Source organism: Urocitellus parryii, chromosome 5 (genome assembly GCF_045843805.1).
Source record: "Urocitellus parryii isolate mUroPar1 chromosome 5, mUroPar1.hap1, whole genome shotgun sequence".
In the NCBI taxonomy this organism is placed as follows: domain Eukaryota; kingdom Metazoa; phylum Chordata; class Mammalia; order Rodentia; family Sciuridae; genus Urocitellus; species Urocitellus parryii.
In genome coordinates this window covers 184,194,416-184,266,504 of record NC_135535.1, presented here as the reverse complement: position 1 = coordinate 184,266,504, position 72,089 = coordinate 184,194,416, and the positions used below count along the sequence as shown (strand labels likewise).

Genomic DNA, 72,089 nt, shown 5'->3' with positions numbered 1-72,089 from the left:
AACAAGATAAAAACCTTGGAGTGCTTTTATTTCCTTCCCCACCTCAATAATCTCCAGGTGACTATCCTGGCTGCTTTTTATCTTTGCAAACTCCCTTAATTCCTCTTGTTTTCTCATGCTAATATGGTTTTATTCTCCCTTACAACCTCCCATCACTTATTTTGCAAGTGTCAGTTTTAATTCTTGCAGAATAAGTTAACACTCAGCTTACAACTTTAGGTAAGTACTGTTGTCTCTCGATAATGGAGCCGTGTCCTATCTTCTGTCTTGCTCTTACCCACCAGGCTAGGACTCTTACATTTCTGTCTTCCTCTTATTTCCCAGGAAGATTGTCATTTAAACTCTGAGGAAATTGTCCAACACCTGCCAGAAGAGGATAGCTTATTTTTGCTCATCATGACTGGTGCTTACCTCAGACAATGTTCTGTAGCTAATATTTATATACACTCTTGTCTATTTCCACATGGGCACTTATGAGCACCTGTTGTGCTGACACTACTGGTTGCCTCTTTCACATTCCTAAGTTTCCATGGTCCCAGGGGACTATGTAAGCATGGTGGCTGCTTCCATCATCTCATCTTGTACCTCACTATGCTCTGAAACCACTACATATCCTGATTTAGGTGTGAAAGTTTCTTTCTTCCTTTAATCATACAAGGCAAGGTTCTTCAACTAAAAAAAAATCATTTGTAATAAAAGTTTGAGAGTTAAATAAAACTTGAACAAACTCATAAAACAGAGACTTCATGGTAGAAATTAAAGTGTATTGAGCAATTTTATTCCCCTAAAAAGGGGTTATATAAAGTAAATATTTTAATTCTCACAACTCTATGAGAGATGTAATATTATTTTTGCCCTCATTTGTGGGTGAAGCAATAAACTTTGAGAGGCATTGTAGCATGCCCAGGTTTACAGAGGGTAAGTGGTAAAACCAGGATTTGAATGTAGGTGTGCTTGACTCCAGAGCCTGTTATTCTAACCACTGTCTGACACAAATTCTAGTCATTGGCTAGTGCAGTTGTAGGGTTGTCAGTTTTATTAGTTTTTTCCCCCTTTCAACTTTGAAACTTACCTCTAAAACTCACATTTATTCTGAACAATTTCTCAGTAAAGTGTGCTTTGTCTATTATTTGTTCAACCTCCTCCTGGGCCGTTAGAATTTCAGACCTTGTCCCTGTAACCTGCTTTGAGTGGAGTGATCCAAATATAAGCAGGTGAGAAGTTTGAGGACTTTTATAGAATCCACATCCTTTAGCTATTTTGAACCTTCCTGTTTGAACTTACAGGCTCTTGACAAAGTCCAAGCCGTTTCATAAAAGGCAAGTACTTGTGAAATCTGTATAAAAGGAGATTAGGAAAGAGATGGGGTGATGCAAAAACTGCTCATTTTAAGGAAGATATACGTATAAGTGGAGTTTGCCTCACATGGCCATTATTTCAAGTGGGGCTATTTGGGTGAATATTGAGCTTCACAAGTGAAACTTGATACAGGGAACTTTGACAATGAACAGAAGAAAATAACATATTTATTATGTTACATATCCTAAGAGGCAGAATAGGTGTGGAGAAGGGCCCAATAACAATTTTAACACTGCCTATAGAAAGGAAATTGAATGATTCCACTGAGACCCAGACGAACAAGAAAAGACAGCAATTGCTTCAGGAAGGACTTGAGTGGGATATCAGGAGGATCTTTCTGAAAAGCTCAAGTTATTTGATGCTGGACTTCCTTTCAGAAATTAGTGGAATCTTCTCTAGATATATTTAAGGAGAGAACAGGCTTCTCTCCTTCCAGATGCTTGAACCAAGTTTATTCTTTCATTCAACATAAATTTCAGAAGTGCCTGTGAAGTGCTAGCCACTATCTGTGTACTAGAGATAGAGCTGTGGAGAAAGAAACTAACTTGTTTTCTTGGAGCTTTGGTGATAGTGGGAGAGAGAGATAATGAACAAGTGGCAGGTATTTTCAGATAAACATGCTATGATACAAGATGATTAACAGGGACGCACTAAAGGATTATCATGGATGTGGCCCAAGAAGTAATTTGGAAGAGATGATACATGAGGAAAGACCTGAAAGACAGGAAGGAGCCACCTGGTGTTGATTTAGGGAAGAGCATCCCAAGTGAGAGGCACAGCAAATGCATACTTCTAAGGGTAAGAAGGTTCCTAGGAAGGTAGGAAGAGTTAGGCAGGTTCACAGAGCTGAAGGATCTGCATGGCTGAAGCATAGTAAACAAAATTGACAGCAGTCACAGAGACAAGAGGAATGAAGTTGATCAGGAAAGAGTCTTTAAGATGATTGGATTTTACTCCAACTGTTTGAAAGCCATAGAAGGTCTTTAAGTTGTTACGTTTTAGAAACATGTCTTCTGATTGCAGTGTGAAGAAGGGGTTACAAGGCAATAGAAGCAGGGAAGACCATGTAGGAAACTCCAGATGAAGCTGTCTAGGTGAGGAAGGATGATGGTTTGGCCAAGGGTAGAAGCAGTGGACATACAGAGGAGTGGACAAATCAGAACATTTTTTTTCAGTGCTTTGGATCCATCACTTCCAAAGGGAATTATATTTCTCTTATATTATTGTTAGAATTATATTTCTCTTATATTATTGTTGGAATTATATTTTGCCGCAGTCTGGCTGGGCACAAATAACTGAGTCGCCACAAAGCCTTGTAGGTTCAAACAGCAACTCTTTATTCCCGAATTCTCAAGGGCACTCTACACACACTTCCCAGAAATACACTCCCTCCACACTTGATAGGGTCAATCTTTTGAAATACGCCTCTTCCAGTATATATAAATATAAATATACTGATATTTCACTGACGTTTTAATTTGCATTTCCTTAGTGGCTAATGTTGAGCGTCTCTTGTGTACTTATCTGCTAACCATATATCTTATCTGGTGAGTTGTCTATTTGAATTTTTTAATATTTATTTTTTAGTATTTTTGGTGGACACAACATCTTTGTTTTTATGTGGTGCTGAAGGTCGAACCCGGGCCGCACACATGCCAGGCAAGCACGCTACCGCTTGAGCCACATCCCCAGCCCCTCCCCTGTATTTTTAATGGGGTCTTTTTGTTTCTTACCCCTGAATTTTGAGAGTTCTATACAGAGTCCATATGTAAGTCCTTTATCAGATTTGCAGATGTATTCTCCCCTGTCTATTGCTTGCCTTTTTCCTTTCCTTAATATCTTTCAGGGATTAAAAAAATAAAATCAATTAAAACAATTTATACCTTTCAGGGAGAAGAAATTTTTAACTTTGAGGAAGTTTTCTTATATAAAACATGCATTGGCATTGTATCTAACAAATGTTTTGTCCATAAGTATATTCTACATTTTCTTCTAAAAATTGTATAGCTTTGATTTAATATTCAGACTTATGATCCACTTTGAGTTTATTATTATATGAAATATACATTAAAGCTCTTTTTTGCTTTTGGATATTCAATTTTTACAAGATGCTTGAAGAAACTTTCCTTTATCCATTGAATGCAATTTGTATCTTTAAGAAAAATACACAATTTTCCATTAGACTCTATGAAAGTTTAATTTCCTTCCTAGTTCACTCAATCTCCCTGCTTGTCAAGAATGAATACTAGGGCTATGGTTGTAACTCAGTGGTAGAGTGCTTGCCTAGCATGTGTGAGGCACTAGGTTGATCCTCAGCACCACATAAAAATAAATAAAATAAAGGTATTGGAGAATAAATATATATACATATATATATATAAATTAAATACTAGCCCTGGACAATGGCACAATGGCAACTGCCTATAATTCCAGTGACTTTGTAGATGAAGACAGGAGATCGCAAATTCAAGGTTGGGTTCAGCAACTTATTGAGACCCTTCTCAAAAACAAAACAAAACAAAACAAAAGGACTGGGAATGGGCTGGGGATGTGGCTCAAGCGGAGCGCGCTCGCCTAGCGTGGGTGCGGCCCGGGTTCCATCCTCAGCACCACATACAAAGGAAGATGTTGTGTCCCCCGAGAACTAAGAAAAAATAAATAAAATATTAAAAAAAAAAGGACTGGGAATATAGCTCAATGGTAGACTACTCCTGGGTTCCATTCCCAATACCAGGAAAAAAAAAAAAAAAAAGTTTAGAACTCCCAAAATAGTTGGAATCTCTTTTGATCTAGAAGTTGGATGTTTTTATCTTCAACGTTTGTCATTTTCTCTTTAATCTTTTGTCATTCTTTTGTGGTTTCAACATTTCCCTCTTTTCACCTTCTATTTTTCCTGTTGTGTTAATTCAATCTGGTGCTTCTGATAGTTTAGTCTTTATTTCTGAATTTCTTTCTAATTCTCCCATGATTTCTGTCACTCCATTTCTGAGGTGTTCTTTTCTGATTTCTGCCATTCTTTTTTGGGGGGGTGGGGTTCTAGAGAATTGAATGTAGGGGCACTGAGCTACATCCCAGTCCTTTCTACTTTTTGAGACAGAATCTCACTAAATTGCCAAGGCTATACTTGAACTTGTGATCCTCCTACCTCAACCTTCTAAATTGCTGAGATCAGTGTGCCACCATACCTGGTTTCTGCTATTTTTATTGTCTTGTATCATGTGAGAAAAAAATTTCAGCTTGTTTCAAGCAAAGTGCAACAGTTTTGACATGTTTCTGGTAGGCTTATCATTGTCCATAGAAACGATATTCTGCTTCTTATGCTTCTTTTCCATAAAAAAAAATTTATAGGATTTGACCTTGATACTTTTCTGGCATTTATGCTATTTTCATATATAAGTATCATGTTTAAAAACAGCATGGCTTGCTTTATTCAACTTCCAAATGTGGCTTCCCCCACTTTATGTGGACCTTCTCTTTTTTTTGTTTCTATGATCCAATCTGGCTTAATTTTCATTTTACTTCTAGAATTTTCTCGTGTGTGTGTGTGTGTGTGTGTGTGTGTGTGTGAGAGAGAGAGAGAGAGAGAGAGAGAGAGAGAGAGAGAGAAAATGTTCTGAAATGAGGCCTCAGTTGGTCATTTTCAGTAACTTTTAGGGGCCAGATTGCTCTAGGTGGATTTTATTGTGGGCCCCATACACTGACACCTTAGTAGGAATAAGTCAAACTCCCCCAGTTTTTCTCCAACTGACCCATCTCACTTTCCTGTGGGTATATAGTGGTTTTCAATTGGGGATCTGTCAGGTGTCCTGTGATCTCTACTTTTTCCCATTCAGGTGCTGAAATTGTGCAGAACTTGTGCTTATTAATTTGCTTTCATCTCCTGGTAAATGGGGCTTATAGGGATACAATGTAACCTGGTCTTACAAAATGTGGTCCATGGGTTTGGCTTTGCTATACAGTTGCTCTTCCAGTTTTACAGAAGATTTGGAGGGACTAAAACTTAGTCAGACTCTCCCAGGGTCACCTATTAATTTCCAAGTTTCTAATTCTGCTAATATTTCAATGAAATTGACAAGATGCATTGAAATAGGTTGGAAATGATAATTAGAGGTCATATACTATATTAACTAATATTAATTAATACTATTAAATCTATTGTATGCTACATTCTATATTTAAGTTTTTATATTTGTTCCACATCTAGGACAATAGGGAAAATGGATCAAATAACTGTGCCATTTTCACTGCCATCCATCTAACAGCTGTATTTGATATGTGGGGAAAAAATGCAAAAATGATGCATTCCAATTGTTTAACAAAACCCAGATGTGTAAAATAAAAATGAAATACTTTCCTCTCCTTAGTTCCAATTATTAGAGGACTATACTGTCAAGAGTTAGATCTTCCCTAGTTCCAATTACTAGAGGAATATAATGTCAGAGTTAGGTCTATAGCTCTTCTTTTTCAACAGCTAAATATGATCAAAGAATGAGGCTCCAACAAGAGGCTGGAATGGGGCAGGGCAACCAGGGAGACTCAGTGGGAGGCTCTGAGCTCTGAGCTCTGCTGCACTATAGCAAATCACACTGAACAAGGTTCTTTCCTCTTTGGGCTCAGAGACAAATACTATTTGCCCAGAAAATTGTTTCAAAATGTATTTAAATTTAATTTCAGCAGGTAAAGAAGATACACAGTCATGCACTTGCCAGCAGTACTCAGAAAGCCCAGCTCACTTTTGTCCCTACACCCTGACCCTTCACATCTGTGCATTGTCTGCTTGGGCCCTGGAAGCCTGGGAATGCATACTCTGGGACTAGGCAATTTTACAGGCTGTGTTTCTGCTAGTGTGACCTAGGGAGTAGTTAGATTGGGGATGCCTGGGCTCCACACCAGGTGAACTTAGTCAGACTCTCCCAGGGTCACCCAGGAAGCAGCACTTTCATCTGCTCCCACTTTAATGTGTGTTTTGTTTTTCATCAATGTGTGACAGCTCCTGCCAAGGTAAGTTCCAAGATATCATGCTGACAGAGAGAGGGGTAGGAAGGAGAAGGAGGGATGGGTCAAGATGTTTATGTTCTGCACCTGCCTTGATTCTGGGGAGGAAGAACAATCTCTTATTGGAGGCAAGGTCAAGCAGCTGTCCTGAAAGCAGGGCATTAAGACCCAGAAAGAACATGTGCCAAGAGGGTCAGATCACCAAGACCAGGAGGGAAGTTGTAGAGACCAAGGCATCAGAAACAGTGATAAGGCCATTCCTACTACTATTATGAACTAGCACTTGTTGACCACTATGTGCCAACCAGGCACAGAATCTCATTTGAGTCTTATATCAGCCTCCAAAGGCAGGTGTGCTTCTCTCCTAGTGGATTCAGAAGGATCAGGAAATGTTTTATTGCCCCAGGTGAATGAGTTAGGATTCAAACCCAGGTATGAATTATGCTGAAGACAGACAGATCCCAGGTTCCCTTGCTGGGATGCTTGACACAGAGAAGGGAGCCAGTAGGTCCTCATCTAGAGAACATGGATTTGTGGGGTTACAGTCTTTGCACAAAATGGACTGAAGGAAACACTGAACAAATTCCATTCATCCTAAAGGAGACAAATGAGCTTACTTGATAAATTGTGCACCTATTCCCTAGAGAATCACTGGCACATAGTCAATTCTCAAAATGTTTCTTATTTAATTGAGAAATTGAAGCTATGTTTAATTTTGCAGCGACTGAGTCCCCTTAAAAGAACTTTTCCCCTTCCATTTATTTTAAAAATGATACTCCAATGATCTTCCTGATTTTTTAAGAGATGACTGAATCACTCCCTAATTTTATAACCAGAAATTCTCGCTGTAATTGAGAATCTGTATCTTTGAAAAATTTCCCTTGTGATTCTCTTGGTCAATCAGGTTTAGGACTATCTGATCAAATTATCCCACAATGAATTACTGGGAGTGGAGGAAAATTTTCCTAATTGAAATGGATCAGATGAGAGGGGTAGCCCCATGTGGCAGAAAGCTTTCTTCCTTAACCTCTCCTTCCCACTATTCCTGTTACCCACCTTCCCCCAATCCCTTCTCATTCTTTCTGAAGTTCTTCCTACTCTAACTAGCTGGGCAATGGCACTTGGAACAGCAGCACTGAGTGGTGGAGAAACTCTCCAACACCATGGAAAATCTGTCTTTAGTCTTGATAGATGCTGGGGCTGTGGGAACCAGTGCTCTGTAGGGGGCAGCACCTCCTTGGTTTTTCCCCTGGTGCTGGCATGATCTCAGTAGACATCAGCTGGAAAAGCGTGGGGTGGAACATCAGTGCCAGAAACCAAATACCTCCATGTTGTGAAATTAGAGCAAACTGGAACAGACTGAGTGTAGAGGCAGTCCAAGCTTTGTGCTGAAATTAATGAGGGAGCCCAAGGCACAGTGTGACTTTACAAACATGTCTTTCTGGGATGGCACCCACTGTCAGATGTGTCTTTTTTTTTTTTTTTTTTAAATATGATACACATGAGTCAGAGAGTAAATAACAGACCAGGAAGGATTCTTGTCTGATGATATTTCTACCCTAAGATACATAAGTTTGTGTTGGTGGAGCAGGGTTGAGTAATTCCATTGTTATTCTAATTGTGGACCTTTTCATTGATTCCCACCTGGCAAAGTCTTTGTTGCTGTACTGTCAGCCTGTCTCTCCCTCTTTGCCCCTCTCCCTTTGCATAATGCGTATATAGATATTCTATTTGTACCAAGACACATCCCTTTTAGTGGCATGTTTGGCAATCCAGCTAAATTAATACAGCTAGAAAGAAGATGTACTAAAGTGTACATAAATCTACCAATCTATCTCATTGCTTTCCTTTCTTTCTCTTTCTGATTGGCACATAATATTGTATATATTTATGGGCACAATGGGAAGTTTCAACTGATGTATGTACTGTAGATTGATCACATCAGCATAATTAGCATAACCATCACATTAAATTTTATCATTTTTATGTCAAGTACATTGACAGTCCTCTCTTCTAGCAATTTTGAGATAAACAATATGGTCTTTGTAACTATATTCTTCCTACTGAGCTACAGAACACCAGAACTCATTCCTCCTAAGCGTAACCCTATACTCCTTAACCAATCTCTTCATTATAGCAATTATATGTCCAATCCCATGGTGACTCCTGAGAGGCCAATAGGAGCCTCATGACTCCCATACTTGGATGTTGACAGATGTGATCAAAGGTTAGGGAGAAGCCAAATATGTCACTCAAAGACTGTGGGAAAAGTGCAGAGAGGCAGAACCACAGGGGAGCAGAGGACATGAGAATGAAAGTCCTGGGTGTTGAGAAGCAAACATCAAATTATGAAGATTCATACTCAGAACTTTCGCTTTGTAATTATGAGTTGGGGAGGGAAAAGGGTGATCCTAACTCAAATCTAACTGCACCAATCACTGGTTTCAAACACATCTGGCCACTCCTGGCCAACACTGGAGACTGGTCTCCAGGGAGCTTGCTGTATGAAACCAAGCTGCCTCCTGGAAAGGAGTGGACATAGCAAGGGAAGAGGGAGCCCAGTACCCAAACTTGGCTCAATAACAATGTCTTTGTTGTGAAAAGGGACAAGTGTGAAAAGAGCATGGTGCTTGGTGCTCCTGGTGCAGTGCCCATCTGAGCCACAGACTATGGAGAATCAGGCACGAGTTCTTGCCACAGCTGCCAACCTGCTGACCACAAAGCAATGTGGTACGAACCATCTCTTGGGATTTGCTAGTTTGGAGAACCAGCCCAACATAGGGAGAAATGATTGAAGCAAACTGAATAGCAGCCTAACCCTCCATCCACAATTAGATACAGGGAACTGAACAGGAACTGGAAGTTTTCTGTGCACTCACAAAGATGGTAAAATAATGTGAATTTCTTCAGTGGTATTAGGTGGGACCTGGACTATTAGCATATGTGTGTGTCTTAGTTATGAATATGAGGGAGGGAGAGACAACCCAAACACATAAACAAACAAAAGATACTTGGAGACACTTTGCTGAAAGAGAAGCAGTAGCATTTGTGCTTGGGTTGATTCAAAGATCACACTGGCCTAAGGATCCGGAAAAAAATCAGACCACCATAAAACATCTTGTGATCACTATACAGATGTCATTCCTGAATACCTTCCTATGCCAATCCCTCAACAAGTTTCTTTCCTTTAAAAGAGCCTTAGCGAGGCATGGTGGTGCACACCTGTAATCCCAGTAACTATTTAGGCTAAGCCAGAAGCTTGCAAGTTCAAGGCCAGCTTCAGTAATTTAGCAAGACCCTGTCTCAAAATAAAAAAATGAAAATGGCTGGGGAGTTATCTCAATGATAGAGAGCAGCCCCTAGGTTAAATCACCACTACCATGCGGAGGTAGGGAATAAGAGCCTAAGAACCCCAAAAGTGTCTTTCACTCCAGAGATAGTCCACATTCTCCCTTGAATATGTATTCCTTGTTTTACCCCAAGAGCATCTCTGTCTCTTGAGATAGCCTATGTTCTTCCCTGAATATGCACCTGCTTTCCTAAATAAATCCCTGTGTCTCTGATGCATATTGAAATTTTTTTCTGTCAAGGTCATCATCTTACCTGATGGTCCTGAATTGAGGTCTCTTAGTCCTCCAGAACTCCCTGGACCTCTTCCAGTGACAAACCTACTTTCTAAAATATTAATAAACTTACTTTTAAGAGCTGTTTTAGGTTTACAAAAAGTTGAGTAGAAAGTACAAAATTCCAACATATCTCATCCCTCACCCGAGCACGCAATGTTCTCTTTGTCCCTATCTTTTATACATAGAACCTAGTATGGGCAGCATCACTTTCCAAAAACTATGCCTACTCCAACAGTGTGGTGATTCCCAGATAAAGCAGAGCTTCTTTTTTTTCTGTGGATATAGAAGCAGAATGGAAGACTGAAGCAGCAGAAGAATAACAACACAGCGGAGACGACCATCTTATCAGTACCTGGCCTTCCTTATGGTTATTGTGCAAAGAGCATCACTGAGATCTCCCAGAAGTGCTTATCACATCTTTTTCAGGAATTAGTCCTGGATCAGAACTGGGAATAGGAGCAAGGCTGCAGAAAAGCATAACTGTTATGAAGCACATTCTAGAATCTGACTTCCTAGATTCCAATCCCATCTTTACCACTTAAAAGGCCAAGTAATAATGGCTAACCTCTCAATGGTGTGTTTTCTGTGGCCAAGAAATGGAAGATAGAGTCATTTCTACCTCACATGATTGTTTTAATAATTACACGAGCTTCAAACTTATGAAACACTTAAAATAATATTTGGTGTATACAAAATAAATACTTAATATAAAGCATAGTGCCTACCACACCAAGTTGCTATGAAAATTTTTAAACAGATATGGGTAATGCATCAACATATTCAATAATGTTGGTTATTATTACACATACACACAGGAGGAGGACTGGAAGGCTAACAAAACTATGATAAAAATTCAATATGGCTATTGCTATGATTTAAATGTGGGTATTATTTCCTAAAGGGCCACATGTTAAAGACTTGGTTACTTACATGAGTGGCACTTAGGGAGATATGACCGACCTTTAAGAAGATAGGGTCCAGTGAGAGGTTTAATTCATTGGGGCCAAACTCCTGAAGGGGATTGTGGGATCTCACCTACTTTTCTGTTTCTGGGTTTATAATGTGAGTGGTTTGCTCCACCACTCACTACCAACAATATCCCAACCCTCATAACAGAGCCAAGTGATAGGAACCCCTGAACTTCCACTGAAAACTCCAGAACCATGTGCTAAATAAACCTTTATAAGTTAGTTGTCTCAGGGATCTCATTATAGTGATGGCAAGCTGTGATTTCCAGTATCATAGCTTTTTCCTTCTAGGTTCTAATACAGCAGTGGAAAAGCAAAAGTAACTACAGTCATTTATGTAAATTATGGACCACCTGTATCTCAGAATTATGAAGCACTAACCTCTGTGTGCATGTACTCAGGGCTCTGAGAACCTGGAAGGAAAAAGCTATGATACTGGAAATCACAGAAACAGTCCTGTTAGCAGGCAGAGAGATCTCACACTGAAGTGTGCTATGGGGCACTCAGAGCCTCCAAGGGCTTTGTACCCCACTAAAAAACAGATTGTTCTGCCAAAAAAAAAGACAGGAAAACATCAAAAAACAAAGAAACTTGGAACACAGGAGACCAGAGATAATGTAAGGAGAAGAAAACTATTCTCCAAACTATCATTAATATTCTTAAAGGAATAAGAGAAAATATTGCATCCATTAAAACAAACAAGAAAATATTAAAAGGAATATCCCAAAAGAATCTCTGGAAGCCAGGTATGGTGGCACACACCTGTAATCCCAGCAACTTGGAAGGCTGAGGCAAAAGGATCACAAGTTTGAGGCCAGCCTCAGGAACTTAGGAAGGCCCTGTCGCAATAAAAAGGGGGTGGGGGGGAGCGAAAGGGCTGGGAATGCAGCTCAGTGGTTAAGCACACCTAGATTCAATTGAGAGTACCAAAAAAAAAAAAGAATCCCTGGAAATTAAAGTATAATATCATAAATATTATGTTTATAACATGTGTTTCAAGAATGTTTAGATGATAAAAGGAAAAAATCTAGAAATCGAGAAAAGAAAAAGAAATTGAAAATGAGAGAAGTTCATTTTTAAAAAATTAAGAATCAATTCTGAAGATCTGAGAGAACAAAAACAAACAAACAAAAAAAAAAAAAAAAGGAGGAGGAAATCACCAATGAAGAAATCACCAAAACACATTCTCAGACCTGAAGTACAAGCACTTCTAAATATTGATGGTTCCCAGAATAACCTTGACAATGCATGGAAATGGATCCATACCAAGGCATGTCATCATGAAATTTAGGAAAACTGGAAACACACAATCTTGAAAACATTCTGCTTCTTATGAGACTAAGAGAATGGACATCTCCCCCAAAGATAGTAAACCAAGAAAGAAGAGCAGAAAGAATTCATAAGCAAAAGAAACAATACGAATGAGAAGCAAAAGGGATTACGAGACTCATGCTTCTGAGAACAACCAGGCAAGAGGCTCAGAGAGCACCCAGTCCAATGTGGAGCAGGTGACAGCATACCAGGAGGGATGGTTTCAGGACAGGGGAGACTGAGAGAATATCTGATGTGAACAAATGTTTTGACACAAGATGCAGACAACTGGTGGGAGGCTGGGTGGAACTAATAAGTGCACAAAAATCTAAAAGGGGGAAAAAAGTTATTAGGTCTAGAGAAAATAAATAGTTGTGCAAGAGAGAAATCATGTGTGTATTACACAGCTTCTGTGTGAATGATATTTACATAGTCGTACTAATATAAACATGAACTGCTGATACAACCCAAATTACAACACAACTGTACTTAAAGAGGACTGAGATAGTTAACTACACAGGTGCCCAAGTGAATGAGTAAGCCCTGGCTGTGAAAGTGATGGGGAAAAAGACTTGTCAGAAGTCAATAAGTAATGTATAAAGGCTTTAAATCACTAAGTGGCCACATTAACAAGTCACTTAGAGATACAGAGGGGACTGCCAAAGAGTGAGCTAAAAGCAGTTCAAAGGTTGCCTCTGAAAAGCAGGAGGAAGCAGGAGGTGAGAAGATGAGGAAGGGGTCCTGCTGTTTTCATAATAAGTCTTATGAAATATTTTCACTATGTACAAATTAACTCAGACATAAGAAAAAACATAAGATTGCTACAGGAGACTTTTCAAATAAACACAGTTCATTGGGACGCCCTTTTCCCTATCTCTTTTGACATCACTGTCTTGTTTCAGATCTCACCTACCTTCCCCCAATTGTTCACCCACATTCCAACGAGTGCACTGACTGAGAAGAGGAAAGGGAGACACTGGGTGACCCTAGGATCTGCTCTACTAGAATTGTGATAAAATTTGGGGGTGCGCTTTTAGACCACTATCACCAGATGATTTTTCTGGAAAACGTTAAAGATTTCTATGGAAGTCACAAGCACCAAAAACCAGGCTGATGCAATTATCATGTGTTTCCTTTTCCTTTCTTTCCATTGAATATCCTGGTTTCAAATCATTGAGCGTAAATTTACCTTGTTTCTCTATGTTCTCCTCCTCTATGTCCCCAATTACCTTTAGTGGAACTCGGATTCGCACATACACTCTAGGTATTTGCACTACAGCAGACAATTTAGCGCCCGGACTGCTTAGCCGGGTCTCCTCCACCTCCAGGGCAGCTGGGGAACAGGCACCCACACAGGCCATAGTCCCTAGAGGCCAGGGGCCGGAAGCGCGGGAGGCTAAAGCTTTTTGGTTTCTTTCTGTCAGGGAAAGAGGGCCTATGCTGGGGCGGAGCGGCCTCCACCACCCGAAGATCTCTCGTGGTCCCAGCGCGCCGGACTCTCGCTCTGCAAAGCCGTCCGCACTTCCCAGTTCCAGGGCGTGGCGGGCGAAGACTAGAAGCAGGAGAGCCCGCGTCTTGGGCCGGGAAAATAGAAAGGCGACCGGGGGCGGGGAGGCGCGAGGAGAGGGCTGAAGTGGTCCCGCCTCCGGGTTGGCGCCCACGCCGTCCGACAAGCCAGGCGGCCGCTGATTGGCTGTGCGGGCTCAGGCGCTGTGTGCCGCGTGAACGCGAATAACCCTGAAGGCTGGGTCTGTGACCGACAGTAACCCCGGCCGGAGATGCGAGGGGCGCCGCGGAGCTCTCTGGGCGTCGGCGCAGCCCCGCCCCACCAGGCCCAGAGCCAGAGGCAGCGGGTAGGGCTGCCTGAGCTGTGGTTGAGAGCTCCGCGCGCCGCCGCAGCCTGGGCCTGGCTGGCGGCCTCCGCCCCCAGCAGCCTCCTTCCTACCTCAGCTGGGTTGTTAAAGCAGTTTAGTGGGGGGTAGGTGTGAGGACCTGAGCATTGGAGTCGCTAGGACCCTAGTTCTGTGGAATCACATTGGGGCAGGAAGCTCGACTGGGGAAAGGGGTGTCCCAATGAACTGTGTTCATTTGAAAAGTCTCCTGTAGCAATCTTGTGTTTTTTCTTACGTTATGCCTGAGTTAATTTGTTCATAACTTAGTGAAAAATTTTCATAAGACTTATTATGAAAACAGCAGGACCCCTTCCTCCTCTTCTCACCATTTTCTTCTTCTCAGAGGCCACCTTTGAACTCATTTTAGCTCTTTGGCAGTCCCCCTCTGTATCTCTATGTGACATGCTAAGGTGGCCACTTAGTGATTTAAAGCCTTTATACATATTGACTTCTCATTAGGTCTTTTTCCCCATTATCACTTTCACAGTCACCACTCACTCATTCACTTGGGCACCTACATGATTCACTTTCTCAGTCCTCTTAAGTACAGTTGTGTTGTAATTTGGGTTGTATAAGCAGTTCATGTTTATATTAGTATGACTACATAAGGAAGGCAGCCAGGATAAGGTCCTTGCAGAAGGATAGGAGGGGAGGGGATATTAAACAGCAAGTCTCAAAGTCATCCTGTGGGGCTGGGGATGTGGCTCAAGCGGTAGCGCGCTTGCCTGGCATGCGTGCGGCCCGGGTTCGATCCTCAGCACCACATACCAACAAAGATGTTGTGTCCGCCGAGAACTAAAATAAATAAATAAATATTTAAAAAAAATAAATAAATAAAAAATAAAAAAATAAAAATTCTCTCTCTCTCTCTCTCTCTCTCTCTCTCTCCTCTCTCACTCTCTCTTAAAAAAAAAAAAATCAAAGTCATCCTGTGATTTGCTACTCTCTGCCAACGTTGACCACAGTGCCTTAGTCTGAGTTAAAATACCTGTTTCTCTTCCTCATAGTTTCAACCACAGCAGCCCGATCTTAGCTACCCTTACCCTCACCCCAGCAACAGTCAATCACAAGCAGACACCTATTCAAAATGCTTTCTTTTTCTAATCTAGAGGTGTCAAAAAATACCAGGTGAGACTCAGCCTCTTAATGATGTAAATAAGGAATTGAAATTATGCACTTCTGGTTGTCTTATTAACATCAGAGCATGAAGAGCTTCATAGACCATGCTAGCTAGCATCCCTCACACCACCAGTCACCTGTACTGAGCCATCAGATATGCCTTTAAAAACCCCTAGACAATAGACACCTGTTGGCATTCCTCTATTGGGCATCCTTCCTCTTAGGGAGCTCTGCTTTCTATTACTCTAATAAATCCTGTTATTTTGCTCTTACCCTTGAGTCCATGGATTTCATTCCTCGAATTCAAATTTGAGTCAAAGAACCCTTGTTACAATATGAATGGCTGTGGTGGGATTAGCAAAGTGGCGGCCTGTCTGTCCTCCCTGCTCCTGGGCACAGTGCCCTATTGGTGGAAAAGGTAAGACTGGAGGCTTTGGCCTGATGCAGCTTCTCCCACCCTTTACTCCAGTTCCATGGAGTCCTGTGGGGACTGATTATCCTGAAGGAAAAGGACAAGGCAAAAGAAAGGGACAGATGTGTAAAGGATAAAGGGTAATGCTCACATGTTGGAGGTGGGAATGTAAATGGAAAAACCATAGAAAAAACACTGTTATAACACCCACAAAAAGTTACATATTGAATTGCCATGTGACTCAGACATTCCACTGCTAGTTATGTACCCAAATAAATGCAAAGGAGTTCTCAAATATTTGTCCATTAATGTTCATAGCAGCATTATTCCTAGTAGCCAAAAGGATGAAACAAATGTTTACCATTAGATGAATCAATAAACCATCTGTTGTATACACATAAGATGGAATGAACAATAGAAAGGAATAATAGAAATGAATCGTGTGGATGAATGCAAAAGCAAGCAAGACGAAGAATGTCACTCCTCGGATTCCATTTCTCTGAAACATCCAGAATACATAAACCCATAGAGACAGAAAACACATGTGTTGTTGCCAAGGATGGAAGGTGGAGTCAGGGTATGTTGACACTGATGAATGAGTTTGGGATTTTCTTTGCAGTAATGAAAATGTTTTGGGACTAGAGGTAGTGGTTGTACAATTTTATGAATGTATTAAATGCCGCAGAATTATTTACTCAAAATGGTAACTTTGTGTTATGTACATTCCGCTTCAAATAAAGTGTATACATCTCTGAAATGAACAAACTGAAAGGGAAGTCCTACAGACTAGAATTCTCTAAGACAAGAGTAAAAATAGCTTCCTGAGTAATCCTGGGTCCAGCACTTATTTTCGAAGTCACTTTTTTTCTTTTTCTTTATTTCTTCTAGGTATTCACAGGGTTTTTCAAAGTGTGGCCTGATCAGGCTACTCACCGCTTTCTTTACGAAATGGATAAGATGGAGAGGACCCTTTTGGTCCCTCCGAGGTTTCTCTCCTGGGCCCAAGACTGTCATCAGAAGTCAGCCCAGCACACGCTGTCCCTTTGTGAGGCCTCTGTGGCCTGGGTATAGCAGGCTGGGCAAAACAATGGGGGAGGGGAGGGACTGGGTTGACAAAAGGGGAGGGTTCTGCCTCCAGCAACCCAGGATAGAATTTCAGTTCCTTGAAGTCTGTGATTAAGGGATTAGGATTTGCCACATTTCTCCCGAAGTCAGTATTCCATGAATCAGCACTTTGCCTGTGACATAGAAAATTAATTATAGGACACAAAATAGGACTCCCATTCCTTATGACTTTTCCCCCAGTTCACAGCAAAGATAGAACTTTAAAAGACATGAGAACCAAGTGTAGTGCTGCTGCACACCTATAATCCCAGTGATTCAAAAGATTGAGACAGGAGGATCCCAAGTTCAAGGCCAGTTTCTACAATTTAGCAAGACCCTGTCTCAAAATTAAATAAAAAGGACTGTGGATGTAGCTTAGTAACAGAGTACTTGTTTGGTGTATTTGAGACCTTGAGTTCAAGCCCCAGTACTGGTGGGGGCAAAAGACATAGATCTTTATATTATTTCATCAAGTTCTGTGGGTTTCAGTGCAGGGAAACATTTCCAATAAAGGAAGATGCCTGTGAAGGAACTCAGAACTTTATAGAAGGGTGGAGTATGAATGGAAAAGAAGAGAGGAAATGTCAGGCCTGTTTCTATGATGGAGAGGAGGGCTTAAAACTCGGGTGTGGGTCAGTGTTAAGGGGGGTGAGGAGGTGGAGAGAGCTGGGTTCTTGCAGAATACAGGAGGCCTGGCAGTTTGTGCTTGAGTTCAGCTCCCTTCTATTGGCCTCCAGGGAGGAGGGCCCCTACAACCAGGCTTTGCCTCTGAGTATGACTGAGTATCATTGGCAATACTTGGGTATAAAAGTGATTTAGGCCTGTCTCCTTTGTACTCTACTCCACTCCCAGAATAGCCAGGAGGTAAGGCCTCAGTTCTGGAGCCAGGCAACAATGCCACTACCCACTCTGCCACAGCTTTTCTCCAGATCTTATCCAGCTACCTCTTTAGTTGAATTCAGATAACAACAGCATCTACTTCTGATACAGTGAGATGATGTGCTGTTCTGTACCCAGTGTAGTGCCTGCCTGTAGAAGTGTTGTTATTACTGTTATTATTGTGGAGAATATCGTGTCCTCCATTCTGATGGACCGAGACCTTGGATTTCTCACGCTAAAGCAAGTTGGATTTGTGCTTATGCAATGGCCCTTTCACTAATGTAGAACACAGTATATGAGTTCTTCCAACAAGTAAAGTAAAGTTATCATCTTAGACTCTAGGTAATCATCTTATACTCCAGTTGCCTTTTGTTAACATGACTAATATTTGCCTCCTAAAACTTTAAGACCAGGGACCATGTAATTGAATAATTGAGGGAAAATGGAGTGCTGCTTTTAATAAAGTATTTCAGTCAATGGTTTTTTAATATATTTGGGTTTGAATCTAAACTAAAAAGTGGGCTGGGGATGTGGCTCAAGCGGTAGCGCGCTCGCCTGGCATGCGTGTGGCCCGGGTTCGATCCTTAGCACCACATACCAACAAAGATGTTGTGTCCGCCGAAAACTAAAAAATAAATATTAAAAAAAATAAAAAATAAACTAAGAAGAATGACAAAAACATTTAAAAACAAGATTGTTTTTAATCATATAATTGTTTCATTGGTATAGAATTCATATACCACAAAACAAACCTTTACATGGTATAATTCAGTTGTTATTAATATATTTCAGCATCATGCAAGCAACATCACAATCAAAATTTTGAACATTTCATGCCTCAAAAATCTAGCCCATTAGCAGTCACTCTTACAGCCTCTGTCAACTACCAGTTTCCTTTCTGTCTATACTTTTCCCTATTGTGGACACTTCATATAACTGGAGGCATATAATACATGTCCCTCTGTGTCTGGTTGCCTGGCCTCAGAATAATGTTTTCAAGGTATATCATGGGATATCCATGGGATGTCATGTATCAGTACTTAATTCTTTTATTTTTATTTTTATTTTTTTTTTTAGTTATACATGGGCACAATATCTTTATTTTATTTATTTATTTTTATGAGGTGCTGAGGATTGAACCCAGGGTCTCGTACGTGCGAGGCGGGCGCTCTATCGCTGAGCCACAACCCCAGCCCAAGTACTTCATTCTTTTATGACTGAATAATACTCCACTGTATGACTATACCACATCATGTTTATCTGTTCTTCTGTTGATGAAGACTTGAGTTATTTCTACTTTCTGGTTATTTAAATCAACTATGAACATTCATGTACAAGTTTCTGTGTGGTGTGAATTTTCATTTCTCTTGAGTATATACTGGGTTATGTGGTAACTATATTTTTAACCTTTTTCTAAACTCTTTCTCAAAGAGCTTAAATTCCAAAGTTCACATTCTCACTAGCATTTGTGAAAGTTCCAGGTTCTTAACATCTTCACCAATAGTTGTTAACATTTAAAAAAATTATATCTGTTCTAATCCATATGAAATGATATCTCATTATGATAATGGTAAGCAACTATGTATGTACTTTCAATCATTTGTGTATCTTCTTTACAGAAATGTGCAAACACTTTGTCTATTTTAAAATTGGGTATTTGTCTTTTGTTGTGGAGTTCTAAGCGTTCCTTTTATATTTTGAATACTAGTCTCTTATCAAATAAATGATTTGTGAATATTTTCTCTCACCCTGTGGGTTGCCTTTTCAATTTCTAGTTAGCATCTTTTTTTTTTTTTTTTTAAAGAGAGAGTGAGAGAGGAGAGAGAGAGAATTTTTAATATTTATTTTTTAGTTCTCAGCGGACACAACATCTTTGTTGGTATGTGGTGCTGAGGATCGAACCCGGGTCGCACGCATGCCAGGCGGGCGCACCACCACTTGAGCCACATCCCCAGCCCCTAGTTAGCTTCTTTTGAAAGCAGAGAAGTTCTGAATTTGATGAACTTCAAATTATCTGTTTTTTTCTTTGTTGCTTGTCCTTGGGTTATATTTTTGAAAAACCACTGTCTCATCCTAGTTTATGAAGATTTATACTTGTTTTCTTCTAAGGGTTTTATAGCATTAGCTGATTCATTTTGGATTAATATTTGCATATGGTATGAGGAAGCAGGCCAGCATTCCTTTTGCCTGTTGATATGTAGCTGTCCCAGCAACCTCTGTTGAAAACCTTTTTTTTTTTTTCTTGGAGAGTGGTCTAGGCACACTTATCAAAAATTAATTGACCCCTAGATGTATGGGATTAAATCTACATTCTCTATTCCATTCCAGTAATTTATGTGTGGTTTCATGCCAGTAGTGCACCAGTATCTTGATGATTGAACCTCAGGGGTAATTTTGAAATCAGGAACTTGGAATTCTTCAACTTTGAACTTGTATAACAAGTTTATTTTGGCTAGTCTGAGTCCCTAAATTTTCCTGTGAATTTTAGGATCAGCTTAACAAATTGTCTTCTAGAAGGAGTCAGAATTTGATAAACAATTGCCTTAAATGTGTAGATCAATTTTAGGAATATTACCGTCTTAACAATTTTAGGTCTTCCAGTACATGAACATGGACTTTCTTTGCATTTATTTAAGGATTCATTTTTTTTAACTTTCTCTATTATTATATTATATCATTTTTTTGTTCTTTTGTTGCATGGTTAATTTTTTTTCTTTCTTTCTTTCTTTCTTTTTTTTTTTTTGTACCAGGGATTGAACCTGGGGGTGCTTAACTGCTGAGCAACATTGCCAGCCTTTTTTTATTCTTTATTTTGAGACAGGGTGTTGCTAAGTTGCTTAGGGCCTTGCTAAATTGCTGAAGCTGGCTTTGAACTCGAAATCCTCCTGCCTCAACTCCTGAGCTGCTGGGATCACAGGCATATTCCACCGCCTGGCACATGGTTAAATCTCCATGCGTAGACAAGACCTTAGTCTTTTTATCCCTTCTCATATTAAACATGATGGAGGAGCAGAGTTCACTGCTTTGCCCCCAGGAAGCCCTTGCTCTCCATCTCACCCTCCGAAGAAAGCTGTCACTCCTTCCCTTAACTGTTTTCCAGTTCTAAAATCTCTCTGTTTTCCTCTTTCTTTAGACAACTTTTGCAGACAAGGAAGAAAACAGTCCAAGGAACAAATAGATATAGAAAATATGGAGGAGGCACAGAGGTGTGTTTAATCAGAGGGAGGACAGCCAGGTGTGGAAGAGGAGGAACTGAGAAGGCAGCAGGAGCACAGCGAGGACATGTTGTTTTCCTGGGATGCCAGTCCATGCAACAGCAGAGACGCGGCAGGGCAGGTGCAGTTATGGGACAACCGAAAAATTATTCTGACTTCAGCATTTTAAACAAGGGAAAGGGAGTGGGGCTCAAGGTAGAAAGCCAGATACTCACTGATGAAGAAAATGTTACCCTCAGTCCAAGCAAAGCCTTGATGTATGCTACCTTTGATTTTTGAACACCCAGAATTAGAGTCCTGCCTTATAATGACTCTAAGAGTCATGCTTCTTGTTCAAGACAAGGGCATCCTTAGATCAGAAAGTGAGGTGAACTGAAGGAAGTAGTTCTCAGAGCTCATAGAAGCCAAGTTTTTGGTCAAGGAGGTTCCTGCTGGAATATGGAGCTTGTACAGATGGTACAAGTTCTGCCCTCTCTTTGCCACAAGAGAATTACCAAAGCAATAGAAGCTGAGAGTAAACCAAACCAAACACCTTTTCCATCATGTGATGGTGAAGCTCTCTCTACTCCAGGAATCCACACAGCTTCCCTGGATTATTTCTTTCTTCCTGCTGTTGTGAGTCAGTGGTCAGGAAGCTGTTTATTGCCTGGAGGCCAGGGCTTTCCAGGAGCTGGGCTGCCCAGCCTGGTTACTATGTAACCCATTGCTTTCCCAGGCAGAGCCTCGGCAGCTGCTGTCAGCCTCTCCCAGCATCTCTGTCTTGGGTCCATGTGACCACGTGACACATGTGGTCCTCGCATGCCTCCAGGCCAATGTGCAACTGCGGGTATGTGTTTGATTTAATAGGAACAGACACCTCCTTTCCTGCTGCCCAGAGTTTAACCTAAAGTTACCCTTAGGAAGGCAGGGCAGGTTACTGGGGTATGACTCAAACCTTGTAGCTATTTCTTTTTTTTTTCACTTTTAAAGGTACAGGACACACATCGGCTAGTGAGCCATAGAGAAGGTCCCAGGAGACTATATCACAGTCAAAAAGTTCCCAGACACAGTGCAATCAGATTCATTTCACTTTTATTATTATTAACCACAATCTCAGATCAGTACAACAAGCTTTAGATTTGATATTAATAGAAATTATTCCAAAATTATTCTTAGATTACAAATAATTACTATTTCACATAAACAGGAAAAAAAAACCCAGGCAAAGAAAAGATATGTTTCATATATTTTTATGGCAATGAGCATATATTCTCAAATTTTATATTTGCCAATTCCCCAATGAATACTTTGAATCTCTTAAAGGAATCATGTAGACCAATGATGACATTTAGGACATTTGGACTTGTCAAGTTCATTGTGGTCACTGCTACTATAAATTCTGTAGGACTTGAGAATTCCTCTGCTGAGGATCTCAAAATGCTTAATAAAAAGCTTTAGCTGAACCTCAATTTGTCCTTCGAGGTAGTTCTGTGTTATTACCCCATTTAGTAGATAAAGTGAGTACATTATAATTAACTAACTTGCCCAGTGCTGCAGTTTCAGTGTGTCCCTCAAAGTTCATGTGTTGCAACATATGAAAGCAACCAACTGAGAAGTGAGACTTTTTTTTTTTCCAGGATGGGTGGGTGAGGTTACTAGGGAGGGTCTCAACCACTGAGCCACATCTCCAGCCCTATTTTGTATTTTATTTAGAGCAGGGTCTCACTGAGTTGCTTAGGGCCTTACCATTGCTGAGGCTGACTTTGAACTTGCAATTCTCCTGCCTCAGTTTCCTGAGCTGCTGGGATTACAGGTGTGCACCACCATGCCCAGCAAGAAGTGAGACTTTTAAGACGTGATTAGCCCAGGAGGGCTCTGAATGGATTAATGAGTTTGGGGAATGAGTTTGTTATAAAAGTGAAGGTCACATAGCAAGTTGGCTGTTAGGAAAGGCCAAGATTTTACCAACTAATGTAACAGGGCCACCTTGCTTTGTTTACCTTTTAGATTCACCCCTTTGAGCTACATATACACAGACTACACTTAGGATACTAGCAAACCAAGGAGAAAACTTTTCATTTTAAGTGATACCATTATTATTTCATGTTAAAATTAACAATGATAAATAAATATATTCAAATTACTTTATCCTCCATAATATGTACACTTCGTAAATACAGGCCTAAGAGAAGTCTCCAAAACAAAATCCAGAAGGGAATCTTGCAAATCCTTGTGCTGATAACCCTCCAACCAGGCTCCTATTGATTCAGGGCATTGCCACAGGTTCTCAGGGGTAAAGGACTACTCAGAGGGAGCCAGGAGGGGATTGAATCCAAGGATACTTTACCACTGAGCTGCATCCCCATTCCTATTTATTTTTTTAAGACAGGGTCTTACTAAATTGCTGAGGATGGCCTTGAACTTGCCATCCTCCTGCTCAGCCAGCTGAGTTAGTGGGATTACAGGAGTGCACCACCATGCCTGATACTTACTCAGCAGCTTCGGAACCCACTGGGTGTGTTGTCAGAGCCCTTCCTTTGAAAAGTGATCTCTTAGGAACTACCTACAGAGACTGTCTTTTTACCTTTCCATCTCTGATGCAACTTGGAGAATACATCTCCTCTAAGCTTTTCTTTTATTAACATTTAAGTAGAGTGTTTTAATGACTCTAGCCCTGCTAGGAGTAATTAGCTTCATTTATGTTTTAAGATGTTCTCTTGTTTGGTTGTTTTTGTTTTTGTAATGGGGATTGAACCCAGGGTGCTTTACCACTTAGCTTCATCCCCTATCCTTTTAATTTTTTTTATTTCAAGACAATATCTCACAAAGTCACAGAAGCTGGCCTTAAACTTGTGATCCTCGGCCTCAGAGTTCCTCAGATTAAAGGTGTGCACCACTGTGCTCAATCATTCTTTAAGGTATTTCCTCTTCTTGCCATTGATTCCTGACTAGGAACAAACTTCTCTGCAGCATTTGACATCAGCATCAACAGTTATTTTCTGGCCACGCTTGGTGGTGCATGCCTGTAATCCCAGTGGCTCGGGAGACTGAGGCAGGAGGATCACAAGTTCAAAGCCAGCCTCAGCAATTTATCAAGGTTCTAAGCAACTGAGACCTGTTTCTAAATAAAACATAAAAAGGGCTGGGGATGTGGCTCAGTGGTTAAGTAACCCTGGGTTCAATCCCTGGTGCAAAAAAAAAAAAAAAAAAGTCATTTTCATTTTCGGCAGGATGATGGATGGCAGTGCCTAAGAACCAACAGCTAGAACTTGGGACATGACTTCATCTGGGAAACTCAGATGACCACTGACATTGGGTATCTGGGTATTAACTTGTTCTTGGCAGTCTGGGCATCTGCATTGGAAAGGTTAGGTAATTGTTTTTACTTGGTTATAGGCAGCTTGATAACAACTCCACAGCTACAGCCTGAGAATTAGTATAAATCCCAGAGTTCAGAATCTGAGTTACTGATATAAAAGAAGAAACATTAACTAGCTGATTTCCTTTGGCAATAGCCTGGAACAGAAGGCTGGTGGCATTGCTGTGCCTCTTGATATGTGGTCCGGCATTTACTTCAGCGCTTCATGTGGCAATACTTTTTGCTACAACAGCAGTAGGAACAATTCTGTCTCCATTCTGTTTTTGAATTTCACCTCCATAGTATTTGGACTTCATACCAGATACCCTTTACAGTTTAGATGTGAGATGCCCCAAAAAACTCATGTGTGAGACAATGTAAGAGCGTTTAGAGGTAAAATAATCGGGTTATGAGAGCCTTAACCTGATCAGTGCATTAAGCTGCTAATAAGGATTAACTGGGTGGTAGGCAGGTAGGGTGTGACTGGAGGAGATGGGTCACTGGGGCTGTTTTGGGGGTATATATTTTGTTCATGGTGAGGGGAGTCTGCTTACTAGTGCCACGTCCTCAGTTCCTTTTCTCTGCCACATACTTCTACCATGATGTTCTGCCTCATCTCAGGCTCCAAGGGAATGGAGTTGGCCATCTATGGACTAACAGCTCTGAAATCATGAGCCCCTAAATAAACTTTTCCTCTTCTATTGCTCATGTTAGGTCTTTTTGGTCATGGCAGAAAAAATATATATCTGTATCTATATCTCATGGGGTGGCCAGCACCTCTCCAGGGAATTCTTGCCTGCTCAGAGGTATCAGCCTCCTAAGAAATTAAAGTCTAGAATAATTAGTGAAGAACAAAAGACAAAGAGTCAGAAAAGATAGTTTTAAAGATGGAGTCCTGATAGGTCCAGTCCACATAGGAGCTGGAGCTACACAATTAGAAAATGGCTCCCTGTGGTTTATTTAAGGGGGTACATCAAAGGCAGGGATAAGGTTTCAGGGGTGGAGTTTTGCTTCCTGATGTCTTGCAGTCAGCAGGTTGATTGGCATCTTGGCCGGTTACACCCATCTCAGAGAAGCTGTGCGGCTAGAGCAGGTCACCCCATCTCTGGTGCTATGTGGGACCAGGCGGAGCAGAATAAAAATTTACATGTTTGTGCAATCTTACCCTGTGGGACTGCCAGGGGAAGTTCCCAAACACCTATTCATTAGGCTGTGATGTATGATACAGTCCACACACACAGCCCACTGATGGCTCTCAATTAAAAAAAAAGAAAAAAAAAAAAGAAAAAAAAACTGACTAAAACATCCACCAAGCCCACTCCTCATATTGAGAAACTGTTCAGCAACTTGGTTTAGAACAGGATAACTGGCACCAAATCCAGTTAAAGCCATTCTTACTCTTGTAAAATGATTCTGAACTTAGTAATGTAACTCATCTTGATGTCACAATATAAGAAATTGACCAAGGCATTCTTGTAAACAGCAGCATGCAAATTTTCTTTCTTTTTTTTTTTTTTTAGAAAGAGGAGAGGGGAGAGAGAGAGAGAGAGAGAGAGAGAGAGAGAGAGAGAGAGAGAATTATTTTTAATATTTATTTTTCAGTTCTCGGCAGACACAACATCTTTGTTGGTATGTGGTGCTAAGGATCGAACCCGGGCCGCATGCATGCCAGGCGAACGCGCTACCGCTTGAGCCACATCCCCAGCCCAGCATGCAAATTTTCAATGACACAAAGTTGTGGATTCTGAAAAGCCACAGCTTTGTCAATCCTTAGTGGAGACTGAAGGGCAGCTACTTCTAAAGGAAGAAATGCTGGTGCTGTCGTGATAGGGAATAGGTACTCCATTAGAATATGGATGTTATCCCTCAGGCATTCCACAGTATATGCCCTATCCTCCCCTGTTATAATCCTACTTTACCACCAATTCCATAGGTGATCTTGCAAGAGGCAGTAAATGAAAGGTCCTTAAATTGTTGAGTCCTCATATCTATTGCCTGCTTTAATGAACAAATCAGGATGTTTGATGCATGAGCATAGTTTCAGAGATGCAATCACCAAACCCTTTGGTAATTTGGTAAACTCAAGGTCCTAAAGATATGGAGAAACTCTTGTAGGGACAGCAATTAGAAAATGGCTCCCCGTGGTTTATTTAAGGGGGTACATCAAAGGCAGGGATAAGGTTTCAGGGGTGGAGTTTTTAACCTTAGGAGTAAATTTGAGGGAATAAAGTCTTGACAAGGACCTGGCTCTGGTTAATAGCTTCATGGCTCAAGAATGCTCTGGTCGTAGGGCTGGGGATGTGGCTCAAGCGGTAGCGCGCTCGCCTGGCATGCGTGCGGCCCAGGTTCGATCCTCAGCACCACATACAAACAACGATGTTGTGTCCGCCAAAAAATGAAAAATAAATATTAAAAATTCTCTCTCCTCTCTCTCTAAAAAAAATGTGTTCCTTCCTTTAAAAAAAAGAAAATGCTCTGATCGTGTCACAGCCAGCTTAATGGAAATGAAGATGGCGGCAGAACTCCTCCAATTTCTTAGGCATCCCTTTTTCAAAGGGAAATACTCTAAGTAAAATGTTTTCCTGTTCCCACAATTTTGTGTCTACGTATGTTTGCTTGACCCAGTTCCACTTGATAAATTCATTTTGGGATGTTTGGAAGTGCCATACAAATCCTATCAATGAGGAGAGCAACAAATATCCTGAGGATGGCACACCAGAAAGATCAAAATAGTTGGACGAGCAGCTTATGGAATCTAAAATACTGTGAGCTGCTATATTCACTAATTTTGGACACAGCCAACCTGAAGACTTCTGTAAAAAATCTCTTTGATTTGCTTTGGGTTCTAGAATCACCAAGCTCCATGACTCAGGGTCAGGAAAGACAGATGGAAGAATGCTGTGTAGAGGAGCTCAGTGTCTTTGCTAGGTAGGGTCCGATCCCTGCAAGAGCTTCCTTTCCCTCTTTTCCCATCTCCATGCTGTCCTTAATTATTAATCATGCCTTGCACACCAACTCTCTCTCCTGGTGATCTACCTGCTTTACAAGCCATATGCCAAATAAAAATAGTTTTCTATTCCATCTAGAAAAGCCTGGGCTGAATTAGCAGAGGATGTCACAGAAAGTTTCTTATATTTTTTTTAGCTTGAGCCACCTACTCAAAGCTCAGGAGAAAACTAGGAAAGAGTTATCTGGTACAAAGATCATTACATTTAGTTACTAGAATGTCTCGATGCTGGTAGGTGGACCCAGACCAATGGCTGACCAGCTGTTTGCCTCTGAGGCTATGAGGAAAATGAGAAAGAAAGGTAATTAAACGAAGCAAAGTCCAATGGAAATAGAAGAGAGAAAATAAGTGTATCAGCTTAACAGTGATTTTTCTCACTTTCAATACTCCTTTTTAGAATATTCAAATTTATTAATTCTTTTAAAAAATTGACACATAAAATTGTATGTATTCATCATGTACAATATGTTTGGAGGCATGTATACTGTGGAATGGTTAAAACTAGCTAATTAAAATATGTATTACCTCAAAAAATTATCAAAGCTTTTGCATTTTAAAAGAATCCTGTACTGGAATGGGTTAAGGTCATCACTTTTAGCAACCTGGTAGCATTACTCAGTAGTTAATCAACAGAACATTAAACCTCTGCCCAGATGGCTTTAGAAAGGGAACCTGGACAACCCCAAACTTAGGCACTCTTGTGGCTTCCATCTCCAGTTCTTTTAATCCTGGCCAAGACAGCGGCCTTGGATACTTTCTTCCTGTCATAAGCCAGGCCGAGGACAGCCATGCAGTCGATGAAGAATGTGGTAAAGTTGATGTGCCAGCGGTACTCACTGGCAGAGTAGTCATAGGGGAAGGAGTGGTGGTAGTTGTGGAAACCCTCACCTGGAACAAACCAAGGAGAGAAGTTAGGGAGCTCAGTAAATTGCTGTGTTCCTCATCTTGGCAACCTCTTACCCAGCAGGGCACCACAAACCTCTGAGAAAGCTCCTGTTGTTGAATGAATAGATGAACCCTGTGTCTTCTACTTAAGGCAAATAGATGCCCTCAGAGGCATATAAATAATGAATCAAGAAGCCCTAGTCACCCATGGCTGCCTGGGACCCTTTGTGAGAGAAAGTTTTTCTTGGGGGTAAGAGGATGAGACAGACCTGGTTCTGTTGAGAAATGATCATAAATTGTAAAATGCCAGAGCTCCAGTAAATACTGGCCTGAGACCACACACAGGCTCTTTGCCTTTGTGCATGTGTTGGGAGAGGGTCCAAAGGAAGAACTGTGGCTGTGCTTCTTACAAAGGTGAGTATATATAGTTAAGTGCTGTGGTATTTGCCTGTAATCTCAGCAATTGGGGAGGCTGAGGCAGGAGGATCATAGGTTCAAGGCCAACCTCAACAATGTATTGAGACCCTATCTCAATAAAAAATCAAAAGGGGTGGGGATATAGCTCAGTAGTAGAGTACCTTTGGGTTCAATTCCCAGTATAAAAAAATAAAGAAAAGAAAATGAAAAAAAGTTGAGTAAGCAACACACTTTTCTCCACCATACCTGTGCTCACCATTAAAGTGGGAGGTTGTGATAAAATGGCCGGCAACAGCCGAAAGTCAGAAGAAAGGAAGCTCAGCCAGGGGCCAGAGCTCCCCTAGCCTTGGCTAGTACACAATGGACTGATCTGGCTTCTAATTCTCTGAGTTTTGATCCTGGAGCAGGGGAGGTACTGATGAAATAGAAGTACTCTGAAAACACTTGTGAGATCCCCCTAACCTCTGAGATTCTGAGAACTCTTGGGATAAGCATTATTTCACTGTGCTGGAATGGAAAATAAAGAAATTTGGGATCCAGAACATTTCTGTAATTGGTAAAATGTTTGGCAACTCTTGGCAGGATTCTTCTTTCTCAACAGCTTTCAACACTAGCAACACTGGCCCTTATTGTGCCTAGGTAAAGAACAGGCATGATAAGAGAGGTTGTTGTACATTTTGTAGATAAAAACATCCCAAGATAGAACAGCAATGATAAGAATAGCAAGCAATCATAGGAGGTTCTGCCAAGCAAATGACTCCAACCTGGGCATCTCAAGGTGCCTATCCCTGTGTATACCAGACTGTCCATAGTATGCACTGGTAGGTGGAGGGATAACACTAAGGCTAAGGGTGACCCAGGATTGCCACTTCCACCTGTGGGCTTCACAGCAAGGCTCTGAGTGAGCACTCACCATGCCTGTAGGTATCAGATTTAAAATGAATCACACACACACACAGACAAGGAATGGAAAAAGGGGAGAGTCAATGGGAGCAACTGGGGCAAAGAGACAGCTGAAGAAAAGTTCTTAAGGATAAGCATGTGACTGTTGAGATAAGTCAAGACCAACAAGATGAGAATGGCAGGAAAGAGTGGAGGAGAGCAAAGGGCAAGGGAACAGGGACAAAAGAGCAGGTTTGCAGAAGCAAATGACAAATGGGAGAAAGTAAGATATTGGCAACTAGTTTGAACTGAGGGTCACAAAGAGCCTGCAGATGTGGAAGCTCACTGGAGTTCCATTTACAACACAGGACACATGTCAGTCTAGACTATTCCATTTCTATGAAAATCTCAGATTTGGACAGTGTATAGGTGATTTATTTCATTGTACATATTCTTACTTTGAAGAGTCAAAGTAAGTTTATGTACAATGCTAGAAGTTTCCTGAAAGGAGTCGGGAGATGTATGGAAGTAAAAAAGAGATAGGGTGGGGGGGGGGGGAGAACCCTTACAATGAAGGCAGTAAATATGACCTGGATTGAGAATATAGAGGAAGATATTAATGAGAAAAAAAATAGTGTTATACAGTCATGAGCATAGACTTGTGAGTGGGAGGGCTGCCAAGGTGCTACTCGATGAAGAACAGCTTTGATCCTGGTGAGAAGAAGCCAAGGAAAAACAACCTGAGCCTCAGTCAAAGACTATGTTCACTTAGAAAGGGCAGTAGTAAACAGTGAAGATAAATGGTAGAACTCTTTTTTTCCTACCTGGCAACTGGGAATGGAACTATAGAGACAAATAAACTCAAGAATATTCAATATCAGGTCATGAAGCAGGAACTTCTTATGAAACTATCTGCCTAGAAAAGGAAAACTCAGAGTGGCTCAATACAGGTAGCATTTAGAGATTATTTTTCAACTTAAAAATCAAAAAGTTATTATTTTTCACCTTTCCCATTTACACAAGTGTTGTTTCCTGAGAGTTAGAAGGTTTCAAGCCTGACCATAATAGGAAAGATCAGACAGTAGATGAGGGCAGAGTAGGTTCATCTAACAAGAAAATTCTACAAGGATGCTGAGCAGCTCAGAAAAGCTGCCTCCAATTCATTGCAGCATAAGTGTCTAGGGCCTCCCGGATCCTGTGGCGGCTATACTTGAAAACTGATGGGCTCTGGATTAAGGAAGCCCCAGGGCTGGGGCGGGGTGAGACATAACTGGATGGGCTTCTGAAGTTTCTGTCTTTGTTACCCTGGCTCTCATAAAAGTTGCCCAATACATTGCCCCTTAGTTTTATAGTGTAAGAACCGAGCTATAGTGATCATAAAAACACCTCATTTGGGTTGCTCCAGCTCCTAGCCAAATACCTTAATCAGCAGACCACTACATATCTTGTGACTTACCCACAGCTCCCAGAGAAACCAGTATATTCTCCCGAGAATCAATGTTCTTGTCATAAGGGCGGTATCCATAGAGGTGGGCAGCACTGTTCACCAGCCAGGTGACGTTGAGTACTATAGCATATCGCAGAAAAGTGGCAACACACAAGCTGTGTAGAAAAGTTTCACCCCAAAAGAACCAGGGCACCAGTGTGGGCAGGATGAAGCACATCAACAGGACAGCGGGCTTGTAGTACCTACATTGAAAGATCCCACAGTGAGTCTGCAGAAAGAGAACTCTCACACCTACCTGGACTGTCCACTCTCACTGGACTGAGCTACGTCCTTTCTCCCATACTGGCACAGGGTGACAGAAACCAGCACAAGTGAATAGGGTGGAAAAAGGTTTTGAGCACATAGTAGGAGTTCTACTGCCTAAGGTGTTGTCCATCTGCCTTAGAGCTCGCCTCTTGTCTTTCTGACTCAATGGTTACTTTCACCTGTCTTGGGAGCACCCTTTGAAACACACCCTTGCTGTGCCACATTGGTGCAGATGATTAGAGGTTCTCTGTTGCCACCAAATAAAATCGTAAGTCTACATCTGTGTCCATGACTATCCTATACTGTGAACATTTCTTGCATTTATTGATATCATTAACATAGCTCAGTGAGGGTCTGAAGGTGTAACTCAGCAATAGAGTGCTTACCTAGTCCATGAAACACATTAAGTCCCAAATATTCACATTAAGTATTCACATTAAGTGAATATTTCAATGAAATTGGGCTATTAAAACAGATTAGAAATCATAGTCTATAACTTTTACATATGTGTACATATATCATTCTATTAATAAATATTAATTAATATAATCTTTTAAAAATATTCAGTTGTTGATGGACTTTTATTTTATTCATTTATTTATATGCTGCGCTGAGAATTGAACCCAGAGCCTCACACCGTGAGGTAAGCACTCTACCACTGGGCCACAACTCCAGCCCCTAATTAATTTAATCTTACTCTTATAAAATCACATTGTATATTGTATGATAATATTATATAACATATTTAAGTTTTTATATGTGTTCCACATCTGGGGTGGTGGAATAAAATGGGCTAAGGCCCTGAGTTCTATTCTCAGGATGCAGTCCCCTCCCTGCAAATGATCAGAAAGTAACAGCAATAAACTATGGCTATGGGCTTATAGAATGTTAAATATGAGGACTTAAATGATTTTGAATTTACAGACCCAACAATCCTCTTGTCTTATAAGTGAAAACTGGAGGTCCCAAACATAAATGCCGGGGCCACATCCCCAGCCCCATCCTCCCTTCACTCACCTCCTCTGGAACATCACCAGCTTCTCAGCTTTTAGGTCAGACAGGTCCAGGGTCGCCCCCTTCTCTTTGACAGCTGGGTGTTTGCGCACCAGCAGCCAACCCACGTGAGAGAAGAAGAAGCCGCGGCGGGAGTTGTGAGGGTCAGCATGTGTTTCTGAGAATTTGTGGTGGGTACGGTGATCTCGGGCCCATTCATAAACATCATTCTGGAGGGACAGAGAAGAGGAACACAGGCCTGAGGAGAGATGCCCTCCTGGGAGAAGTCCAATGCCTGGATGTCTGCAAGGGCCCACGGCTCTCAGCCCAAGCATACAGTCCCCAGGAGTCTGGCCCAATGAGGCAGTGGCCTTGGATCCTATAGGTTGTTGGTATGTGGATAAAGCTATGGGGAACTCTATCTTGATGCCTTCACAAGTGACAGGTCATGACAGTGACCGAGGCCACATTCAAAAAGACCTCTGATACTATCTGGGACTCTTTCCATCCCTTCAAAAATGTGCCTACATGTCTCTTCCTCCCTTTGCCCCATATGGACAACATCGAGAGCATCAAACTGTAGGGTACTAGGGCAGAGATGGTTATGCAATTGTGGTAAGCACCTCACATGTTGCCAAAGAGAGGGGACTAATATGTTTTTGTTTTCCTCTAGATACAAGTTAAACCCCACACAAGGCATCCTGTGCCCATTGCTATAATGTCACAGCTAGGAGAGTCCCCTTCCTCAATTCCCTTCATTCTTTTATAAACATGTGCCTCAATCATTCTCAGTAGTTGACCTAGCCAAATAGCAACCCCAGATCAGATGACAACGTTGGTCAATCCAACCGCAGTAACTCAAGTTTCCTCATCTGTAAAGGGGAGAGAATAACAGGACCTACCTTGTGATACTTGTAAGAACTCAAGGAGTTAATCTATGTCAAGTGCATAGCACAGTGCACACAGCAATGCTATAGAAGTGTTTGTTCTTATTACCTGAAACAACAGAGTTCCTAAGTCTCTTAGCCATCAATCTCAAAGGAATTGTAGTAGGGTTCAAAGATAATCTCCTTAAAGCATGAGTTTATTATCCACCGTCTGCCCAAGACACCAGGCTCAGTGCATGCCCCTTTATGATGAAGGACTACAACACCCACAATGCATGAGGACACAGGAACCTTGATAATAATCCTATACCTTCAGAGCCTTTGCTATTTAACCCCTATTTTCCTTCCTAATGACTCCGAGTATTCCATGTCAGATGCAGCCAAGCACGGAGCCTATACTTAGAGATGACCACAAGAGACAAGAAAGGGTAATGACTATCCTGCTAGGGATCTGCTCTCGGCACTGATCCCCTCCATGACACCCTGGGTCATTGATAGGGTGGTGACAAAAGAGCTGAGCAGCATCGGCTTCTCACCTGGAACGCCATGGTGTCGGCAAAGATCAGGAAGAGCCGCAGAGGCAGCCGCGCTTTGTAAGTTCGGTGGCTCCACAGGCGATGAGCTCCTGCAGTGATGCCCAGGACACTGATTAAATAGTACACATAGGCTGCCAGGACAAGATGATAGGGAAGTCACCAACAGGAAAGTTCCATGGGAAAGCATATCAAAGCAATTCTCTTATGCCACAAGTCATGTGTTCTTTAGGCTTTGAGTATCAGCTTCAGCTGAACCACAGGGCTGCCTCGTTACCTTTAGCTCCTGAAAAGTGACCATCACCTCCCTGTCTCTCCACCTAGGAGAGTGGAGAGGACTCCCAGGGACTGAGGAGGCAGAATGGCAAGAGAGGAATAAAACTCTCATGACTATGCCACTATCATTGTCCGTATGAGCGTTTGACCTTCAGCTGACCTTCTCTAAGGTGTTCAGTGCCTCAAAATATTCCCATAGAGCTTAGGAACTATGAGCAAGTGATTTTCAAAATGAGCAGCCAGAGCATATCTGGGCATTGATCAATTGGAGCTCTATGGTGTAGGGGACATTCAGGGCATGCATCACTATGGCTATTTAACAATCAGTGCAAAAGTATTTCAATATTGTATCAGGCAGAGTGGCCTGATAGGAAAGTCAGACCTGCACACAGTCATATTTGCAATTAGACTCAGTCTTTACCAGGGATGTTAATATTCTCATATTCACCATGAAAGAGGCTGGTACTCTTAATATTGCATGTTGTAGGTGGGGAAATAGATGCTCTAGAGATTCCTGCTTAACAAGGATCACACATTCCTTCATAACAAGGAAAATGGGAGCCTTGGTTTGAATCTAGGTTTTGTGTCACAAGAAGTTCTTGTTCTACCTCTATTATCCACCCTGCAAGATCCGTGCCCAGGTCCCCAGTCTCTCCTTTGCCAAGCCCCCGAACCCAGTCAATACTAATTCTAGACAACACTGAGAGATAATCAAAGCTGGCATAGGAACACTGCAATATTGTCCTGCCTCAGCCTCCTCTAGGCCTGCAGGATCAGGAGGCAGTAGATATGATGTCTACTGGGGAAGGGGGCAAAGGTGTACCTATCTTGTTAAGCAGCTCTAGCAGGCAGGGGCTCAGGCCTTGGGAGAAACTAACAATTTTTCATTCCCAGGAGCCAGCTGGAAACAATGGATCCTAAGGGGCCAAGAACATAGCTGTGGTGGAACACAGGACACATTGTAACAAATTGTCCCATGTTCTTCTGGAGCTAGAGATAACAGTTTGCTTAAACAGCCCCCTCTTCTCCTTCCCCTCCCCACCAAATCTGTCTCCTTCCAGATCCCCCAAAACAGCCACATAGTCTCTGGGCTTGAAGCCCCAGGTGATTCTTTGCCTCTGGCCACACGGTGATTGAAATCTGATACTTTTTACCCATATCTGGAAAAACCACAGTGGACCCAGAGCCCTGCATCACCAGGAGGAAAGAAAGGGCTTTAGGCGAAGCAGAAGCCTCAGTTGAGAGGCTAGGAAGTATATAGGATTGTTTCACCGTGCAGAGTGCAGATGGCCCTGGGATATTGGCATTGAACTAGGACAAGACCCCAGGCACTGTGGTGCCCATTCTATCCACATTTGTTGGTCTATCAAATAGAAGGCTTGATATGTTACATTCATTCTCTCTCCCCCAGAGAGTCCCTGTTGATGGTCAAGCAACATCTTACAGGTTTGTCCAGAAAAGTAGCTTTGCCCTTGGGCCCTCACTATTGTTAGAGACATCTTTTCAGCTCTGCCCTGGGGGCTCTTTCACAATCTACAGACAGATCTCTCAAAATAGCTGATTCAGGAGAAATGCTGGGATAACACACATTGTCCTAAGGAACAGAACCTTCCCATCCTAAAAATATTGTCACCATTTGGTACTTGGAAAAACTGCAATCCAGAGAAAGGGGATATTCTCAGTTGCATTTCCATTGGCACCTTGAAAATTCTCTAAGAAAAGTTCAAGGGGCCAAACATTACTACCTATCGGACCTAAGAGATTCAGAGGGAAACAGACAGTCTAACACCTACCCAAACAGCCCTTCCACCACTGCCCTCCAAGAGAGCTGCCAGACAGTTCCCCCACTCCTAAATTTATTCCAGAAAATTTCTAGTTGGCTTATGGAGAAGAGATCCTGACTCCCCAACTGCTCAGAGAGCAGCAATTGGACACCTGGGTCTCTAGAGCTCCCTACTCCTCCTTCCCAACTCAGGCTTCAGGGGCAGAGATGAATTTGCCTGCAAAGCACACGTGCAGGTCCAGGAGGCAGGCCAGGTATCAGCGACTAGTCATGGATCCCTGAAAGAGCTGAGCTAAGGGCAGGTCAGGAAGGAACTGGTGACCTTATCCCTCATTACAGCAGCCTGGGAATGAGAAGAGGCCAGGGAGGTGCTGATGTTAGGTGTTGGGTCCTTGGTCCTTCACAGCCTTAGGAGAGGAAGGCAGGATCTGGGAAGGTGGGGAATGGAACATGAAGCATTTCTGCAATGTTCTTTCTTTCTAAGCACATATGTTGCATTTGTGGTAGTCAGGAGAACTATCTGGAATAAAGAGCAACACATCTGTGCAACTTGGGTCATGATAGTCAATAGTTCCTCTCTGACAAACCAGCCAAATCTGGTCAAGGGGTCAAGATGAAAATCATTTTGTGGATAAGACTTGTGTTTATCCTTTTTCCATGATCTGGCCTCCTAAGCAGTTTCCCCTTGCTTCGACGCCTGACTTTGTTTAACACATTGCTCATGAAGCCCCAGGTCTAGCATCAGGTTCCTATGCCGCCCAAGTAGAGTCCTTGATTTTCTTGAAGTATTCATGGTGGGGACAGGAAGCCATGTAAATGACTTAACTTTCTTTCAGGGACAGCCACCTCTGTGCCACAGGCCTACACCTAAAATCCTGCAGTGTATGGTCACAGGGCTCACTCCCAGCACCCCTGTTAAGGATGGACACTCCTGCATCCCAATCCTATAAGGCTCTGTTCTCATCCCAGTTAGTCCTTCAAGCAACCAAACACACATAGCTGGCTAATCCTGGACAGAGTTGGGGCCTCTGCTCTGTGTTAACACTACCATATTAAAGTGCAGTGGAAATTTGGGTGCTGGTTCAGGACAAGGGAAACTGCTTACCACTGAGCAAAGTGTAGAACTTGCAGGTGGGAACCAATGTAATCCCATACAGGGCTCCCAAGTGCAGCAAACTCATGAGGATGATGTTTCTCCAGACATACTCAAGCTTGGGCCTGGGGCCCTCTGCATCCTGATAGCTGGGGTCGTATATGTCATCTTTCATTTCAGGGCGTATATCTTCCCCCAAGTAGAGAGGGGTCTTCTCCAACTTCTCTCCCCCATTCTTCAGGGTCCCCTTGGGAGGCGCTGTGATGGTGGTGGTGGTGGTGGTGGTGTAGGAGCTGGATATCTAGAAGGCCAGGAAGTGGAGAGTCAGGAGACAGCAGGGACTGGGAGCCCAGGAGGGCTTTCATTTCTAATGCAGTTGGGGAAGTGTGCAGGAGAGGCACAGACTCTTCCCCAGTGCCCAGGTTACATGAAGGTGGCCTGTAACCCGAGATGGAATAGGGAGAAGCTTCCAGAAAATGTGCAGATAGATTGCAAATGAAACTTCAAGGTAAAGGGACAGAAGGAGGGAGGGGAAAACATACCAACACACAAAGGAAACCGTGTATAAGGGCATCCGCAGGACCGCAGTTTTCTTTAAAGCTCAAGAAGCAAAAGTTGATAAATCAACCCTCTAGATTAAAACCCACACCCCAACCGTGGGCAGCAAAACTCGGGAAAGAAGGCCCGTTCCTCACAGAAGCTCTTAACTGTCTCCCCCACTAACCAGTCGTCTACAAGCCCCATTCGCGCCCACCAAGCCGCGGGACGGAGGCCACTTCTGGGACGCTCACCTCCTGCAGCATGTGGGCGGGCATCTGGCTCTCGGGTGCTGGGATCGCCCTCCCAGGGCTGAGGCTGCGGAGCGAATTTGGCACAGCTGAGACTGAGGGTGGACTTCGGTTCAGGGGCCCGCTTGAGCGGGGCGTCGGTGGAGCTGCGCTCGGAACACCTCTCTGCTGTGGCACGCTGGATGGTTGGGCAGGCCCGACCCGCTGTGCGCGGATCTCTCTGGGCTCGGAATTTAAGGAGCAGATCTGGCAGTGGGTGGACGGTGCCGGGTATTTCCCCAGGCACCTTTTATCCGCTGCCAACAAGGGGCAAAGTGCGCAGAGCTGCTTGGCTGAGACAGCCTGGCGTGGAGGTGAGGGAGGGAGAGGGGAGGGGACAAAGAGCAGAGATGAGCAACGACCCGAGCCAAGGCTCTGGGATGCTGCAGGCGGCAACACCACGCCGCCTCTGCCCCTGCCTCTGCCTCTGCCTCTGCGAAATGCTAATGAGGCTCTTGTAAACTCTGGCCTGTCATTGGCCAAAGGGAATTTGGTGCCACCTCGTCCTGCGGTTACCATTGGCTGGGCGCAATCTGCTGTTGCCTCTGCCGCCAGCTCCTCGCCCCCCTCCCCTCTTTTTCTCCTTCTCCGTTTCTCTTCCACCCTCTCCTGGGCCTCTGCCCCGGCACCCCGCGGCTTTGGGCGCGTCGGGGAGGTTTTTCTCTGGACGTGGGAGAGGATTTGGTTCGGCACTGGGGATGCATTACAAGCCCAGTATTGGTCACAGCGAATGGTTGGGCACTGATGAAATTGCACGGGGAACTGTGGGGAAGCCACGGTGGCGCCCAACACACAGTTCCATCCTGTCTTCCCTTTCCTTCAGACGCGTGGGAGGGGAGACTTGTCTTCCACCTGGGAGACTGAAGCGGAGAGGTCTGGTGCAGTCCTAACCCGTGCCCGGCTCCAACTCCTATATGCTAACCTGAGACAGCCCAGAACTTTGGCTCTAGAGCAGACAAAGGTGTGCCTGCGTACCACGACCCGGCTCAGTCACAGGGCATACTGCTGGGAACGGCCACCGCCAGGCATCAGCGGGTAATCTGGTTCCAATGCCCATGCCTCCAAAATGTGTATGGGAAGGTTTAGAGATCCTTCTGCTTGTCAGGTTAGAATTTTGGAGTCTTCTGCATGGGGAAAGGAAGGAAACACAGACAGGTGTTTTCGCCCAGCGATATGGAATAAGAATAGGGAGGAGGTATTAAACGAATCCTGCAAGCCAACTTACAAAGAGTCACTATATTGAAAACTCTCTGTAAACCTGTGATGGGGTACTGCATAAATAAAAGTAGTTCCATTTTTTTAAATGGAATCATGGGGGGGAAAAAAGGAGACATGGAAAGACCAAATAACTTGCCCACAGTGGTAGCAGCCAGAAAGTGGTGGAACTAGGAGGTGAACACAGAAATATGATTCTGGAGCTCAAGCTCAGGACCCTACTTCCCTGGTACCCTGAGTGCTCTGACCTCAGAGACCTGTCCCTCAGGGATCCATCTTCCCGGGACCTGTGGGAGTCCTACCAGGAGAGCTTGGAGCCAGGCAGGCTGTGCGTTCACCTAGGTTGCTTCCATGCCCAGGTCACATCCTGCTCTGGGAAGAGAGGCAGATGAGGAGGTAAGGAAAAAAGGCATTTGGGATTGTCTGGGAGCAGGACAGAGCTGTGCCCTCTGGTCTCAGGGGCAGGCCAACTCCCTGACTAGTGATCAAGCACCTCCATTTCTAGTCATGGCTCACTGGCTAGTGGGAAGATGCCAAATGAGCCTAGGTGATCTCAGAGGTGGAAGCTCATGAGGTGATGGCTCAGAAGGCAGGGTGTGAAAGCCAAGTCCACCAGTGCTGCTTCTCTTCAGGTTCTCTCAGCAATGTGTGCTCTGCTAAATTCCTTTGCCAACTGCAGGTGTTCTCTTCTTGGAGAAAAATTCAATATTTCTTTTGGGGTGTGCTCTTAGATGTGCCTGAAGATGGCTCTCCCTTTTGAGATCAACTTTTCTTCTCTTTAAAGAATGCATTTGAGTCTCATTTCCTCTACACCCTGGACTTCATCAGGGAACAATATGAAAAATGAGAGTTCCCTGGAACCTGCCCTCCTACTATGCATAGTCTGTGGTACATAGTGCCGCTAGCATTACTATAGGGCTGTTGATGTTACTTAGGCCAGTGCCATGTAATTTTTGTGCCAGAGAATAAAGAGGAGGCCTGCCAAAACAATAAGGTAGAGGTAGAACAGAAGCCCTGTATTTCTTTTCAAACAGGCTATTGCCCTGTGGACAAAGTTCTAGGAGTCCACGAAAGTTCTGACTTAAGGAGAAGGAGATTCAGGAATAAGAGGTCAGAGCAGTTTAATGTGGATAAGCAAGATATCTGTGATGGTGTCACTCACTATCTTCAAACCTCAGAAGGTCACCCCTGCCCACAAAATAAGACTGCACAATAAGGACAAAATTTTTGAAAAAGCATGAATTGTGGTATTGGAAAATATTATTTCAGTGATGATTAGAATTTATAAACAACAATGCAATTCATATTTATTTACAATAGGGTTTTCTCCTCAACTGATATTTTAGCATAGAAAAGTACAAAGAATGCTTGGGAGATAGAGATTGGTACTATAAGCATTCCTATATGAAAGGGCACAAGGAATCACATCACTTTGAAATTTTAATTTGGATTCTTCAACTTAAAAGAACAAGACAAAAAAATGCCGCATGTAGTAATCTTAAGTAAATAAATTGTTAATAACAAGAATTTATAGTAATCAATCTCCCTATTCATTCAGTCCTTCCCAACTGTTTTTGGATCTGATACTGGAACCTGGAACCTGCTCTAACACTATGTATAGCCTCTATTCAGAACAGAATTGGGAGTGCAAATCTATGGTTGAAAGCATTCTCTGCTTCACCTCCATTTCTCTGGGTGCCTTGTACTTGAGTCTGGAAGAACTGATGTCCCTTATGCTACCTAATACATGGCCAGTAACACCCTGAGTCAGAGCAATATTTCGATGAGTTTTGGGCCAGATTTTAGTTGTCCCTTATCTACACTCCTGGAAAATTGTTACTGCTGATGTGAACTTCACTAGAACATAATTTAGAATTGAATGATATGTCTATTTTAGCATTCATTGCATTCTCCTTCATTAGCATGAAAAATTTAGAGTTACTTCTACTAAAGGGAAAAAGCTACCTTCAATTAATCACCTGAGAATTTTTTTAAGGGAAGAAATATTGATGGCACACAACTACTTAACAAATGTTGCACTTTACTAATTGTTAAAAAAATTATGATAATTTGTCACTAATAAAGACTTAACAATATTCAATATTGTGGAGAATGAGATGAGATAAGCATTCTTGGAAATGCTAGGAGCAGGATATATTGATTTGCCCACATATTCATCTCAACATTATTTCTAACATTAAAAAAATAAGGTAATAGGGGACTGGGGTTGTGGTTCAATGGTAGAATGCTTGCCTAGCATGTGTAAGGCACTGGGTTTGACTCAGCACCACATAAAAATAAAATAAAGATATTGTGTCCATCTACAGCTAAAAATATTTTTTTTAATAATGCAATAAAACAATCTTATAAATGATAGAATATGATATGGCTACAACAAACATTTTGGATATATATGCATATATATGTGTATATGTGGTACAAACACAAAAACGTCTAATGCACTGAGGGTGTAGCTCGGTGATAGAGTGCTGGATTAGCATGCAGGATGCCTTGGGATTGACCCCCAGCACTTTGAAAAAAAATATTAAGCATTTCTATGGTCATAGAATAATGACGTTCACATACAATTATTTAAAAACATAGTTGTGTGATCTCAACAATGTAAAAAATATTATAGAAAGAATAAAGGGGGAAAAAAGAAATGTTAAGCTGAGATCCTGGTTCTGAAATTTACTGAGATACCTGGTAACTATGGGCAATTTCCTTTATTCTGTGAGCTTCAATGTCCTCATCTGTAAAATAAGTATACTAGTATTTGGGTTGGGAGAGTGTTGTAAATATTTAACAAGATATTAAATTCATTAGTATAGTCTTGGATACATAGTAAATTACAATTGTTGTTATTTCATTTACATCCAGGGTCTTTCATTTTGGTATGTAAAGTGCGCCATGATTGTACTTGGAGTGTCCTCTTCAGCCTTAATTTTCACTTCCCTCTTGGTATCACTTAGGCCTTCATCAAGCTGCACAAGAGAGGTTAAAACAGATGTGCATGCACACCTATATATACACATTCAACTTGTATATGAATATTCATAACAGCCCCAAATAGGAACAATGCAAATTTCCATCCACTGATTAATTGGTAAGTAAGAAGTGGTATGGTCACACAATGGAAGATTATTTGGTAATAAAAAATGAAGTACTTGCACATACTGTGACATAAATTGATCTTAAAAATAGAATGCCAGCTGGGCGTGGTGGTGCACGCATATGCCTGTCATCCTAGCAACTCAGTAGGCTGAGGCAGGAGGATCAGAAGTTCAAAGCCAACCTCCGCAACTTAGTGAGGACCTAAGCAACTTGGTGAAACCCTGTCTCAAATAAAAATAAAAAGGGCTGAGATATAGCTCAGTGGTTAACACCCCTGGGTTTAATCCCTGGTGCAAAAAACAAAAAACAAACAACAACAAGAAGAAAAAATGCTAAATTTAAAAAGCCAGTTGCAAAGGACCACATGTTGCATGATTTTCTTTATATGAAATGTCCTGAATTGGGCTGGGGTTGTGGCTCAGAGGTAGAGTGCACGCCTACCATGTGTGAGGCACTGGGTTCCATTTTCAGCAACACATCAAAATAAAATAAAGATATTGCATCCGCCTATAACTAAAAAGTAAATATTAAAAAAAAAAAGAAATGTCCTGAATAGGCAAATTTATACACAGAAAGCAGATTGATGTTTTCCCAGGCCTTGGATGGAGGATGACGGAAGATGGCTCAAGAGTGCAGGGTCGGGGCTGGGGTTGTGGCTCAGCGTTAGAGTGCTCGCCTAGCATGTGCAAGGCCCTGGGTTCGATCCTTAGCACCACATAAAAATAAATAAATAAAATAAAGTTAAAAAAAAAAAAAAAAAAAAGAGTGCAGGGTCATTTTGGGGGGTAATGAAAATGTTTTAAAATTGATTGTGGCAATTAACCTTGTGAATATGATAAAAGCCATTATATTGTGTGATATAAACCGGCAAATTATATGATATAGAAATTATATCTCAAAAAATACTTCTAGCCACTTCACCTTTTCCATCAGCCCCTGAGGATCCTGAGGTTGTCAACTTGCTCAAGTAAACAAGCACACTGAGATGCTTGTTATGCAACCAGCCCCACTATCCAATCCATCCTCACTACACATGGCATTGTGCATTGGGACAGAAAGTCAGAACAGCAGAAATTGTCTAGATCTCTCAGGCTTTCCATGGCAAAGGGCGATGTGGGGAGGGAGGGATAAAAGCCAGCATGTGCTCCTGTCTCAGTGTTGGCCCCAGCCAGTTCTCTGGGCACAGAGAAAGGGGCAGAGCCCTCCTGGGATGTGGACTTCTCCCTGTCTAGTGATCCAAGCTGAACCCCAGGCATCAGACAACCAGGGAGATGATGCAAATGGATTTGCCCTCCTCCCACCCAAGGACAGGACCCAGGGTGGCCTGCCCTTCTGCAGCCTATCTGGGCAACACTGTGCCTGGAGGAAATGGGAAAAACAGGCAATGAGGACCCACTGCTATGAACACATACTTCACTCATTCAGAGAATGTTTATGAACCATCCACAAGGCCCCAGACTCAGGGAAAGAACTGAGGTCCCAGGAGCTCCACTTGGGCAGTTCTCATAGTTAATGACATACTGATGGGACCTCACCACAGGGCATTGTAGACTCAAGAGGAAAGACACAGGCAAAACCAGCCTGGGAGAAGCAGGGAAGAGACGCTGGTAAGAAATCCCCAGGGGCCATTGACATTAGGTGTGAAGATCAGATGACACTTCAGGAGCCCACAAGAGGGAAAGAGATTCTAACATGACACTTTACTGATGAGGACCCTCAAATATGGCTCCTCCCAGACCCCAGACTTGAGAGATGGTGCCTCAGGTCCTCAGGTGGGTGGCCCTGGATGAGAAAAGGCCAGAGTACTCATCCAGCCCAGTTTATGGGATTACCAGACATGTGTCCCTCTATACTGTGAGAGAGCTGTCCCTGACCTCCCTTTTAAGCCCTTTCCCCCTTTTTTCCTGTCCAATAGACAACCTGTGTGTGTATGTGTGTGTCTGTGTGTCTCCGTGTATACGTGCACACGCAAAGGCAGGTTTGAAGTCACAGGTTATTTTTTTTTTAATTTTTAAGTGTTTATTTTTTAGTTATATACAATACCTTTACTTTGTTTATTTATTTTTATGTGGTTCTGAGGATCGAACCCAGGGCCTCATGAGTACTAGGCGAGCATTCTACCGCTGAGCCACAACCCCAGCCTGAAGTCACAGGTTATTGTACAAGCAGAGAGAATTCTTCCAGACTACCTGTCTCTGGGGGGCCTGCAGCTCTGCAAATCAGAGCATGAGTGTGACTGGGCAGCTAATGTCTCAGGGCAGTGTGGTGATGGAGGATGATAACCAGGCAGGTGAGAGCTGGGAATAAAGGTCTTAAGACAAGGCCAGGGCTAGAGATTTCTGTGCTTTTCCTCAGTCAACTCAGCCTGAGTGCAAAGAGAGCTCTAGAAACCTTTTTACTCTCCTGGTCTTCTCTTTGCTCTGCAGTAACCTCACTCACACTGATGTCATCCATGCTTTTCTCTGATAGCACTGAGCTGGTCACAGGAGGCTGCAAGGTCCAGAGGGCAGCTGGCACTGTCCTAAGCCAAGATTCCCCAGGGCGTTTCCCAACCAGGAGTGTGTATCTCTCCCATCTCATCCCTCTGTGCCAAGGTATCCACGGGGGCGGGGGGAGGGGTTGGGTGTTGACTGTGCCACCCTGTGCCCGCTGAAAAGTCAATGCTCCACTCTGTTTGGGGGATGAAGTCAAAGCTCTGCTGCCACCCTGGGGAGATCACAAATTTCTAAGAGAAATGAGGACAAAGCACAATAGCAAACCACACAGGCCAGCATCTCAAAGGGCACAGAGTGTAAACACGCCATATCAAATGGTAGGAGTTCAGGGAAGAGGAAGAGAAGAGCCCCTAGAATTGGGTAGGCAAGAGAATGACGTCGAGGGTGATTGCTGTGGCGGTACTTTAAGCTTCTCTTCATGTGCACTGTGCTAGGTGCAATTACAATCTAGCAACGTTCACCCACAAGTTACTCCCACTTTGCAAGGCTCAGAAAAAGTTGCTGGGTGGGAAATTCTGTGGCAGGAATGTGCCAGATCTTTACATCTGCCAGGTATGTGCAAGGACTCTGAATATTTTATCTGGCAAGTAGCTCATTCCAATCACAGAACCACATGCCAAGCAGAGTCAGAAGCACACTTGCTGTGCCCTGCTTCTCCTGTGTCCACTAGCACACTCCCATTGCCAGGGCCCCATTCCAGGCTGCAGATACCCTGGAAACTGGGAAAGGTAGAGTCAGCTAGAAGTGTCTTCCTTCTGCTCCACGGCCCCACTGCACCTTCCTCTTCTCCCCTCCATCCTAGAGGGAAAAGGGGAAGTCCCAAGCAAGCCCTTGGCATTGTCCTTGACATCAAAGGTGTAAGTGACTATAATCCTAGTGGATTTCCAAGCTTCTCTCTGCAACCTCCCCACGAGGGGTTGACTGGATTTCTTTTCAAAACCCAAAGTTATTTCCTTCTACCTGCTCTGAATTTTCAATGTTATCTGGCCCAGACATGTTCTTGGAGAATCCTTGATTTTCCCCTGTCTTCCTTTAGTGCAGCAACCCAGAGAGCCACCTGCATTCCTCTCCCTGTAGTTGAGAATCAGCAAGACTGGGAGGAGCCAACTCTAGAATCCCATTCACAGTAGGCCCCTCAGTCCCATCTAAAATCTTGCAGCCTCAAGAGCCTCTAGAAGCCCAAAGGAGCCTCATGACCTGTCAGTCCCCAGGACATGCCAGGTACCCAACATTCTTGTCCTCTAATATTCTTTTCACTAAATTTCTGCTTTCCACAGACAAGAGCCCATGTCTTCTTGATGCTTCAGTGCTACCTGGGCCTCTGGGCTACTTGGTCAAATTTTGACTAACAATGACAACTGGGACTTGGTTGAGGCCATCCCCACATTGCTTACTCTGGTGTTCCAGGGGGGAGCCACCTGAGAAACAGGAAACCCGGGAAAAGGATGGGGCCTGATGCCAACCAATTTACTTCTTGCAAGGGCAGGCTGGTACCTGGGCCTGTGGATAGGGACTGAAGCCAACAGCCAGGTAATCCCATTACCCCTTCATGGTTTAGTACGATAAGCATCAAGGAGTCAAAGGCAGAGGCAAGGCAGGGTTAGGACTTGTTTCGGGAGAGAATGTAACCGGATTCATTCAGGACAGCAGGAACAGAGTCCCATTCAGGGCTGGGAGGAGACTATGAACAGGTCACTGGGAAGGAGAAGGGTGTGAGAGGAATCGGTGAGGGGTGAATTATCTCTCCCAAAGGTTGGAGCAGAAATGGCTCTCAGTAAAGAATCTTGAGGACAGAGGCTGCTCCAAAGGAGGGCACAGAGGCCATGGGCCTCACAGACTGCTGGCTACAGGGGTCCAAACTGCTGTGGGTCCAAACTGCCCATGGCTTCTCCTTTCCCCGTCCAGTATCAGCTAGAATAATGAAGTTGGACAAGCCTGACCCTGGGAGACACAAGACTTCTCTGGTGGCCTATTTTGTTTCCCTAAAGTTCTTACTAACCCTTTTTTGGGGCTATACTGCAGTCATTCACCCAATCTTTCCTCCCTGGTGCCCCCACTCTCCACCTCACCGGTCTAGCTCTCTAGGGGTCAGATGCACATCATAGCTGACAGCCCTTGGCCTAACTGGGCCCCATCCCTCTGTTCTCTCATGGTGTTTCCCTCACTGAAAGCCATGCCACTTGTCCATTCTCAGGTCTGCTTCTCAGAGGACTCAGCTTCACATGGATTTCTACCAGGCCTCTGAAATGATCAGTTCCTATGGGTAAGAGCCTGTTGGCAGGAGCAGACATGAGCCTAAAGTGTTACTCAGAGGAAACGGGTAACAGGAAAGACCTGGGAAGAGAAATGGTCTCAAGATAGGACCCTCTGTGTCCACAGCCCTGCAAACTGGTTTGTCTGCTTTTCCTTCAGAGAAGAGCAGTCCCTCCATTCAGAGGGAGATGGGGTGATGCTTCTTCTGCCACCTAGTGGCCAGGCAAGTAAAGCATTTTTGTGGCCTCTGCTGTGCTGTGTGATTCAATCAGAAAGGGGAGGAATGGAGAATTTGATCTGGTGTTTGGGGTCCTTTCCTTTCCCGGTGTACAGCAGACATTGGAGGAATGTTGACCTCCAAACTTGATACTCAAATTTCTCCCCATAATTTCACACATCTAAGTTCTATTACCCCCCAAACAGCCTATCTGTTTTCAGACAATTTTTCACAAATCATAACTTTGATCCCATTACTCTGTTTAGAAATAATCTTTGTCTTTCTGTTGCATAATAGAGTCAAATAACTGGCATTTCAGGCCTTCCATCTTTGCTCCCAACCTTTGTAAGAGAACTGCTTCCTATTCTTCAGCCAAGGTAGAACTGACCTTCTGGAAAAGTCTATTGTCTTCCTTGCTGCCTGCCCTTGCTTGAGTTACTTTCCCTGGATGCAAACAAAGAGGAAGTCAGTATCTTGACTGTGACAATCTTAATTCTGAAGACTGATTCCACCAGAAGTTGTCTCTCTTATCCTCAGTTTCTTCACCTGTATGGCAGCAGTAATAAAAATCCACCCCAGAAGATCCCGTGAGAATTAACTAATCTCATGCACTGTAAAATGTCTGGCCTTTGGAGAGTTAACAAATGGCAACTACACTTTATTTTTGTTTCTTCAAACATTACCCGTCCTTCAAAGTCCACCTCAATGGCCATTTCCTTCCAAATTCCCTTCCTGACCCTCCCATTTCCTGGCCCAATCATGCTCTGAACTGCTGTTAACCACTGTTCTTCAAGTTGCTGTTCTCACACTTGCCACACATTCCACCCATACTCCTCCCAACTAGGATCTCCATGGAAGTGGCCATCAGTACAGTGTCTTGGTGCAAGGAGGTAATTGGCAAACCTGCCACATGGGTGGCTTCCATGTCAAAGATGGAGGTAGAAAGCTGGTGCAGTGAAGACCAGCAGCTAGGAATTGCTCAGGTCTCAGAGCTACTGACTACTGGCTTTTCAAAATAATTGTTTTTCTGACTATAACAGTACTCATGATTATTGTAGGAAAAATGAACAAAAAACACCTACAATTACAACATCTAGAGATGACCACTGCTATTTTAATTCATTTTTCTCTGGAGCCATGTGAATGTAGGTCATTTTTGAGGAGAGGTGGGGCACCTCCAGTCTATATGGGATCACAGACGAAATTGAACAAAATGTTATTTTCTTGGCTTCCTGAGGTAGGGGGAGCTGCCACAGGACTTTATACACCACAACCTTCCAGTGGATACTGCCAGTTCATTTTGATGTATTGGGCAGCAGAGGCTTATAGAGGCCCTGGAGAAGTGAGTGCCCTAGTATCTGTTGAATATAAACAGGTGAGAAAGTTGGTTTTGGATATAGCCAACTCTTATCTTCCTCCTTGGTCTGCCATGTTTGGAGCTGCAAACCTGGGTGTTCTGATTTTAGTCTTCTTTCTGCACAGATGACTAGGGGTATGTTGATGAAACTCAGGCTTGTGCCCAGGGTGCTTTCTTGTACACAAGAGATTTCCCATGTCTTCCATTAACATTCTGTCAGACTGAGCCATAGTAACACTGTAGTATGTCCTGTTGTCAGTGTTTATAGGGGTAAAAAGGGTTAAGAAGGATTATTAGAATACAGGACGTGTTTTGAAGTTTCCTGCAGAAGCTGGACTATGCATCTCCCCAGGTTTTCTTTTTTTCTAGAGTATGGAAGGGAACTTGTCCCAGGGGTTCTGAAGAACTTATAGAAGGATGGGTCATAAGTTTCCCTCCTAGAGACTTCTGTCTCTGGGCTGCTTGTCAGAGTCTAGTAGAGCTGGTAGGCCTGAAGGAGCTGGTTGGGATGGCTATGGTGTGAAAAGGGAGCACAAAGGCAGCAGAAATGGAGTGGTCCTCCTCCCAGTGTCTGTACTAGGATAACACGTGGCTAAAATTTATCTTGGCTAAGGAATGGGAACAATTCATTAAGTGGGCTAACAGGCATCCTGTTGAAAGGGTGATTTTCATTCTGATGGGCCACAAATGTTGTGCTCATTTCATGAATCTCATTCAAAGATTCATTTCAGAGTCTTTCCAGCCCCATTGGTTTCATTCAATTCTTCTGGTTTCAACTGCTGGGAATGCAGTAGGGTGGATGCAGACAGTTCTGGATGCGTGTCCCTCAATGCAATGTCAATAAAGTCCTGGCTGAAGGTATCTACCTTACTATGAAATGCTATGTGAGTGGACAGCCCAAGAATGGATGCTCTGGGAAACACTTATATTTTTCTTGTGCTTTAAAGAACAGTTTATAAAGCCTTGTACATTTAATTTTAACCCTTAATAGTCTTTCAGGTCATCAAGGCAAGCATTGTTATTAACACTTTGCAGATAGGTAAACTAATCTCAAATGCATCTTGTTCAGAACTATGTCACTAGTAAGTTGCTGAACCAACAATTAAACCCAACAGTTCAATTCAAATACAAGCCTCTGAGATTTTGCTGATGTGGTCAAGAAGCAACCCAAGCTTCCGGCTCCTCCTGACAGCTTTTAGGAAAAGTTAAGTGACTATAGAATCAAGAGGATGTGGGGAAGTACCGGACAGAAAATCATCAGGAGATTCCACTTGATTACCACACTTGTAACTTCTTGAGCTAAGTTTAGACATCATCAGAATGTAGAGGATCTGCTGAGATTTCTCAAGGCTTGTTGCATAACCTGTGTCCTGGGGCCATATGGGCTAATCCACACACAAGGGTTGTATGCAACTCTGATCAGGGAAAAACACAGGATGTATCCCAACTAAGTGGCATGAATAAAGCAGTCCAACCCAGCCTTGAACTCTCTGACCTCTCCATGGGAAGATTTGTCACATGATTAACCTCTTTGAATCCATTCATTCTGGTCACAGAAGTCCTCTAGAATTCAGATTTACCAAAGGGAACCAGAAATCTTCTCCTGTTTTTCCTCTTCTTAGGGTCATGTTGTTGGCTTCCTGTTCCTCCCCTCTGTCCTGAGATCCAGTTTGCAATTCAGAAATCCTGGTGCAATTGTTCCAAAGGCTTGTGGGTGAGAGGAAACAGGTTCCCTTTTCTTCTCACCAAGCTGATCTAACATATTGTTGGCACTGGCACAGTTTCTGATCCTCCGCCCCTGCCCTCCCCCTCAAAAACAAAAAAAAAAACCAGGCACTTTGGAGTGTGTCTCACTAGTTCAATGGAACATGCACACCACCACATCTAGGAAGGTTCCTGACAGTCCCTCAGCTGCAATCTAAGCAGGAAATTTATCTCCTTTCCAGTGTTTGGTACTTAGGTAGGGGGGTTCATGGTCCAGTTCATGGGCACATCTGCTTTTCCAATCCTATTTAAAAAGTTGCACACCTAGAAGGGGTACACTGAATTTTCAAGGTGCTCAGCACAGTCCTTAATCCCTCGTCTAGGATCAAGATCTCCTTATGGTAGACTCAGGGAATGCCCCCCAACCCAACCCAGACCAACATAAAGCAAAACCTCTTAGGACTAAGACATAAACACCTTTCAAGGGAAATAAAACAGTCAAGCCAGTTCTTGGTCTTATGGAGTTTTTAGCCATACCAGAAAATTAGGAGTTAAAAGGTGAAGGTGAACCGGTCTTCAAGGCTATGGGAATAAGATAACATGCAAGGAGATGGGGAGGCTGGGGAACTCAGCTCAGCTTCTGACACTGTGTGGTCTATAGAAGTCCCAGCTAAAGCCACACAAAGCAGGGTCTGCACTATTCTAAAAACAGTAATGTCAGAGACTCTACCAGATGATAACAGGCGACTCAAGGTAGAGAGGAGCAAATGCATGCATAGTCACCATGGTAACCACATTACCTTTATCTTTAGAATAGAAAGATGCTCATCCCGATGTGGAGGCTTAAGTTGATAATGAGACATGTGTCACATGAAGAAGCATGATGGAGAAGAGTGCAGGTGTGACGGAAGTTCCACCGCTACCTATAATGACATCAAGAGGCCAAGGTTCTATCTACCCCAGGGATGCCATAAAACCTGTTCCCCTTTGTTCTTTCTTGGAGCCAGCCTCACCCCTCTGTCTCAGTGCTGTGACTCCCTTCTGGCTTTGAGCAGAGGTCCCTTATGACGCCTTTCCTGCGCTTAAATTCTTTCTGGGTCCAGTGTTTGTTTCTACAACTCTGAATCTAAGAACCTGAGTTTGCTTAACACTTATGGGGACACTCAAATACTAGAGACTTTGATGTGGATGGAGACCCTGCCCCTTAAGATCTGACTGCAGGGGCTCCTCCTGCCATTAACCTTATCCTGGCTATGGGTGTGGGTGAGTAGGGGAGTGCCCTTCTCCACTAATTAAGGGACAGCTCAAGGGGAGACCATGAAGGAGTCCATTGGCTCCTCTCACCTCTCAGTCCCTGGCTGTGTTAGGCAGCTTTTTGTCACTGTGAACAAAATTCCTGACCAGAACAACCTAAGGGAGGAAAAGTTTATTTTGGCGTTTGTGAAGCAGAAAGTCAAGGTAGAAGGTTTTGGTGGAGGAAGTTGTCTCTGTTCCTGGCAGCCAAGAAGCAGAAAGAGGGAGGGGAAGGGAAAGTGAACCTTTCCAGGACACACCCCAGAGCCACCTCCTCCAGGCATGCTCCACTTACCTAAGTCTCCACCCAATCCTCCAAAGTAGGATGGACTGATTAGGTCACAGCTCTCACAACCCAGTCATTTCACCTCTGAACACTCCTGCGTTAACACAGGAGCTTTTGGGGGACACCTCAGATCCAAACCATAACACTGACTTTGCTCCCACTCTATCCATGTTGGCCCTTTGAGGGGCTTTTAGTGGAAATTAGCTCAAAGCTACGATGGATTCCAGCAGCCTCAGCTCCTCCCACTGCCCTTTCATCACCTCTTCCACTTGGACTCAGAACAGCCTCCCCAGCCACCACCTGCTCCCTGAGAATTCACCTCTTAACCCAGCCCTGCTTGTGCTCTACCTGCACATGACCTTCCCCTTCCCATCTCTCCTCTCTTCTAACCCCTGACCCCAGCTCCCTCACAACCACTTTTTTCTTATTCCTTATAATTTTTCTTCCCCATCCCTTATGATTTGCAGAGAAAGAGAGAGTCTGGCCAAATTGATAGTCACCTCTATGCTCTGACCTCCCCTGCCTTCCCCAGAAAGAAATCTTCTCGCAGATTCTGCAGCAAGACAGTCAGAAGCTGGGTAAGAGTGGCTTCTCTCATATTCCCTTTCCTTGTCCCTCTGCTAGTTAGCATCTGCCTCTGTGGATGTATGTCAGTGAGCGGTGTGTGCCACATCTGCATGCACATGTGTGTGGGTGATGCCTGTGGGGTAGTGTCCACCTGTGTGAGCAGACTGCACCCTGGGAGCTCTGTATATCAACATTCAGCTCCTGTTTACTGCCTTTTCAGCCTAAGGTATTTCTTTGACAAAGAACTTGTCACAGAGTTCAATATAAGAAGGCAGTTTGTTAGAAAGGCTGCTCACAGAAGTGGTTTTGCCCAGAACAACAAGAGAAACCCAGGTTTTATCATGTTTTTCTTTGATTTATTTATTTGTTTGTTTGTAGATGGGCATAATATCTTTATTTTATTTATCTATTTTTTTATATGGTGCTGAGGATCGAACCCAGTGGCTTACATGTATTAGGAAAGTGCTTTACCCCTGAGTTACAGCCCCAGCCCATAATCCAGGTTTTAAGTTCAATTTCCTGACACTGACTCAACAGCCACAAATTTCTGCTGGAAGGTGGAAGTTTTTCACCCTTCTGTGAAGAGTAGAGGATCCCTCCTTTCTTTCTTTCTTTTTTTTTTAATTTTTAGTTGTAGATGGACACAATACCTTTATTTATTTATTTATTTATTTATTTTTATGTGGTGCTGAGGATCGAACCCAGTGCCTTACACGGGCCAGGCAAGTGCTCTACCACTGAGCCCCAGCCCCAGCCCCAGGATCACTCCTTTCTATGTGTGGGTTTCATGTGGTTAGTGCTACATTTGGTCCATGTCTCTTTAGGGGCAAGAAGAAGACAATTGTGGAGGCTTTGAGTTCAGATCCCTGAGAAGAGGGTGAGGATGAAGGATGTGTTAGGGTATCAAGGGAGAGCCCACCACACACAGGCAGCTTCTATGAGGCTCTAGCTGTGTACCCAAGCTGGGGAGGTTTTGTCTCTAAGCTCAGAGAAGCAAGTGGAAAGATTGTAGGGAAGCCTTTGGCAGATAGAGTCAAAGGACTGTAGGTGATAATGAAGCTGGGCCACGTAGAGGCTCCTAGGCTGTACGGATAAGGGTAAAAGCTTTATATTCAGCTCCTTCCTTCCTTTAAAATTTGCATGGCAAGAGGGGTTTGCCCCGTTCCCTGGAACTGCCTGTGTAGGTGTGTGTGTGTGTGTGTGTGTGTGTGTGTGTGTGTGTGTGGTGACTGATGCTGCAACCCAGCTGTGGTGCCTCCTTACTAGATGATTCATCCTCAGCTGGCTCTGTAATTTGAAGGTACATAAATCTTAAGAAAGTGAGATGTGAAAGTCTCATAACAGAGGTGTTGATGGGAAATGTCACCATCGCTGTGAATCATCCTCACTGTGTGGGTTCCTGGGGACTGGATAGATGCACTTGCTTCTGCTTTGTGCTGTGGAGACTCACTGTGCTGGGCAGAGGGGGCCACTCTGGGGGCTTCTCTCCTACACACAGCACAGCTTGGAGGAGGCTATGTGTGGGGACTGTGGTCAGGCCAGGGTTCACATTGTGGGGCCATTGGACTACTTTTAGCACATGAATGTCAGAGACTCATTTATTTCTCTTCTTCACATCCCATGACCCTTGGGCAGAGCCTTTCTCTGCAGATGACTGAGGCATCTCTAGTTCCACATTAGCTTTGGAAGAGGATTGGGAGTTTCTTAGCTCCCCAGGGTTACTTTGAACCATTTCTGACTCCTCTGGAGTTGAAGTGGGGAAGCTGTGGTCCTGGCACCCAGAATTCCATCTGCCTTTGACCTCCAGTTCCTGAAAGCTCATGCACTCATGAGTGCCAGATGGTCTGTGACTTGCCAAAATTGAGTCACAGATTCAGTTCAGTAATTACAGAACCCTGGGGTGGCCAGGGGCTTTGGAGGTCATATGTTTCAAGGGTGCAGAATAGGCAGAATCCCCTTCCCTATTATCCTTCTGTCAGTGTCCAAGTGGCCCCACCCTGGTGAGTGTCAATGGGGATTTCACAGACTCATGGGGAACCCATTCTGCTGTGGGCAGCTCTAGTTCCTTTCATTTATGGAGTCTCCTCGGTTGTCAGTGCCAGATATTGGACTAAAGGAAAAAAAAATGACTGGCACTTGAGCCTTTCCCTTTAGGCGTTCTTTTTTTCATTTTTACAACTTTCTTTTTTTGGAGCCATATTTTCCATCTACTCTCTGCAGTGAGAGAATGTATTAGAATGACCATTGTGACCAGATTTCTCCTTAGTCATCTCTTCTCCAGATTAAAAAAAACTTCTGTTTTCGGGCTGGTGATGTGGCTCAGTGGTAGAGTGCACACCTAGCATGCATGAGGCACTGGGTTCGATCCTCAGCACCACATAAAAATAAAAAAAATAAAGATATTGTGTCCACCGAAAACTAAAAAAAAAAATATATTTGTAAAAACTTCTGTTTTCTTACAATGTCATAATGCAGTATCTAGAGGTGGTATTATGCAGAACCGAAGGCTTCAGCTCTGATTTTGCACAGATTTGGCTTCAAACACCAGACTCTACCACTTAACCAGTTGTGGTAACTAGAGCAAGCTTCTAAGCTTCTCTGAGTCTGATTCCTCATCTGTACCTACTTGATCCAATAGCATTATGTGAGCATTATTTTGACCTAATATCCTTGATTTTAGTTATGTGATACCTGTCATATCTTAAAACCCATTTCAGTGTGCTCACCATGGTGGTTGTCTGCCTTGTCTCCAGACCTGATCAATTTGATGCCTGTTGTTGGATAAAATACTCCTTGGGCAATCTGACAGCAGAGATCTGGGATGCCATTACTTCTGGTGGATCCAGATTTGGGGGATCCATGAGAGTACACAGAGGAAGCGAACATCCAAGCTGAGAACTAAGAGATATGAAGAAGATTTAGCTTCTTGAAAAGAAGGTGAAGAAGTGGGGCTGGGGATGTGGCTCAAGCGGTAGCGCGCTCGCCTGGCATGCGTGCGGCCCGGGTTCGATTCTCAGCACCACATACAAACAAAGATGTTGTGTCCACCGAAAACTAAAAAATAAATATTGAAAGAAAAATTCTCTCTCTCTCTCTCTTTAAAAAAAAAATAAAATGCAACAAAAAAAAAAAAAAGAAAAGAAAAGAAGGTGAAGAAAGAGAAAGATTCTAGGAATAGGGAATGGCATGTGCCAAGGCCCAGTGGGGACAAACAGCACAGTTTAGCGAAGATGCAGCAGTGTAGCTGGAGCAGAGAGGTGAGGAGGATACGACTGCTGTGTAAGCAGGGAATGTGAGCAAGGGCTTCTTTGGACATGACATGGAATTGGACTGTGTCTTGAGAACCACCAAAGGAACCACTGAAGGTTCAAAGCATTGGAGTGACATGATCCTCCCCTAATTCTTGGAGGAGGATAAAAGCTGGACCTTGGAGCTGAAAAAGTTGAGTGGGACAAGTATTTTATTTAGCCCATATTGGCATTCTTATCAGGGGCACTATGTCAACTTAGTTGATTTAGTATGGCATGCTGGTTAAGCACTAGAGCTCTGAAGTCAGACTGTCTAGGTTCAAGGCCTAGCACTTCCAAATGTCATCTGTGTGATCTGAGCAAGGTTAAATGAATAGCCCATCAATATTGTACTAATAATTGGGCTAATTTAACATGATGTATAACTTGCACATTGTAAATTAGTCCTGTTATGCAGACTGTTAATCTATACTGTAGCATCATGGACCCAAGCAATAATGGAGGATGATGGAGACAGAAATAATTTGATGTTTTTAAATATCCGACAACTTCCAACTTCTGTGGAGTTGGGCTCTTTCCAAGGTCAGCTATAGTGGCAAACATGCAAATGTGTGTTCCATGTTACTTTATTAATACCCATCTACATCCTAGTGTTAACAGAGATGGGATCTTCTGGCTTAGAAATAACAGAAATGAGACTGAGCAAATATTGCGAGCACACAGAGGCAAGGCTTCATGGGGACTTCAGCTGAAGGGAGACAGCAGTTATGGAAAGACCAAGCTTCTCCCTAAACAAAGGGAGAGGTTAGCTTTTATTGATTTTCTCAGGTGGACTAAAGTCTGGCAACTTCCACTGGTCAGGGGCACACTTCCAACAGATAATTTTTCTTGCCCAGGACTCAGAATAGCAGAAGATCATGGTCAACTTGTCCCTGAAAATGCTGAGTTATTGTTGCAGCTGGCACCATCATCCTGAGCAATCATTTTGGCCTTGGGGTTCTATCTGTGCCTTAGGATAGGGGTGAAACACTATGTGCTTGGGCTGCTGTACAAGTCTTGAGTAGGAGAAAACACATACTAGCTCCAATCAGAAACCATGCCTACAGGCAGAGGTTAGTAGAAATTGACCTAAAAGTTAAGGCAATAAAGAGGACAGATGTAGGATGAAAACAAAAAATGATGAGATTCTTCTCCCTGTTCTAGTCACCCATTAGACATCTGCGAGTCCAAGTGAAAAGTCTGTGTTCTCAGCAAAAGTCCCCTTCAAGTTCTAGAAAAGTAACCTAGGTAACCATTATCATGCATAAATTACCCACCAGAGGTGTTATCCACAGCAAAGCTAGCAAGAAGATAATATTGTACTGCCCAAGTGTGTGACCTCCAAAATTAATGATTTTTAAGTTACCTAAGAACAAGGAAAGCTGGAAGGTTTATTTAGGTTTTTCCCTGATAATCATTTCATTTTGTGCAAAATTTTGCTTCTGTAGTCAGGGACACCACTCTGCCCCATAGTGGTGTCCCTGACTATCTTGCTAGCAAGAACAACTCCCTACCCAACGCTAACTGAACCAGAATCTTGAGAGAATTCTATCAGCAGACAACATTTCTGTCTTTTATTGCTGTGTTTAAAAGATGAAAAGAAAACATTAAAGAACATATGGATATATAATTTACTGTAACATCAAAGATATGTTCACATTATCAGTCTTTACCCATATGACTATGTATTTTACACAGTTGTGTTATGTTGTATACTTTCATGTATAATTACAACATAAACATTCTGTAGTTTTTCTAAGAAGTTTATATATTTTCATCTTAATGATGACAGTCATAACACAGTTAACTAAAACACTTATTTTTTTTCAATATGTGCCTATTATGGGGAGATATGTGTTGGCCTGTTGCTTCTTTTCCCTTTTGTTGAATTCTTTCCTTGGGAATTTCCAAACAGAGATATTAATAGGCCAAAGATAAGGATTACCTCAATGGTACTTGCTTTGTGCTGTCATTTTGCTTCTGTGAGAGATTATACATATTTATTATGTCACTAATTCTGTAAGATCACACTGATTTTGTCTTAACCTCATCAAAATTAGATTTTCTTCTTTATAATCTTTAGTATTAAATAGATACAAAAATGGTATGATTCATCTTAATTTTCTTCTCTTTGATAATAGTGAGGCAAGATAGTTTTCTGGTGTCTTAATATATAAAGCATACTTAACTTTGTGTAAACTGTATAAGGTATGCTTGAAAAGGGACAAGGGACAGAAGGGGGGACCATAGAGAAGACCACTAGACTCTTGAGAGGGAACCAACCAGGGCTCTCATTTCCAGCACCTGGTTCTTGAAGCTGAAAGAAAAGCCAGTGCAGTTGCACACAGGTGGGCAGCAATCTGGCCTGGGATGGGGCCTACTAACCTAGTGCAGACAGCTGCACTGACCACGTATATTCCCCTCCATGCTTTATTCCAGGAACTTGGTGGCCTAGAAACCAGGCTATGTGGAGTCTGATCTGGCTGAACAGAGCTGTCTTTTATGCAGGCCATGTGGGGGAACCATCAATCTTCTCACAATAACAATATCGGCTGTGCAGCCCTTGAAACCTCACAAAGAGCTTTCACACCTAGGATCTCATTGCACCCTGACAGCAATCCTGTAAGAGAGAGATGTTATTATTTCCATTCTGAAGATTAGGAAAATGTCATTGTTGTCATTACAAATAGTTCAGGAATGATCAGCCATTCACAACAGTTCCTGAGGGTGGAGTCCATCCTGTCCCAGTTATGGCTCAGCAGGGAAAGTGCTGGAAAATGAAGGCTCTTCCGGCCTCTCCTGCCTGCCCCCACACCATCTCCATGATATTGACTAAAGGGCTCCCAGCCCTTTGTCTTCTTGGAGGGAGGGATGGCTGTGGCCTTTTGTTGAGGGAGGAAACACTGAAGGTCTTTGTGTAGAAACAAGGACTGTTTGTTCTTGGAGACATATTGTTATCTCAAAGGTGCACCTGGAACTGGCCTTGTATAGGAGAGGCCCTGAGGCAGGACAAGACTGAATCTAAACACTCTTTCTTTGGTGACTTGTGTCTGCCCATCAATTAATAGTGGATGCTCTTTACCCGTTGCTGGTTCTGAAGAAATTCCCCCTTGTCCACTCTTTCAATTGGTTTCAAGATTCTGTCCAGAATTTGGTAGAATCTTGTATTATCAAAAAATGAACTGAGCTTGGAGATCAGGAAGAAATGGTCTTTCTTCCCTCAGCAAGTAAGGTGCATAAGCAAGGGGTTATAAGAACATGAGACCAATTTGTTCATCTTATTGGTGATGGCAGCAGGAAGTCAGGGGTTTTTAAGTTGAGGCAGATGGTCAGGACTGGGCAGAGGTTCCAGAACCAGAAATAAGGCATCAGACAATGGTTGTCCAAGATGAACTTTGAGGAGCCCTGGGACTTCCTGTGCCCTTTCAGGGGTGTTGTGAGGTCTTTTCTTACCCAGTAACATTATTTGTTCAAGGTCATATTTATTTTATACCAACCAAAGCAACTATTGAAACAGATTGAATGTAGAAGCAGACAGGAGAATCCAGAGGTCATCTATAAAGGCAGACATTAAGGAGACTTGTAAACATGTGACATGTTGCCTCATTTCTCAGTAAAATTGTTTTTGCTTTGTTTAGAATAGTCATTTAAAAAAAAAAAGTTGTATGTACATATATTGGGTTTGTTAACATCTTTTTTTTTTTTTTTTTGGTACCAGAGATCGACCCCAGGGGCACTTAACCATGGAGCCACATCCCCAGCCCTTTTTCATATTTCATTTAGAAAAAGTCTTTCTGAGTTTCTTAGGGCTTCACTAAGTTGCTGAGGCTGGCTTTGAACTCGAGATCTTACTGCTCCTAAGCCACTGGTATTATAGATGTGCTCCATCGTGCCCAGCTGTAAACATTATTTTTGAATGAATAAATTAATAAATATTTAAAATATTCCCCAGGTTTTGTTAGGGGGGGTCTGGCGGAGCTAGGAGAGAGAGACCGCACAAGAGACTCACTCCATGCAATCGCAGGGGGGAAAGTTTATTAGGGATCCGTTCCAGCGCGCTGGGACTCTGTGCCCACTCAAGAAGGGAGAGTGGCTCAGAGCCCCGAGCAAAGGTTAAAGGAGAGCTTAAGTACACTTTTTGGGGAGGGCGGGAAGCTTTGCATACATCAGAACAAATCATCATGAGGCGCGGGAAAATTGAACAATAACTCTGAAACGTGATTGGCACAATCATTGGCGGGAACAGGTGGGGCGGGGGTGATTGGTCATTCCTAAGCGGGTTATACATTCAAACTGATTGGTTTGGGCTCTGTGACGAACTGCACAGGGCCCTAGGCTAAATGGCCAGTAGGGTGTTGTCTTAACTATCTCAGGAATCTGGGTGTAACAGAGGAACTTAATAATACCTAATCTTTTACATTCAAGCTTTCCAGCTTAGAAACTTTACCCTTTCAGTTTAATTTCTAATGAAGTCATATGGATAGCTATAAACCAAGTATCAAAAACATTGTTGGAGCCAGGTATGGTGGCACATGCCTTTAATCTCAGCAGCTTGGGAGGCTGACACAGGAGGATCGTGGGTCAAAGCCAGTCTCAGCAATTTTGAGGCACTAAGCAACTCAGTGAGGTCCTGTCCCTAAATAAAATACAAACTAGGGCTGGAGATGTGGCTCAGTAGTCAAGTGCCCCTGAGTTCAAACCCCGGTACCATAAAAACAAAACAAAACATTGTTGGAGTTGCAAAATTTTTAAGAGTTACAAAGCAGACACTCAGAGTTACAAAGGAGTCCTGAGAATAAAACTTTTCAGAACCAATTGTGTAGAGACTGAGTCTGAGCTGGTCAAATGAGATAATTTCTTAGCATGGAGGAAAAGAATAGGTGAGAGATTCCAGATATTCACACATTCATCCATTCAAACATTCATGAAGTCTCACTAAGTGCCAGGCCCTAGGTCAAGTGCTAAGGGCTTTGAAATGCGTGAGACACAGCCTCTGCCTTCATGGATCCAGGGAGACCATCATTTAAACAACAGCAACAGAGTGACAAGTTCGACAGTGGAAGGGGGCTCCAGGACTCTGGGGAGACATAGGGACAAGTGGCCAGGGAGATCAAGGAACTCTTGCAGTGCCATAGGCAGGTGTCCATGAAGTATGAAGAAGCCCAGAGTCATTGTCAGAAGGCCCAGGGTCATTGCCATTTGCTTGCTTCCTTGCTGTTTGAACAGTGTTGGCGCTCAGCCTGGAGGAGCCAGGGTTGGAGGAGGAAGTATTAGCCACCCAAAGCCTCAGGCGATGAATAATTGAGAGCTTTGCCATAGTCAGTATCAAAGGGCAAGTAACAGGTGAATGTCTATTGATATTTCTCTATCATTTTACTATTACAATATAATAAAAATAAAATGGTTACATTATTAAAATTTTCCCTAACATATAGTCCCTGTTTTAAAAAGTCAAATAATACAGAGTGTCAAATGTCCTCCCTGCAGTCACCATGGAAAGTCACTGTGTCATCTCAGCTACTTTCAAGACACACCCAGGTCTACATGGGCTTTAGACAGAGAAGCTTGGATTGTTTGCAGCAGAAGGTGTGTGAGGTCAACAGGACACCCTGTGTGAGCCTGAGTGTCTGCTGATGGTGACAAGAGCAGTGTGGAGGCCCTGATGGCTGATGGCAAGAGAGGCAGTGCAAGAGGATCTCTTGGTGCACTTTGTGGAGAATAAATCACACCTCTGAATAACCACAGGGAGCTGCTGGCTCGCAGAGAAGCCAGGATCAGGAGTTTGCTTCTGCAGGACACTTCTGGGTCCTGGGCTGGCTCTCCCAGCGCCCCCTTCCTTCCCTCTTCTCTCTCCTCCTGACCGACCTCTGCCGGCAGCTTTGGTGTCCTTTTCTTCCTAGTTCCCTGCCTCACAGCCTGTCTTCCTGTTTTTGACAAGGCCCTAGGACTTCTTGGGATTTTTCAAATACTCTCCTTACTGGGAACATTTTCCATTTTTAATTTGAACTCCAGGGAGAGTTTAACAAGTTGTTTTAGGCAGTTCATGACCTTCAAAGTAGTAATGATATAGCTTCTGTTTAATTATTATTATTATTATTATTTTAAAGAGAGAGAGAATATTTAATATTAAAAATATTAAATTTTTTAAATATTTACTTTTTAGTTTTCGACGGACACAACATCTTTGTTTGTATATGGTGCTGAGGATCGAACTCGGGCCGCACGCATGCCAGGCAAGTGCGCTACCACTTAAGCCACATCCCCAGCCCCAAGTTTAAATTCTTTTTAAATCAACCAACACATTCATTAGTGAGATTTGCTTCCCTTCATATGGATCCATTCGAGAGCCTCCTAGTGGGCACTGAGTGAAAAATACCTGTAGAAAAGGGAGTGATTCATTTCTCTGAGATGGCCAAAGCTGTCTTCATAGGAACTTCCTGGACTATCTTTAATTTGCAATATTTCACCAACCAATGGTGGTATCCGAATGTGGTATCCCCTATAGAAGTGGTCACTAGTTTTCCTGCTGGATTTCTTCAGCAGTCTGAATTTTCTAGGACTCTGGCCTTGGCAGCTTTTAATGATAAAGATTCCTCTTCTGATGCGTCCTTCATTTCTAGTACTGGACTTTTTTTTTTTTTTTTTGGCTCAGCTAGATGTAGCAGCATAGTTAAGTGTTTGAGTCTCAGCTCAATATGACTCTCTGTTGGTTTAGCTTTTCCAAGATGGCCAGGCTCTGGAAGATCCTGGGAAAAATAGTTCAAAGAATATGGTAAGAGCAAGCACAAGTCTTCCCCTGTGACCTTTTACGGAGATGTGGATAAATAGCACTGACTCCACAGCCTAAGATAGTCCCACATTCAGGTCTCTCATGTTAAGATCCAGTCAGAGTCCTCAGCTCCTTAAACACTGTGAGCCCTCCTTCCCAGAGACCATAGCTAGAAACATCTCCGGTGTCTCTCATGACATTGTCTGAAGTCATGCTGCTTTGGAGTTTGTGGACAACATAAAATGATGCTATTTGGGGTAAGTATTCAAACAGTCAGGAACTACCGTGTCAATACCAAGGCTCAGATGCTGACATAAATCCCTGGGTGCAGTCTTTTTTCCATGATGGCTCTGTTGATCACATCTTCCTTGCTGTGTGCTTCCTTTCCATCCCACAGTTAATCATAATTAGATCCCTGTGTCCTGTTCGGTGGTCCAGTCTCTAAACTTCCAGGTATCTAATTTCATAGTCAAATTGAAATTAGATTGTTTGCAGCAGAAGGTGCAAACAATCCCTAAGCTAGACAGTTACATTGACTCTACATGCATAGATACATATAGGTTTACTGTTCCTCTATGTTAAGATGGAAGGGGTAACTAGAAACTTTAGGAAGATCATTAACCAATACTTGGATTCATTTTTCATTTTTCAAAGAAATCCCCTTCAACTGATTGAATTTCCTTCAGCAAAAATTTATAAAACTCTTTGGTCCTGATTCTGAATTCCTAAGTAGAAACCACTCATCTTTGGTCATAGGTTCTTTTAATATTGTATCTGAATCTCACCTTTAAAGGCTTGAAAATGCTCAGAAACTCTGTTGCCGGGGCAGCTATGAGTCCCCCATGTCTCTCTGATGTAGTCTCTGATGTGAGATGTGAAATGCACTCATTTCCCACAAAACTCCAGTGGATCCTCTGAGGAAGTAACCCTTTCCTCATCCACAGTTTCCAATTTTCCTGTTTATTGTCCATCCAAAACTACAGGAGGCATTTGGAACTCAATGAGCATTTGCCAGAAGATATGGGTGGGACAGCAGCAAAGAGATTGAAAGGAAGAATTGCCCTAGGAGAAGAATTAGAAGAAGAAGAACACCAAAGAAAGAATATTTTATTAGGGAATTTTCCACCAAGAAAAGGAACAGGTTCTCTTGGTTAAACCCAGTAAATGGTTTTAACTAAGAGATCTGTTATGAAACTGACTTTTCTAAGGATACAAATTTTGTGCTCACAGTTTGTTGATTTCAGCTCTACTTATTTTTCTCTTTCCATATTCTTATTTTTTTTTTTAGAAAGGGTCCTTTTTTGAAGTATCCATGACATGGACATATTCATGTGAAATCTTCAGTTGGAATATTGGTTTAGCTATAATAACAGGACCAAAATAACAGTGGCTTAAATAAAATAGAGGTCTATTTCCCTCTTGTGTGATAGTCTGGGTTATAAGAAGTCTTGAACTAATATGGCTCTCCACATTCATGGGGGTCAGGATCCTTCCACCTACTGCTTTGCTATCCTCAAACACTGCCGCTATCTCATGCTATAGCTGCTGTTCTTATGTCCTTACCCCAGCCAGCAGAAAATAGGAAAATAGAAGGGAAAATGTGTCCCATCCTCTTAAGGACACAAGTCAGAAGCTGTCAGCAGAAAGCTGTCACTCACTCCCATTCCAGTGGTCAGAACTTTATGAAATGGTCATCATACCTAGCTACAAGAGAGGCTGGGTAATGTAGTATTTAGTTAAAAATGTGCCTCCAGATAAGATGATATTATTATGAAGAAGGGAAGGGAAGGTCTTGGGAAATAACTACCAGTCTGTTGCAGATAAGGTAAGAAGAGATCTTGTCCAGAGTTTGGCACAACGACTGTTGATGGAACCTAGAAAAATCAAGGTATTACCTCAAATCATCTACCTGAGACAAAAATCATTGAAAAATTGATGGAAGCTTATTTTGTTCTACCAGAATAAGACATTACAGTGCTTAGCTAAGCTATTGTGAAACTATTGCTAGAGGCTGTCAGGGAGGCAGGAGAAGGGGTAGTTATGTGACATTCCTTTTTATTTTGTAAGGAATAGATACACCTTTTAGGTATAACTACAGAGGTCCTCCATCCCAAATTATATAACCAAGCCATGCTGGATCCAATGTGCCAAGAAACAGATGTTTCAGAGAACTTCTCAACCAGAAAAATGAGAAAATGGGCTCCAAAAGAGGCCCTCAGGGGAGCCACATGATCAATTTATAGAAATGGTGAAGCCCAAGGAACTTCTGGCTCTTCAACATTTAGTGGATCATGGGTGAGTGCAGTTATATTTGTACAATGACTGTCAGCACTAGAATTGGGGGTGGAAGAGACTTGAGATTGCAAGGGAAGTAGATATCCAAATTGGAAAGGGTCAAGTGACTTTTGAGTGTCAAAAATTGAGGTCATACAATTTCCAACATAGGAGTAGTATAGGTACCTAAACGAATGAGATACTTTCTAGCAGAAGCACTCCAGCTATCAGGGGTTATTTGTGGGTAGTTGAGGGAAAGGATCCCATTCCTGGCCTAGAAAAAGGCTGTTGGAAAAGGACATTGTGCATTAAATAGTAACTGGGGGCAGGGAAGGTGGGCAGAGCACATGAAGGCCTACAAGGCAATCACCTGGGGGAGGAGAAGCTCAGGACATTGTGCTGACTGCTTGTTATTGCTCAGAGCTGGAAGTTCTGCGAGGAGTTCAAAAGAGAGGACAAGAATATTCAGCCTCTACCACAGCACAGGAATGGATAAAATCAGGTTAGTACCCAAGCTTGTGATGATGATGATTAATAATAATTATACCTGTCATGCTTCTTTAATAATAACATATTTATGCCCCACCTGTGTCTAAAAGGGATCTGAGACAGACTACATTAAAAAGCCCTAATGTAATAAAATATGGCTCACTGAAAATATAATAAAAATATTTTGTCAAAAAAAGAGGGGAATGGGAAAATAAACAAGGAGAGAAATGAATTACAGTAGATGGGGTAGAGAGAGAAGATGTGAGGGAAGGGGAGGGGGGATAGTAGGGGATAGGAAAGGTAGCAGAATACAACAATTACTAATAGGGCATTATGTAAAAAGGTGGATGTGTAACCGACGTGACTCTGCAATCTGCATTTGGGGTAAAATTGGGAGTTCATAACCCACTTCAATCTAATGTATGAAATATGATATGTCAAGAGCTTTGTAATGTTGTGAACAACCAATAAAAAAAAAGCTAAAAAAAAAAGAAGAAAAAAAAATAAAAAATAAAATAAAATGTGAAAAAAAAAAGAGCAAGAGGGGGGGCTGGGGATGTGGCTCAAGTGGTAGCGCGCTTGCCTGGCATGCATGCAGCCCGGGTTCGATCCTCTGCACCACATACAAACAAAAATGTGTGTCCACCAAGAACCAAAAATAAATATTAAAAAATTTAAAAAAAAGAGCAAGAGGAAGGTAACTTGCAAAAAACAAAAGCAAAAACAAAAACAAAAACCACTTAAGATAAATAAGTACTGCAAACAAGAAAAAAAATCTGAGGTCCTTAGAGGCCAAAGCAAAGAACAAAACATAAGTAAATTGCCTAGTTCTCATTTTTGCCTTAGAAGAAAACTCTCCAATTATATGGGGATGATGGAAATGCTAAGTCTGGGAACAATTGACCTTGTTGGTTTTGATATAAAGGACATAGAATTTTATGAGGATAAAAGCAGTGTTAAAAATTAGAGCTACTTTTCACTTAAGCATTTTTTCACGGGGAAGGGGGAGGTGCTGGCAGTAGAACCCAGTACCTTGTACCTGTTAAGCCACTGGCTCCTCTCTCTACCCCAAACTCCTCATTTGATTATTCCTTCTATCTGTCCTCTTCTAAATCCATATTAAGTACTAATTCTATTTCTAAATCCATATTAAGTACTAATTTAATTTAGGAGTAGAAATATATGTGTGTGTAGGTATAAACATGCATATATGTATTTGTGTGTGTGCTATCATTATATATTCCAGAAACTCAGCTTTACCCAGAAATAAATTATGGAAGACCTTCAGGAATTAGTGGCAGGAATGTTCCTGGAATATTATTATCAGTTGACTGAGTCATCAAGCCCTCTTAAATTGAGGGTAAGAATGCATTTTAATAAATGGAGACACTGGCACAGATTTATGTGAAAGTCATTAATTGCCCTCATTTTCTAGTTCTGCTTTCCTCAGAAATAATGTAATCTTTTTAAAAATGTCAAGGTTTCCATAAAGGCAGGGACTGTATAGAAAACAGTCCTACAATAAAGCAAAGCCCAATGAGAACTGGCTTAACCATCAGGGGATTTACCAGCTGGGCAACAAAAGTCCCAAAAAGGACAAGGTTCAAGACTAATGAATCCAGTAGCTTAATGGCATCACTGAAGACTTGTCTGCTTCTGCTATTCATTCCTGCCAGCTGCACAGTGAGTTTCATCATAAGACTGACTCTTCTGGGGCTTTCTCATTCACATCTAGTATGAGAAGATTCCAGAAAATTCCAAAACTCTATGATTGCTGGGGCTGAAATGTGTTGCATGCTCAACCCTAAACCTATAATGATGCCAAGGGAAGGGCCTTTGAGGATTCACTTTGGCCTGAGCTTCCTGGCCAAGTCCTAGAGCCAGGGTTAGATATAGCTTCTGGCAACAGGAGTTAAATAATCAGGAGAGGTGTGATGCCTCAAACGAGATCATGGTATTAAGGAAGCAATAACAAAGTTCAGAATGCAGTATTGAAGATCTGGACCTTTACACCTCCCGTAACTTGGAAACATAAAACTGGAAAGACTGCATCAAATGCTTTTAATATTTTTATACTTGTAATATTATTACATTAATTAAACTCCATGAGAATAAAAATAATAAAATGTGTTATGTGTTGGTTATCAAAGCATGCTAGACAAGTACTCTATTACTGAGCAATAACCCAACCCCCATATTTTGCATTTTCAAAATAATATTTAATTGTAATGATAGAATCTATTCATTTTGAAATGTTTTTGTTACCATTCTAAAGCCTGTATCATACTCCATTAAGTGGTTTAATGAGATCATAATTACTTAACCATGCCCTTCTGCAGGACATTTAGGTGGCTTTCAACATACGATATTATAAATAAACCAGGTAACACCTTTGTATTTGTGATTTTCTTCCTTCTTTGGGGACTCATCTATGTCAGAGTGCAGTTTTGGATACAGATTGACATACTAGAATCTGTTTGACATCAGAATGAAGACGTTTTAAGGTCTTTTACCATTTTGAGTTTACCAAGTGCTATCTTAATTCACTTTCTGACTCAGACATTAAATCCTTCAAAATAGAGTTTGCCTAACAGGGCTCATGTAAACTTGCACAATCCTAACTCTTTGGATTTATTGTTGGAGGGAAGGTCACAGTTCATATTCAGAAGAATTTAGACCAGCAAAGTCTTACATTAGTGTAGTGTAGGATAATGGTTAAATCTACTGTCTTTGGAGTAAGGCAAACTTGAGTTAGAATACATATTCTAGCTGATTACTGATCTCAGCTGCACAGACCAAGGGGTTGTTTATTATGGTTTTTTCGGGGGGGGGGCGGGTGGTGAATCAGGGGAGACATTGTATACAAAGCCCAGTGACTACATAATTGTCAAAAATGATGGTTCTTATTATAATTGGATCAAAAAATCAAATATTTGGTTTTAGATGGTTGAAAATTTCTCCTGATCTCTGAATCCCCCTTCATTTTCATGCCGTTATTGTCCAGTCTTAGAAAATTTCCTGAAACAAGGTGCTCAAAAATGTAGTGATTTACCAACAACCTGGCATATAACAAAATGAATCAAATTCTGAATCCTCATTCCCTAACTCGGTGTCATCTTTGAAATTCACAGAGCAATTCCATTCCTTTACTGAAACTTAAGGGAAAGAACCAGGAGGACCAGGCCCTGCTCAATGCAGACCCGCAGGCTGTGTGCCCTCAGAAAATGTTCCTTGTCAACATCTCCAACGGGACATTGGGTGTTTGTGAAGTGCCTCTATCTTGGCTGAAAGCACTAGTGACTGGGAAGGGATGAATCTTAAGGAGCCTGAATTTTACCTTTGTAACTTCTGTCCCTTGGCTTTAGTTCTGCCTTGGAGAAGTACAGAATTGGTACACTGTTGGGGCAAGCAGAGTTGGAATTTAATCCTGGATCCATTAGGTGTTTTCTTGGGCAAGTGACTTAAAACTCTCTGAAACTATAAAATGGGAATAATAATAGCACTTGCCAAATACAGTTATTGCCAGATTGAATGAAAAGTCACCAGGCACATAGCACAGGGCACTTAATAGGCAATATGTGCCTCCTTTGGTCATTTCTTTCCATGATATGGAGAAGGATGATGGTGATATGGATATGTTGAGTCCCTGTCACATTCAGAAATTTCTGTGCCAGGTGTTCCAGTTAGGCAAGCTGGTTCTTCTCAGTAAAGTCAAACTAGGATCCTTATTACCTGAATAGAAACTAATGGTGGCCATGGAGGGAGGGAGACACCAGGAAAGACCAACAGGATGTTTTCAACCTTATTCTACCACAGTGTACCTGAAGGGTATAATGCCCTCGGTGACTGCCACTGGTTTAGGTGGGCAATGGGTTCAGTGCTTTTTCCCTGGGGTAGGAAGGGCATGTAGTTTGTGAAAGCTCTCCCACTCCAGGGAGGTTCTGAGGGCTCCCAGGAGAGGTGTGTTTCCCTCTTTCCCACTCCCAATCTTGAGAGTCACTGAAATGGGCACTTGGAAACCCACTACCTCTTGACATCTCTGTGGAAACATTGGGGTTGAAACAGGTCAAGGAAGTGGTTTGGGACACTGAACATCAGTATTATCTGCATTAGAAAAGCAGATGTTGAGCTCCACCCAAACCTACAGCAATGTGTGTTTTAACAAGCCTTCTAGATGATTCTGCTCATAAGGGGATAAGAAAGGGGAGAAAGTCATAGGAGCTGGAGTCATTGCTCAATCTAGCAACCCTAGACTCCCTCTGCCCTGCTTTTGGGTTCAGATTGCAGTAGTCTTTAAACCTGATGCTCATTGGATTCTCTGGATGGGTGACTCATTGGGGAGACTGAGTTCTAGAAGCACCATTTCTACCTCACCCTGTGTAAGGGTTACTAGCTAACTGCATGCTTGTCAAGCCAGCCAAAGACTGGCTTCATTTCTCTTACCCAAGACTTGAATGAATTTATTTAGCCTAAGGAATGTACCAGCCTCTTTCCAGTACCTAATAAATAGAAGTTGCCATGGACTATTTTGATGACATTGCTGTGGTGGGCAATAGGGAATCAAAACATATTACTCAATTTGTAAATGACTTACTTATTTCATTCCACCATGTATGGTAGTTATTTTTATTTTTCTAAGTGATCATTCAGCTTAATAGATACCAAGCAAAATACAAAATAAATAAAACGTAGTCCATTTCCCTGAGAAGCTTAGAACAGGATAACTGGAACTACTTATTGAGCACCTCCTGTTTTCCATGCATTCTAAAGACATCTTTGCAACAGTGTAAGAAAGATATTATAATTCTCATCTTTCAAACTGAGAAAGCTGAGACTCAGTACCCAAGTTTATACTGTAAGTCACAAAGCTGAGATTTTTCTAGGTCTTCCTGGCTGCAAACATCATGCTCACTCTGTTCCACCAATGTCATTCTGGGACAGAAAGAAGAAAAACTATGGCCCAGGATCCATTGAAGGATCACATACTACATTTAATTTAATTTTTCTTTCTTTTCATCTGAAATAATTATTCAATCATTTTTTGTCTTTTATGACCCTGTCAAAAAACTTGAGCAGCAGAATATATAATAATAACAAATTCTATATCATAGAAAAAAATACCCAAGAATGTATGAATTCAAACTGATGTGCATACATTATTGAAGAAAGGGAGAAGGCCTGGCAATGTAGCTCAGAAATAGAAGGTTTGCTTAGCACGTACATGTCACAATAACAAAGAGGAATGGAGAACAATTCTACTTGAGCAGAATGCCAACTAATAAATGAAGTAGAATAGATGAAATAAAAAACTTACCAACTGACAACCATATAAGCTATAATCAGACAAAAGTCATCAATGGATACTCTGAACACCTATTAAGTGTCCTGTGCTATATGCCTTCAATCTGGCATTTTCATTCAATCTGACAACGACTGCATTTGGCAAGTGCTACTATTATTCTTTGAATCATTGATGGATACTTTAGATGTCAGAGGTCATCAATGGATCTTGTGGGCTCCCATCTAGGTAGAATACTCTGGCCACAGGGCAGTGGAATTTCCTGTCTCCTCTGGAGAAAGGGCATGAGAACAGTCAGAAGAACTGCCGCAGTCTAGCTGGGCACAAAATCACGAGCCACTCACAGCCTTGTAGATTCAAACAGCAATTCTTTATTCCCGAACTCACATGGGCACTCTACACACGTTCTAGGGAAATTCACGTTCTCTGCAAAATCCACTTTCTGAATCCCAAATACTCTGGGAGTGGGCATGCCTGAGGCAGCAGGATACGCCCTATTCCCAGCAGGGTACACCTTAAACCTAGAACCGCCCTAAACCCAAGGAGCGGGATACTCCCTATTCCCAGCAGGATACACCCTAAACCTGGATCTGCCCTAATCCAGTAGCATCCTCCTTAAACCCAGATCCACCCTGGTCCTTGAGCAGGGTCACCTTTCTCAAACATACATGCAATGTCACTGCAAATGTCCAAGGCAAGTCCATTTCCACGAGTCCTTCCTCTAAGCAACATGGGGTACGCTTGCAAGGAAATTTCGATGCGTCATTCCTACTTGGCAATGGCTCTCAGCAAAGAACAGCCTCTAGGGTTGTTTTCTCGTCCACTCTAGTAGGTGAAAGATCAATGAGTAATATGACATTTGCTTAGTATCCAAGTGTCTCCTCACAACACCCATAGTAATTATATATGAAAGGAGAAAAATCAAAATTTTACCTTGAAGAAATCTGGTAGTTAATGACCTTAACAAGGAATTAAAGTTAACCTCATCAATAATGAGACACACAATATGTACCTCCTTCTAGGAGGTACCTGTATGGCACTTCTCAAAACATATGGCTTGAATTTCATCCTGAGAAAATATCAGGAAAAAAAAAAACTAAGTGAAGTGACAATCTATAAAATAAGTGTCATATACATTTTAAATCCTGCCCTTAGCCAGAAAACTTAGAGCTGCCCTACTTTAGGCACATGGAACAATGAGTGAGCATACAAGTGGTCTCAGGAGATCCAGTTCTTTGGGGAAAAGGCCAGGTCTTTTTTTTTTTTTTAATAAAGGATACTCTGAGTTCCTCTCCCAGGATACACCTGTGCCAATCAGGATGCACTAGTCATGCCTACCTGCTGCTCCCATGTTTGCAGAATCACTGACCCTATAAGCCAGGAGGCCACATCTCTATTGTAAGGTGTTTAGCCAGAACCTTTGAATGCTCTAGAGTTTGAAGGCACTTTCCAAAGCCTATAGATGATAAATAGAAAGAAGCGCCACCCAAAGTAGAAATATCCTGGCTCTGAGGAGATAATACCAGGAAGTTAAGCTGAATGAGGAGAGAAAAGTGAAATTCTAGAATAACAATGTCAAGAGACAGTATGAGTGGACTTCATCTCTCTGAGATGAGTGGGGAGGACAGGAGAAACCCTGGTAGCCACACCTTTCCTAGTGCATTCCCTGGTTTCCTCAGAGCCACCATCAGTCTCCCCAGCCCACTCTAGGGGAGTCTGATGGGCTCTCATCTAGGTAGCACCTCTGTCCTCAGGGCAGCAGGCGCTGTTCTCCTTCTCAATGGCCTGACACCATAGGCCAGAGTGCAGGGACATCAGACAATAGATCAGGAGGAATGTCCAGAGATGAGAACAGTCTGGAATTATGCTGAGTCAGTGGTTAACTGCGTTCATGGGTTATGCTGGAGTTCAGGTGGA

The 72,089-nt window shown here is 42.6% G+C and overlaps 1 protein-coding gene across 1 annotated transcript; it reads right to left on the bottom strand.

The window, feature by feature from the left end:
* Window positions 1-27,644: 27,644 nt before the first annotated feature.
* On the bottom strand, window positions 27,645-37,950 carry LOC113196147 (acyl-CoA desaturase 1). Its single transcript, XM_026407893.2, has 6 exons — window positions 37,518-37,950; window positions 36,739-37,027; window positions 33,578-33,708; window positions 32,179-32,384; window positions 30,865-31,097; window positions 27,645-28,112 (listed from the first exon to the last, which is right to left on the bottom strand). Exons 1-6 carry the CDS (start codon window positions 37,539-37,541, stop codon window positions 27,913-27,915), a joined length of 1,083 nt encoding a protein of 360 aa, XP_026263678.2. The 5' UTR covers window positions 37,542-37,950; the 3' UTR covers window positions 27,645-27,912.
* Window positions 37,951-72,089: the final 34,139 nt, after the last annotated feature.

Coding starts and splice junctions, on each gene's coding strand:
- LOC113196147 (XM_026407893.2), bottom strand. CDS start 37,541: ATGCCCGCCCACATGCTGCAGGAG. Junction 31,098..32,178: donor CTGGTGATGTTCCAGAGGAG/GTGAGTGAAGGG, acceptor CTTTCAATGTAG/GTACTACAAGCCCGCTGTCC. Junction 28,113..30,864: donor GGTTTCTCTGGGAGCTGTGG/GTAAGTCACAAG, acceptor GGTTTGTTCCAG/GTGAGGGTTTCCACAACTAC.